The sequence below is a fragment of the Arachis ipaensis genome, chromosome B3, assembly GCF_059453495.1.
Source record: "Arachis ipaensis isolate K30076 ecotype BB chromosome B3, ASM5945349v1, whole genome shotgun sequence".
Lineage (NCBI taxonomy): Eukaryota > Viridiplantae > Streptophyta > Magnoliopsida > Fabales > Fabaceae > Arachis > Arachis ipaensis.
The window spans coordinates 139980406-140052494 of NC_142438.1; the positions used below are offsets into that span (position 1 = coordinate 139980406).

A 72089-nucleotide genomic window follows, 5' to 3' on the forward strand; every position below is an offset into this window, starting at 1 on the left:
CCTCATCTTTTGGCGCTTCTTCTTCTTTTTTTTTCATCATCATCAACCATGCTCTTCTTCTTTTTTTTTATTCATCTTTTTCTTTTTCTTTTACCTTCTCAAGTTTCTTCTTGTTTTACTCTTTTAACAAAAATCTTTCTCTTTCTCCTCCTCATCTTTTGGCGCTTCTTCTTCTTTTTTTTTCATCATCATCAACCACGCTCTTCTTCTTTTTTTTTATTCATCTTTTTTCTTTTTATTTTACCTTCTCAAGTTTCTTCTTGTTTTACTCTTTTAACAAGAATAAAAATAAAAAAAACAAACAAAGAAAAAGAAGAAACACATAATACTGCAAAATTACTTGGAAGATGATGAACTTACATTCATTCAACTAAAAGAAAGAAATAAATAAGGAAAAAAAGAAAAAAAAATGCAGTATTAGAGAAAATATTTTTCTGTATTTGCAGCAAATTTTGGTGTAACACGAAGATATTCGAGTATATTGTTTAAGAATTTTCGGTGTATGTGTGCTGATAAGTTCTGCATAATTCAAAACTCTTCCTTCTCCTCATCTTCTGCTGCTTCTTCTTCTTCATCTTCTTATTTCATATTCTTATAATTCTTCTTAGGAGGAAAAAATCAAACAAAGAAGAAAAAAATACATAATGTTACAAAATCAATAGAAAGAGGAGGAGGGAAAAAATGCAGCAACAACAACAGTAATAAAAAAAACGACGATGAAGATGAAACACGCGAAGAAAAAGTAGGAGAAACGCAAAGAAGAAGGAGAAGAAGAAGGAAGAGAAAGAGGAAGAGGAGGAGGAAGAACGCGGAATACAAAGAAAAATGTGATTTCATACACGTGTTATGTAAGTGACTTGTATGACTTGTATGCGAAAAAGATTTATATATATAGTAGTACTCATTATATTATTCTTTAAATTAAATCAATTTTTATTTTAAATTATTAATTTCAAACATAATAATTTATTTTTAATTTAATTTATTTTATTTCATTTTAAATCAAATCAACTCAAAAATTATTTTATTTCAAACATACTCTTAAGGATATATTTTGTTAAAATCTTGTCCAAAAAAATTCCATGGGATAAGAACCTAATCAAACAGAAAAAGAATACAATATCTATTACAATGAGAACTATTTTGTTAAAAAATATTATGAAAAAAATATAATGAGATAAAAACTCAAACAGTGAAAGAGAGTACAAACTTTCTCCTTTAAGTATCATCACATAAAATCTCAAAATCTATGCATTCTAATTTTATATTCAAGTTTTTAAAAGGAGGATGTATTAATATGAAGTGATTTTGTAAATAAGTCTGTCAGATTATTACTTGAAGAGATTTATTAAATATTGATGCAGGATTTTACAAACCACAAACTATCGACAAGTGTACGAAATCGTCTCAAGTAATACCACGGGAGTGAGTGATTATTCTCACGAGAATTAATGGATTAAGCAAATAATAGTCAATTGCTTATTCGAATGGAGTGAGTGATCATTCTCACCATTTTTTATCAACAACCCATGAGCCTTGAGGTGTACATGTGAACAAGCTTCGTTCGCAAAAACTCGTTGTTTTCGAAGCCGTTAATTCAGATATGGACGTGGACTTCTCTACCGTGTTGTAGCGACTTGGTGCGAATGCAGGTGGCGATGAGAGCAGAGAAAGTGGTAGCGATGACAGGAATTCCCTGTTGGTCAATGTAATCGAGAATGGTAAGTGTTTCTTTGAGTTTGTCTTGGCGCGCGAATCGTTTGATGTCTTTGTAGATGGAGCGTGAATTTTTTGTGTGGATAGGTAAGAAGGATGGAAATGCATCTTCTCTTTGAAATGTTTCAGCTTCTTGTAGCGATGGTGATGGTGATAGCAGTGGTTCTTGGTGGTGGGGAATTGGGACGGCTCTGTTGTGTGGTGGGGTTTCTTTGGGAGTGGTGGTTTGAAGTTGAAGAGTTGGAAGGTGATTTTGGTGTTGGAGGATGGCGAAGGTGAGGTGGGATTTGGAGGGAACGAGTGAAGTTGGAGGGAGAGAGAGGCTGCCATGGTTGAAAAGGGATTATGGAATATTATAATTTGGACAGGGATATTTTTGATATTGCACAGTTTAAGTGAGATTTAGGTAAAAATTGATTTTGAAATCAGACCAAAGTAGGTCTGATTTGTAAATGGGGTAAAATGAGAATTGGAATTTTCACCGGAATTCAACTTCATGTTTTTTTTTTCTATTCCAAAGTAAGGAATAAAATTCAATTCATTTATGATTTCAAATCAGATGTATTCCAAACAGGCTGTATATGTTTGTCTTGTAGTGAAGAATTTAAAGACAAATTTATTCTTAAAAGCAAAACTGAAATGACTCATTTATCAGCTGTGGTCGGTAGCATTCAATGGTTCAGTTTCTAATTTCTTGGCTTGGCTAGCAATGGGAAGTGGGGGTGGCAACGGGGCGGGTAGGGGCGGGTTTTTGCTCTATCCGATCTCGCCCCGCTGTACAACAACCCACATAGAATTCGCTCAACTTTTATCCGCGGGTAGTAAAATGTTGAACCCTAACCCGGCCCGCTCCTACCCGCCCCTATAATTATTAAAATCCAATAAATAAAATTAAATTTCAAAATTTATATAACTATCATCACATACATAACATAAATTAAAGTAAAAATTTAAATATGATACAATATTATTAATCATTTACTAATTATTTTACATATATTATACATATTATATATTAAAATTATATATATTATATATATAGCGGGGCAGGTAGGGGCGGGTATTACCTAAATCCGACCCCGCCCCGCCCCTTCTAAAAATTCGCCCCGCTAAAAACCCATCCCGAGCGGGTAGAGACAGAGTGAGTACCATTGCCATCCCTAAATTGGAAAGTGAGCCACTATTTATTCTATTAAGAATTAAATCTTCATGCCATTCTTAAAACACACACTATTAATGACGAATATCCTAGTATATTTCCTAACAAATCATTCAATTTTTTAATAAAAAATTATAAACATATTCACTAACTTGGTAAAAAGTCACCAAAAAAACTGTCTGGTAAAAATAATACTATATATAAAATAAGCAAATAATATATATTAAAATGATTTTTTTTTAAATATTAACATTACAATTAAAATTATTAAGCTCTTCTCGAAAATTTTTCTTTGAAATCAATTTTTTAATTTTTAATTTATCTTTTAAAAAATTTAAAAATACAACTATCATATCATTCTCATTCACATCTTTTAAAATATAACTTGTTTGACATCTAATTTTTTATAAATAAAAAATTCGGACAAAAATATACATTTAATAGATTTAATGACAAAGAAATCATGTTTATTTTGTTAGTGGCTTCAGTGAATCTAATACATGGACTTTGAATTGAATTCAATCAACATATTTTTAATTTTAGTTTTTACAAAAAAATTCTTTAGTTTGTTGTTGTGATATTTATATGAAGATTTAAATTCAGTATCTAATAGTATTAATTTTTTTTATTTTGTTGTCCTATATGCCCAAGAAAAATACAGTTGATTATTTTAATATTAAAAAATTTCATAATTACCAAATTATCCTAAATTAAAATTCATTATATATATGTTTTATTTTATAATTTATATATAAATAATATTATTATTATTTATAAATCTTGTTATCCTACCATGATTTATTAAGAATATTATACTATATTTTAAGTCGTAAATTGTGGTAGAATAACTGTTTTACAAAAACACACAAATCACGCGGGCATCTTATTACCATTTATTTACAAATTCAATAGTATTCTTTAACACATAAATAATGATAGAATATATTAGTAAAATTTTAAAATTGTATATAAAACTCACCAATCTAACAATTTATGTACAAAAGAACAAATACTCAATAATCTATCATGATTTATGTATAAACAATCATAGATCTAACACATCAAATTTTATTAAGCAAAAATTAAACAACACATAAAAAATTATAACTTATGAATAATATTCCTGTAAAAAAAATATCCTAATGATAATACAAAGTTTTAACTAATAATATAAAAATGGTCCTAACGAAAAAAAAATTCATAATGCAATTCATACAAAAGAATTATATATATATATATATATATATATATATATATATATATATTCCATTTTTAAACAAAAATAAATAAAAAAATATTATAATTATTTGCAAAGAAGAATTTAAAAAAATACTATTCTTTGACTAATTAATATCTCCAATATGTATGATCACATTTGTGAAATGAAAAAAAATTAAACTTACTGAATTTTCGATGTATCTACAAACACAAAATTTTAACGGTTTCTTTTTTTTTTTTTGCAAACCATAAATATTTTTCTAATCATAATATTTCTATGATCTTAATTTTTTAATAATCACATAAAATTCTTCTAATAATAAAATCTTGGTATTATAGTAGTATTTTTAATCTGAAAAAAAAAATATACTCAAATATAATCCAACAACTAGTTTATCATGAAAATAATTAGACAAAATACGATGTTTAAAAATGGTGGGTTATATGGTAAAGATGTAAGTTTACAGATTTTTCCTTTAATAGAATGAAAGAGAGATTAATAATAGTAGGACCCATATTTTGAATAATAATAAAATAATAAAAAATAACTATAAAAGGAATTATATTCTCTCTCTATACTACTCCAATCTGTACACTATAGTGCCCCTTAAAAATACTAGATTGCGAGTAATTGTAAACTTTATTTCTATTAAATTTATCCAGAAATACAATATTAGTATAATAATCTTCATATACAATATTAGTATAATAGTCTTCATCAAATTTTTTTTATTAGGATAATTTTTATGTTATTAAAATAAAATTTTTAATAAACTTTTTATTATTATTTAATATTTTATTATTATAAATTTATGAATGTTACTTTTTACAAGAATAATTTTATCCACAATTTATATTTTATGTTTTATTTGATTTTTACTCAAAAAATTTGACGTGTTAGATTTTTATTATTTATACATAAATTATAACAGGGATATTGAGTGCTTGTTTTTTTTTTTAACATAAATTATGATAGACTAATAAATTTTATGTATAATTTTAAAAATCTATTATTTTATTATTATTTAGTGATAGAGTACTACAATTGATATATTTTTGTAAAACACATCACACTGCCATGATTTATGTGTTAAAAGATACTATAATATTTTGAATAAATTATGCTGCTTAATATAATTTATGAACAAATAGCAATCTTTATTATCATGTAGCAATTATATAAATTATAAAAAATAACATATATGAAGTTAATATTTTAAGAACTAATTTGAGTATTAACTCAACATATATGTAATAAATTTTGATTTAGGATAATCTAATAAATATAATTTTTTAAATTTATTTTAGTAAAAAGCCTGGTATTTATTCTCATTTTTCTTTGTTGAAACAATTTTTTATCACCTACTTTAATTTTTCAGTATAACCTCTAAACCCACTGTTCGGCTCACACTTCAACTAGCTTTATCCTAAACTCACAACCCACACAATGCTAGTTATTAGCTTCCAAATGAATTGGACATAGAAGATTGGTTCAAATTTTGTTAGCTCACAAAAGGATGGAAAGATGTGACGCCCACCATATGCCTCTCAAATTGCAGTTCATAACAAGGATTTCTCTTCAATCTAGGCCATTTCTTTTTTCTAAAATTAAATCTGAATGGTTAAGAGGAATGGAACAAAATGTTTCACTAAAGTATAATGGAACAGGTGAACAGCTTGTAATAGTATATAATACTGCCATTTTTTTATTTAATTAATAAAAGACGCACGTGAGGTATAAGTTCCAAATCTTTCGGATTATTTTAAGCGAGAATGCAAGAGATGTAAGAATAGGTTCCTTTCACTATAAAGCCATGAATCATCACATACATACATATACATGGGGATGGCCTTCATTGAGTAGGCATTGCTGACCATGATGCTTATCTACTCATCATTCTCACTATACCCAGCTGCATGGTGATTCATTTTGAGAACAGCTCCAATTTGCATGCATCATATTACTATATATTGTTATGGAGATTCAAAACCATCAAGTCCAAGTTTCCTGTTCATCAGGAGAATCCCTTAGAGGAGGAACATCCTTCTTCAAAACATGTTTGAACGGACTCAATGCCTTGTCAGGTACTATATCTATCATATCAAACTATATATCTTTGTGCCAACTATATTAATTATTCTAATCTCTTCTCTTTCTTTTATTTCCTTATTAGGTGTTGGGATACTCTCAATGCCATATGCAGTGTCTCAAGGAGGGTGGACGAGTTTAATTTTGCTCCTCATTGTTGCTACTGTGTGTTGGTACACAGGATTGCTTCTTCAAAGGTGCATGGACGCACATCCATTAATCAAATCCTACCCTGACATAGGCAATGTTGCTTTCGGTTACAAAGGAAGAGTTGTGGTAGCCATTTTCATGTACTTAGAGCTCTATTTAATTGCGGTAGAATTTCTCATTCTAGAAGGTGACAACCTTGAGAAGTTGTTTCCAAATATGAATTTCAAGATTGCTGGCCTTAGAATCCGAGGCAAAGCCGGTTTTGTCTTGCTAACTGCGCTCGTGATACTGCCAACCACTTGGTTGAAAAGCTTGGGAGTTTTGGCCTACATTTCTGTTGGTGGGGTTGTGGCTTCTCTTATTTTGATTGTTTGTGTTGTTTGTGTTGGTGAAGTTGATGAAATTGGGTTTCATCAGAAAGGAGAGTTAGTTAATTGGAAAGGGTTGCCTTCTACTGTAAGTCTCTTTGCATTTTGTTACTGTGGACATGCAGTCTTTCCTACACTGCGCAATTCCATGAAAGATAGAACTCAATTCTACAAGGTATTAATTACCTTTTGACTTTTTCTTACCATTGCTATAAAATAGTTTAGATAATTACTAAAAAACAAAGTGTACAAAAGAAACAATATCACTCATGATTTTGCTAAATGCAGGTTTTGATGGTATGCTTCATCACAAGCACTATAACCTATGGGTCCATGGCTATTATAGGGTACAAGATGTTTGGAGAACATGTGAACTCTCAAGTAACCTTAAATCTTCCAACAAAAAAAATAAGCACTAAGATAGCAATTTACACCACATTAATTAACCCTTTTACCAAGTATGCTGTTATAATCACCCCAATAGCCAATGCGATTGAAGAAACATTACCACTTTTATATAAGGGTAGACCTATTGTCATCCTCATCAGAACAACCATTGTGCTAAGCACCTTGCTTGTGGCATTATTCATTCCTTTTTTTGCCTATGTTATGGCGTTTATCGGCGCATTCTTGAGTGTGGCAGGTTCATGGATTTTTCCATGTTTATGCCACTTGAAGATGAATAAAGCAGCTCAAAAGTTTGGAATGGAATTGGTTATTATCATAGGAATTCTGTTTACAGGGTCCATTATTGCTGTAGTTGGTACCTATATCTCCATAATTCAGATAATACGTGACATCAAGCTATGAAGATGGAGAGTTCAAAGTTTCCAAAATACTAATTAATTAAGCAAATCTGTTAGTCATGTGTATAGTATCAAATCCAATTATTACAATAATGGGCCATTCGGTTAGGATTGTATTTGAGCCCAGAAGTGTTTGAATAATGGATGATATGTATGTTTGTGTCCCAAAGCTAGCTCAATAATCTTTTAACATTTCGATCAAATGTTCTTTACGATTATATTTGGTACGAAGACTAAGAGTGAAAAATAAAAATTAGGAGACAGAAATTAAATTAAATTTTTATATTTGATATAAAATATACTGTTCAGTATTATTTAGTTTAAAATAAATATGAAGACTTAAAAGTAGATTTTAATTTTAAAAAGTTAAATAAAAATATTTTTAAAAAAAAATATTATTATAGTTTTAGTTTCTATTCTTCAAAATTTTGGTATATGTATGTGTTTTTATTTTCTGAAAATATTGAAAGAACTAAAATTTAAAATTTTATATTTTAAGACTAAAATTTTAATTTTAATTACTAATTACTAAATACAATATTCAATTTTAAAATTATAATCTCAATTTCAATATCAGCAGTCTTAGTCTCGGTCACTTATCAGTTTGATGTGAATCGAATTTGGCCCAAACTTCAGATATATCAAAACATTACTATTTTTTTAACGAGACACAAAAGTAAGGTTCAAAGATCCAAACAAAATTTTAACCTGATGATAATCAGTGGCTAAAAGAAAGGGAGTTGAATCTTAGCTTTTTTTTTGGCAAAGTATTACTTTTTACTTTTTCAATGGGAGATATTTTCACTTTTTGTCTCGTGACAAGTTAAGAGACATTTTTGTTTTGTCTCGTAACAAGTTGAGAGATATTTTTTATTTTGTCTCCTAAGAACTAGAAACAAAGAAGAAGCAGAGAAGAGAAAATCACACCAAGATGTATTCTGGTTCAACTGCTAAGTGCAATGCAGCCTACATTCAGTCTCCATCACAACAGTGATGAAATTTCACTATCTTTAACATATTACAATAACCAATTTCCTTTCCTAGGATCTACCCAATCCTATTTGGGACAAATCCAAATTTTAACCGCAATCTGACCTTGACTTGGACTGAAACCAAGCTTTCACCAGCAAAGTTCTAACCCAACTTGTAAGCGAATCCCCACAGGATCATGACACACAACAGAAAGATGTACAAAGAAACTTTGAGACATCTATGGCTTTTTTCCTAATTTTGATCACTGCCTTTTTTCTTTCACTGGCTTTTTCTTACAAACCTCACCATGTTTACCTTTTTTCACCATGAGACTGAGACAGACAAAACTAAGAAAAAGAAAACAAAATGAATACCATTGAAGAAGAAGAAGAACTCAGGAAGCTCGGGTAGCTACGAGAACTTTGTGCTTTTTTACTTTCTCTCCTTGATCTCAACCTTTAGCTGTTCACCCTTAATATAGAAGGGAAAGTTTCCAAAATTGAAACCTTAACCCATCAACTTCTTCTCCTACCAAAGAGTAGCAGCGGCTTCATCAGAAAAGGTTGAGAAAACCGAGGTTGATGCATGCAAGCTTACCTCATCACTCTCACTCTTTTTCTTCAAACTTCTTCCATCTTGGCCATTGATCTTGACTTTGACCCCAAGAATGAATTCTGATCGTTGATGGGCTTCTGACTCTTAACAGCTTCAAACTTTCCGTTTTTGCTTCTTTCCTACTTGAGACTCAGAGGGTATCTTCTTCTTTGATGTACAAAAATGAAAATGAACTTTTATCAAGCTAGATCTTCTTCCTGGCGGATTGCTTCTTTTCTTGGCAATAAAATCTTGAAGCCTTTCTTTAAATCTTTCCTTCTGTAGCAAAGATCTTCCTTAGCCTTTCTTCTTCACAACCTTTTTCTTTTGATATCTTCTTCTATCTTCTTCTCTTATGATTGATGTGATTGAGAGCAAGAGAGAAGAGAGAGAAAACTTTCAAAGGAAGCATTGAATGGAATTAAACCAAATTGAATTCCCACTTCCATTACCCAAGACATAAAGTAACGTGTAGACTTTTGGTTATCAAAGGATGTAATTAATTGAATTGGAATTTGAATTCCAGTAACCAAGAAAGAAAGTCACCTGTGGAGCTTTTGTTCACTTGAAGAGATTGTTTTGTGATCATCGAATAAATTCCTTCAAAGATTTGGGCCACTTGTTTCTTACTTTATTTTATCATGGGTTTTAAAAGGATTTGGGCCCTTTTTGGATTTCTTTCTTTTCTTTAACATTCAGCCACTTGATTAATTTTGCACAAATCTAAATTAATTAAATGATCATCTTAGGCTTGTTTAGCTTTTGGCCCAATATTAAAAACTAATTTGCTTCTTGTACACTTGAACAAATATCATCAAACAACCTATTGAAAATTATTAAATAAAATATTTAATAATAATTTTAATAATTTTTTAATTTATATTTTAAAGCTTGGTTTGGTAAAACTTTTTGAAAAGGTGCTTGTACTTTTTAAAAGCTCAAGTTCTTCATTTTGTGTTTGGTAAATAAAAAAGATTATGTACTTGTGCTTGCAGCTTTTACAAGATCAGGATACTTTTGAAAGCACCTAAGATAGAACTTTTCAAAGTTGGCTTGTACTTTTCAAAATTTAAAAGTCTAATATAAATACATAACTTCATATATTAACTAATTTTTAAATTTAATACTTACATTTATGTCTATTATAATATTTTTTAATTTTAAAAACGATTTTACCAAACGCAATTGATGTTGCTTACTTGCTTGTATTTATTAAAAATTATTTTTGATTTGATTTACTAATGCTATAACTTTTAAAAAATTATCTTTTAAAAATTGACTTTTATAAACTACTTTTAAAAAATAAAAACTTTACCAAACTAATCTCAATAATATTTGATCATCATATAAATTTTCCAAACTCAACACAACCTAATCAAAACGTGTTGTTGCAGTCTAATAAAATAACAATGTAGCTGTACATTTCATAACCAAAGCAATCTTAGCTCACCGTTTTGGATTATCCTTCTTATAAACTATTTAATTAGTTAACTACTTAATTACCTAGTGATTTACATATAAATATTAAATAATATCATATATTTAAATCTTTTTTTAACCAATTTTAATAAAAGTCTAACATAATAAAAATTAATTATAATTATAATATTATTTTAAATTTTATTATTTAATTTGATTGGACTTAACTTATAAAAAGACTTATGTATAGCACTATTTAATATATGTAAATCACGAGTCAATTAAGGGTCAAACATGGTGTGATCTCCCTTCCAAATATAGGTTTCAATTTTATATTGCACATGCTCCACGAAAATGGAAAATAATGAAATTGAGGTGTTGCACTTGCACCTTCCCCACACACACTGCTTCCCATTAAAAGGAAATAGTTAAGACTAAAGAGAGATGAAAATGGCAAACAGCTCCATTATTCCCATCAAGTTTTTGATACTTGTAGCTCTTGCAAACATTTGTGTTTCACAGGATTTTGATTTTTTCTACTTTGTACAACAGGTAGCTGATTAGCCTAAGCCATTTAATTTTCTTCTACCTCTTCGTTTTTGGGCAAAGTAATTAATTAAGATTAATGATCCTTATCACTGTTGCAGTGGCCAGGTTCATCCTGTGACACAAAGCAAGGTTGCTGCTTTCCTCAGACAGGAAAACCAGCCTCCAATTTCACCGTTCATGGCCTTTGGCCTAATTTCAACAATGGATCATTTCCATCCAATTGCAAATCTGTAGAAAACTCCTTCGACGAATCCAAGGTACATACATGCTTATTACTACTACTTCAGTTAGGTTATTATCCGCATTGCTCTTCTAATTTTGTTTTATCACCTGTGATGGCTGCTTTATTATATAGCTGGTTCACAAACACAGGATATTATACAATAGGATACCAATATGAAGATCAATATAGTAATGATAGAACTATAGTTTAACCTATAGAATTAAGAGAAACATAACATAAATCAGTATTAACATTAACATAGACTAAAACTTACATAAATAATGTGTTATTTGTGATGTACCGTACCATATCATCAGATGAGTGACATAGTTCCAAGAGCAGAAACAAGTTGGGCAGCATTCTCTTGTCCAAGCAAGAAGAAGACAAACAGCACAAACAGCGACAACATGAAGCTCTGGAAACATGAATGGGACAAACATGGCACTTGCTCCCACTCTGTTCTTGACCAACATGCATACTTTGACTTCACTTTGAACCTCAAGGACCACATTGACCTCCTTCAAATCCTTCTAAATAATGGTAATTAACCACTTTTATGGACCAATTATATATAAAAATACATCTTCCAATTAAATACTTTCACATTATATTGATGCATGCAGGAATCAAACCAGATGGAAAGAACTACAGCGTTGAAAAGATAAGACAAGTTATAAAAGAAGCAACAGGGTTTGAAGCTGGCATAAGCTGCAACACAGATGCTTCTGGTAATGTCCAGCTTAATGAGATAGTTCTTTGTGTTGATAAATCAGCAGCCTCCAGAAGCTTCATTGAATGTCCAATACTACCAGATGCAAATTGTCCAGACAATGTTGAGTTCCCCATTTTCTAGTTTAAGGATTCACTTCAGGAATTCTGTTCTATTCTTCTTGTTTGTTATTGTCAATTGTTAATACGAATAAATTTTTTTATTTATTTAGAAATCATGAAAATAAGTGAAGTCTTTTAATTATTTTTCTTAAAATGATGTGCTCTATTATTCTCATTTTTTTCATCTCCTCTAGGTTTTGTTTTTCTGTTTTCAGAAATGCTACATTAACAATTGTATTGGACAACTATGTCAATAATTATTTAAAAAAAAAATTGAAGATACACACCAAATACCAGTATCATGTAGCATACTTGCACAATCAAATTAAAATATTAAACTTTGCACTCTTTTTTTTTTACTCACCCTAGAAAGCTTATTATTTTTTGACAAGAAAAGTCTAGGGGTCTGCATATAGACAGGATCGGATCAAGTTTAGTTACCTGAACAGAATACCGAACTCCCAATAGTTTTTTTTGTCAGTAGTTAGTTATAGAGCTTGATGAATAAAAATTTAGACTGTCTTTGGGTTTCAGCTTTTAGCCCACACTAGTGCTCTGCATGCTGTTTCCGCTCTATTGGGCAGACCCTAAAAAGGTTACAAGTTTATACATTATTGTATGAATTTAATTTTAATATATCGTGTAAAATATTTTTTCACATGTATCTAATTACGTTATATTAGTAAAAAATAATTATTTTTTATATTAAATATATAAATAGTCATTTAAAATATTAGATATAATTATATAATTGTATAATATTTTATACTAACAATCTATTAAAATTAAACTTTCATTGGATTGCATTGTTCCTGCTCACCGTAACCAACAAGTCAACAATCATTATTCTCATGCATCCAGGGACGGACCCAGTAGCAAAGAAGAGGGGGCACTTGTCTCCACAGTGTTTTAATTTTTTTTTAAAAAATATAGTTATATATAATATGCTCCCACTTTAAATTTTAAATGACCCTACTATAAATAAATTAAACTCAATTAGCTAAAGTTCCAAATTTACTTTTTTATTTTCTCTATCATTTTAATTATTATTTAACCTAATCAAATTTAATTTTTGTGTCGTCACTCCTTTATTCCCTTAAACCCTCTTTTTATTTTTATATTTTCAACTTTTTTTTCTATTCCTTATCTAGTAGTCATCTTCTCTTCATCAAAAAATAAATTTTAAATTTTTTATATTTTTTATATAGTTCTCCATGACCCTATGTATCTTTCAATTTAATTGTTTCTCCTTTTGATATTTTCAATTGCAAATTTTAATTCAAACAATTGTAGTTTAGGTATTAATCTAATATTTTATTTTCTTTGTGACTTTATATATTTTATTTTATTTTCGATTTATTCATTTTTATTACTTATTTTTTATCTTTTGTTCTATTATATGTACCTATGTTGCGTATAAAATTTTAAAATAAATTGATTAATTTACTAATTTAGAATATATTTTTTATTTTTAGAAATAGTAATAGAAAAATATTTTAATTACAATACATAATTAAACAGATGTATAAAATCTTTCATCTAACATTATATCAAAATTAAATTAAAAAATATATAACAAATTTAATTATTTTAAAAAGAAAGAAAGAAAAAATTGTGAATTATATTTCTGTTATTTTATATAAACATACTTTTTGTATACAAATTTAATTTTTTTAGTATTTATATATAATTCTAGTTTCAAATTATAAATATTAATGTATCATTAGGCGCTAATATACCAATTAATTCAGTCTTTTATTATTAAATGTGTATAAAAAATTAGTTAGGATAATAAGGTATTTATAATTTAATTAAAATATTTTAAGTTCAAGTTTTAGAAATAAAAAATATTTTTTTATAAATTATATATAATGAATAGTATTTTAAGAATGAAAGTGTTCACTAACTCTTTAATTTTTATATCTCTATATAATTAATAATATTTAACAAAAGTTATTTTAGTATATATATATATTTTTGCCCCTACTCTTAAAATTTTCTGGGTCCGTCACTGATTGCATGCATAAAGCAAAATTTAAACACCTAACACTTGTTTAAATAGATTAGTGAATTAATCACTAAACCAATCTAAATTGATCAATGAAATATTTTTGGACAGATTTTTTGATTGGGCTGTCCAGCCCAATCCCTGGGCCCAACAATCAGAAAGAGAAGCTAGCCTAATGGGGGAGCCATAGAAACAACTTGAATTGTTCACCGAATAAAGAAACTAGTTGAATTCAACTTTGGCGTGAATCCCTCTCATTTCTCGACTCTCGGGGACTCAGAATCGGGCAAGGAACGGCTGCATCCTTCGCCTTCAGTTACGGTGATCGTGAATCTGCCCCCTGCGCTCGCCAACTCTAGCTCCATGTGTTCTGATTGATTGAAATCTCTTGTGCACGCTTCCTTTTTTGCAATCGCCGCTACCTCCCGCGGCGGGGTCGTGCTCCAGTTTCTTGGCAGTTCCCCTTAGCCTCATCGAAGTTATGGTGTGAGCAAGCGGCCAAGCCCAGTGCGGCGAAGCTGGCCATGGCTGAATCAACGGCGAGCACGCAGAGCAGCAGCAGCAGCAGCAACAACAACCACCGGACCGAAGAACAGGACGATGACTACATGGGTGACCTCTCACGCTTCCTTCCGTCTGAGACTCTTCCAAAACCTTCATCCAAGAAGGTATTACTTCTCGCCGTTTTACTCTCCTCCATTGTCGTTTCGTTCTGTCGCTCCCTTTTACTCAATTAGGTATAGTGATCTGATTTCACATGATCTTGCAATTGTGTCTCTAAATTTTAGTTCTTATGTTTTCTTGTGTTTGTAAACTTTAGTCCTTGGTGTTAAGAATTAATAAATGATGAAAGAAAAACGGTGCTTGATGTAATTTATGACCAGTTTAAGTAGATAAGTGAGCTAATTACTTGACGAACCAAGTAGATGATAACTGGAATAGATTATGATGCTCATTCTAATATCACGTAGAAAATGAGTCTTCTTTTTGAAAATAAAAGTTTGCAGAAATTAATTCTGCATATATCTAAGATTTCAATTATCTGTTTTGCTTACCAGGTCTTTGGTTTCTTCATATATCTAATGTACCAATTATCTGTTTTGCTTGCCAATTTTTTAGTTTCTTTAGTTTTGTTCATCATATAAGGTGGGACTAAGGATAGCAATTCATCTTTCTAAAGAATAAAGCATTGCTGCTAGATTATTATCCCCAAAAGTTTCAGTTTGGAAATAGTTTTGAAAATGGGAGTGTTGTCTCATGCATTTTCGAAGATATATGAGCTTTTGCTTTTATATGTCTATTTGAAAGGAAAAACAAATGGGAACTTATGTAATGTTTAAATTATGGATTAAATTATGTTAACCTCTTTTATTTTACGGATTATATGTACTATAGTTGCATTTTGGTGAAGAGGATCCCTTTCTTATGTGCAGATCTCTGGCAAGAAAGACCCTCCGATCAGCTCTTCCAAGAATAAGTTAAAAACACTCAGCTGGCAAGAACGGCGAAAACTTGAAAGAGAAAGAAAACAGAAAGAAGAGGATGAGCAAACATTGGCAAAAGTGGAAGCTCCAATACCACAATCCAACATTGGGTTTAAGCTGCTCAAACAAATGGGTTATACGCCCGGTGCTGCCCTTGGCAAAGAGGGTTTGGGTAGGGCTGAGCCAGTGGGGATTGAGATTCGACGATCGCGAGCTGGTATTGGCCTAGATGATCCTCACAAGGAGAAGAGGAAAAAGGAGGAAATCATCGCTGAGAGAAAAAGGAGGAAAGAGGAGGATCTAATGCAAGACTTTGGGTTGAGACAGAAGTCGCGATGGCAGAGTAAGAGAGTTGTAGCCAATTTCCATAAGGCAAAGGTTGCCCTTGATCAATTAGAGAATAGAGAAATCATTGAACCGGAAAAGAATGAGGATGATGAAGAAAAGGAAGATGAGGAAGAGGAAGAAATAACAGAAGAGGTACGTAACTAAAAGGTTATATTTTTGGTTGAACGCTCCTTTTAACCATGTTTTGGTATTGATTTATGTTGCATCCCTGAATAACACATGGAAACAGCACAAATGTTTTCTTTTTCTCTTGATCTTAACTGCTCAGGCACACACATTAAGTCAATACACTTCCATTGCTGATTAATTTTCTCCTCGTTATACTCTAAATACCAAGCGATTTAAACAAATATTATTCATTGCACTTTGTCATCATTTGATCCATTTAAGCCGATCCTACCTAGCCATTGGACAAAGCTTACTTGTCGTTGTTGTATTTCTTATACTTTGAAATTCATTCTTGTTGAACTTTGTTAATCTATTCCTGCATTCGTATTTGGTTGCAACTGTGATAGTGATACATGTAATCGATTCAGGATTTGCAAGAAGTTTTGATGAAACTGAGGGATGACCACAATTATTGCCTCTTTTGTGGATGCAAGGTGAGTAACAACACACAGAGTTACTTTTTATATATTTGTTTTGTAGTAATACTAAAAACCAAACTGACACTCTTGAAACTCATAATTATCTATAAATTAAATTTTGATTTTTATATGTTTCTTCAGTATGAATCAAAGGATGCTCTCTTGACCAACTGCCCTGGAACCAATGAAGATGATCACTGACTTGATGGTATCTGAGATGAACCTGACTGTGCGTTGTCGTCTCTTCTTTTTCGCCAAGCAAGCGCTGTTGCCTGTAAATGCATATTGCAATGATGTGAACATGGATATGCATTATATTTTGCCTGCCGGAGCCTATTATCGTTGAGCTCAAGCTTGCCTCATCACTAACCCCAATGCCTAATGGCATACCTTATTATAGGGTATGAATTAGTTGATTTGATGTAGGGTTTATGTTATACTTCAGTTTAGTTCAAATGAGTTTTTCATTGTAATTTTCTCTTCATTTTTATTATTTAGACTCAACATCTGTATAGATTATTGACCACCATTCCAATATATGCTGCTTTGGTCAATTTATCCGTAGACCCTAAAATAATCTTAATATATCATTAATCATTATCATGGTCATTTAAATTTCTCTTGTTGGAAACACAATTCTAAGAAAAGAAAAAAAAATTAAAAACACAATAAGCAATCAACCACATTTTTTGCTGATTTCATTTAAACAATCAATTCTCCAAACATCAAAAGTCATTCTTTAAGTATTTTTTTTTTGGAATAGCCCAAGATTAAACCCCATTAATTAACACGCATGTACTACACCTTCCAAATAAATGTTAAATTGCAGAAAAAGCACCCTCAGTTTATCTAGAACAAAGTTAAACAAATTAACTACATTAATAAGTAGTTCTTAATTCACTAAAAAATTAATACATAAATCTATCCGACCAAAACAAAAGTCTGTACAAAATTGAACCGGATATATATAAAAAACTAAAAATAAATAAAAAAGAAAAACAAAAATTAGATATACTTGATCATAAAACCTTTTTAAACCGCTTTAACATGTCATTGTGAAATTTATTTGGAATAATGGGGACATCATCCTTTGGGATGAACCAGTCTTTGTTAAGTTCTAACAATTGCATTGCAAAATACTCTGGCCATGTCATATCATTGTCATCTTCATCATCATCATCTCCCTTTTCCTCACAGTTTGCCTCAATTCCAATAGTAGTATCAAAAGCCTCAACCTGTATTTCATCCTCATTATTCTCTAATTGATTTGTTAGTTCTCTCTGAATCTCATCAATCTTCTCATCTCCATTATTCTCTGATTGGTTTGCTTTGTCTGATTGGTTTGGTGATTCATTTTGAATCTCCATCCTTTCATCTCCATTCTCTGATTGGTTAACAAATTCTACTTTCCCAGCATAATCATTGGCATTCTAATATGAAGAACACAATAATAATATCAAGAACTTGACCTAATGATGATGATGATGATGATGATGATGATGATGATGAAAGGCATAAAACAAAAATTGCACGTTCACCATTTGTGTTATTCAGATCATGTAAGTAGTATATGATTATAGAAAATAAGGTAGGAAACCAAGTCAAATTAAATATCCAAACTAGCATCATAAATTCAGATTTACTTTAATCTAAACAAAATTTAATAATTTTCATACACAATTTCAATTGGAAGAAGAAAAAAAAAATACAGAATAATGCTTACAATACGAATACTATGATGAATGTGACATTTGTTGTAAAACGGGAATTTTTTTTTTGTTAAAGAATAATTATTATTTGACTTTCGCCCAATATATATGCAAATCAAGTTGGTTTCTAAATTGAAGTAAATAAGTAAGGTCTACCAGAAAATAAGCTGTAATTATTAAATCAATTACTAAATCTTTAATTATTTTATTTAATTACTTGAACTACTTTATTCGCCTATATTCTTTCAAAATCAAAATCTTTTATTTATTTAGTCTTGCAAACAAGAGCAGCTGTAATTATAAATTAAAACATCTTTGCTCCATTTAAATAAAAGAGCCATTAATTATAAATATGTAGCTAGTAAGATACGCAAATATGGATTTAAATAATCAAAAAGTGATTTCTTTCATACCCAATTAATTTGAAGGTATTATATACTCTTCTTACATGTTCCAATTAATTGATGACATGTGTATTCATTAATTTCAATCAGTAAATGAATTTTTAATTTTTAAAAATAAAAATTAAATTTAATACATATATATATATACTGTACATACATTTAAACCATCATATGTGGTAAACTTTAAATAAATTATATAAAAAAAAAAGAAAAAAAATTAGAATTGGGTTGTTGTATATGATGCTGGAGAAAGAGAGAAGAATATAGAATCATAATCCTTTTCATCTAATTTTGTCTTTTTCTCTTCTCTATATTCACATAAAAAATTCATTTTAAACTTTGAATAGAAGAATAGTAAAAAGAACAATCGATTGTTCTGAGTTCCAACAACAAAGTTGGCGACTTTGAATTGAAGAACAGTAAAAAGAACGATGGATTGCTCTGGGTTACAGCAACAAGATCGAGGACTTTAGAAGATTAAAAGGAGGAAAAAGAAGATATATCCTGAGAGTGAGGAGAGGGAAGAAGAAGAAACGAATTTTTTTTTTGTGAATATAGAAAAGAGAAGAAGACGAAATTAGATGAAAAAGATTAGGGTTCTATGTTCTTCCCTCTTTCTCCAGCACCATTACAACGGCTCAATTTTTTTTTTTAAAATAATTTATTTAAGGTTTATCATATATGATGGTTTGATTTAACCAGACTTAAATGTATGTATAGTGTATTAAGATATGTATATATAAAATATTTTATACATGTATTAAATTTATTAATTTTTATTTTTAAAAATAAAAAATTTATTTGCTGATTGGAATTAATGAATACACATGTCACCAATTAATTGGAACATGTAAGAAGGGTATATAATACCCTCAAATTAATTGGGTATGGAAGAAATCACCATAATCAAAACCAAAGTATTAAAAAAAATTACTTTATATATAATAAAATTCAAACAGATTTTTTAATAGAAGCAGTATTTCAAATTATAAAAAGAGTTAGAATCAAATCATATACACTTTGTAATCCTCAAACTAATTAGAAATATTGTGTTCAAATAAATAAAAATATAATTCCTAAATTTGTTATTTCAACAACACTCAGTATATTCAAAGGCACCACTATTATTATTGAAAAGAAAGAGTGTGTATGAGACGTTAAATTGAAACTTGAAGACACATAAACACAACTCAATAAGCTATAAACTACTATTAATTTAATAAGCTTAAAATCAAAATTGAACTTTTTCCTTATAGTTAGAAAACATTAAACACATCAATCAAATCAATACTTACCGGTATTACAGTAGCCACAGTTTTAGGAGCCACAATTTTCCTTTTCTTTTGACGAGGTTTACTGTTATTCTTTCTAAATCTGCATAAAACATAATTATTCATCTGCAAGGAAAATATATAAATACATTAACCTTTGTTTAATTGGAATTGGAGCAAGACAGAAATAATGTAGCGGTCATTATATATATCAACCGAAAAGAAATTATCCAAGGTTGTGTAATTGAGAAACTAAGCATAATGTAGTGGTCATCTTGGTTGTGTTTTGATTTTGTTTCTTAAATAGAAACAGAAATAATGAGAAAAATAAAATAAAATAAGACGAATATTTTTTGTTTTTAGACAGAACACTTTTACAACTCTATGTCCATCAGCAATTGAACCTTTAATCTATCATCGAAACGTTACCGAACACAGTCCAACAAGAATTTAGTTTGTACTGATTCTTTTGATTCAAATTCGAAACCTCTGGTTAAAGAATATGCGCAAAATTATGATACTTACATTGGATGGATTTGGTAACAAAGAAGAATCAATGCTATATTGATGCAAGATCCATCCACCATCATGGCTAGTACCACTCTTCTCAAAGCGATATCGTTTCCTCATTCCAATGCGCTGGTTAGTTTTATTGGCCATAATCTCTTTTCCGATGTCTTCACCTTCCCAAGAACCCAACCCAATGGTGCGAACCATCCGCAAGCTGTTAGTTGAGAACTTCCTTTTCAGAGTAGTGAAAAAATAGAGGTCCTTCCCGTCATAAGAATTTTCAACGTTTTCTTCCCAAATTTCCCATGGATTCTTCTCCGTACCAAACAATTCACCTTCAAGAATGGTTCCATTGTTTGGTAGAGGCCTCCCATTGATTTTGTTAAGAAGAAAATCTTGAATGAGTTCTTCATCTGTAGGCTTGAACTTCTTGCTTGCACCTGAAGGCAACTTTGTTGAAGCCATATTCAAGATTAAAAAAGAAAGAAAGAAACAAGGAATTAAGAAGATTATTGAAGTAAGTGGTTTAATAATGCGGTAGTAGAGTTTATATATTGGATGAAAGTATCTACTGATTGAAAAAATAAAAAGATTGAAATATGACAATTTATGTTCATTTTGATTTTGCCTGGGATGTTTCGGTTCAAAATAATTATGTTATCTTTTTATTTTAATTTTTCAAAAAAAAAATCTAAGATAAAAATTACTCTTTTTAGTTGACATCGACTAAAGTTAAATGTGTCAATTTTCAATATCATATCATCAAAAAATAATTAATTATATTTTAAATTTAATATTATATCTTCTAATTGAATTTAAAAAGATATCATATGTTATCTTATATTAATAAAATATCTTGTTAGGAATTTATTTTAATTTTTTAATTTATTTGTGGGTAATATATACATGTATTGACTGAAATAATATTAATTTTAACAATATGAATAAATAATCTTAAGATAATATATGAATAATAAAATATTGATAGAAAATATGAAAAATAAATAATAGTAATTAATACGAAATAATATATCTTATATTAGTAATAGATATAATAAAATTAAAATTAGCAAAATTATATGTAAGAAAATAATCACTATTGTTATAAGATATTATTTCGGCAATTAGTAACTGAAATAATATTAAGAGAATATAAGAAAATAATATATCTATTATAAGATATATTATTTTCTTATATAGTGATTATAAAAAGATACTATTGTTATAAGATATTATTAAAATATATCTATTATTATTAGTAACTGAAATAATATATCTTTTTATTAATATATCTTATTGTATAAGATACTATTGTATAAGATTATTTTCTCTTAATAATCACTATTGTTATAAGATATTAATAATAAATCACTATATTATTTTCTCTTATTAATATTATTTTCTTAATACTGAATATAATATCTTAAGATACATTTAAGATATATTATTTTCTCTTATTAATATTATTTTCTCATATTAATATTATTTTATCAATAGTTACTTTAATATAATTTTAATGTATATTATTTTTTTTATTTTCTCTTATTTTAATATTATTCTCTTATTTTCTCTTATTTATATCCTTTTCTATTAATTTATTCATATACTATTAAATAATATTAATTTTAACAATAATTATCTATTATTTTGTTTTTAAAATAATACTATTAATATTATTCATATTTTAATTTATTAGAAAAGATAATATTTATTCTTTTCTTCTCTTCAAATAATGATCTCAAATTGACTGGTTATGTTCGATTCGGATTGGGCAACTTGTTCCGATACTTGTCGATCAATAACTGGGTATTATTTTTTTCTAGGTTCTTCATTAGTGCCTTGGAAGAGTAAGAAGCAAACAACTGTAGCATGTTCTTCCTCAAAAGCTGAATATCGTGACATGGCACAAGCAACTCGGAAAGGTCAATGGCTTCTTTATCTTCTTAATGACTGCCATGTATCTCATCCTCAGCCAATCAATCTCTATTGTGACAATCAATCTGCGCTGTATGTTGCGGCTAATCTGGTCTTTCACGAAAGAATCAAGCACATTGAAGTAGATTGTCACATTGTTCGTGAAAAGTCTCAAACAGGGGTGCTGAAATTGCTACCTATTAAATCAGTTCATCAAACAGCTGATTTACTTACTAAAGCGTTATCACCGGGTGTCTTTGAACATTTACTTTTCAAGTTGGGCATGCTTGACTTACACGCCCCACTTGAGGGAGGATATTCTGTGGATGATAAGAGATTAAAGGTTTCAACAAGTCTTAATTCAAGGGAGGATGATAATAATGTTGCTGAACTTGCAACTAATTCAATCAGTTTCAACTTGAGAGAGAATGTTGGAGATGATATTAAGCTGGTATCTAATGGCCCACAAAAGCAAGCTGTAATTGATTATGGTTGAATAATTCTTTAGTTATAATGATAGAAAAGTTTGTTTTGATTAGAGGTTAAAGCTAGCAATAGTAATTACCTCATAACCATAGTTAATTTATTTACCATGAGTTAGGTTTTAGTAAGGTTAATTTTCTAATAGTTATCATCTCTTTCAATTTTAGGTTTTGTATTTATTCATATGACAAATTCACTTTTTCTGAGTCTTCTTCCTCCACTTCAATCTTATTTTCTTCAATAAAATCAGATCTAGATCACGATTTTATCAAATTGAATTGCCGCTTTTTACTCTGAACCCTGAGGGTGACAATCATGAACTGTTTTCAATTGTTGTTGTTCAGGATGCTGCTGATAGTCACCATTTTGAATAATGTTCCTGCATGACGCTGAGCGTGCGGTTAACCACGGTGTTCCACTGCACCGGAGGTGAATGCATTCGTACTCTTGTTTTTTCGTTTCTTTGGAATGTGGATAGGAAGAGGGAAGAGAAGTGTATTTTTTTAGTACACTGTTTTTTTAGTTCCTTTGGTGCTGTCTTGAGTTCATTAGTACTTTTGTGATAAAATTTAAGTGTGTTTTTGTGATCCAATGTGTCTCTAGTTCTTGTGTATAGAATTGCCCGAACTGAAACAACATTTGAGTTGCCTAAGGAATATACCTAATATGTGTGCTACTGTGCTGTAATTAGTCATAAATTAATATAGGTTGCATATATAAAGAAAGATGTTTTAAGTGTCAATTAAATAATTTGGAATGCACATACTTGTTAAATTAACAAGTCAAGTAAATAATAAATATAAATAAATAAAATACATATTTTTCTTAAGATCAAGTCTAAGTTTTTTAGGTAAGTACATTGCAGGAGGAACATCCTTTTTTTCAAAAACATGTTTTAATGGATTAAATACTCTAATTTCTTTTTTTTTTTATACTACTTATTCATGGTTACCATTGTGTGTTTGAAAAGTGCTATGACCCTCATAAAACATTTACTTGGTTATTAGTAGGTGACTCTTCTCAAAGATTTGGAATAAAATTGATTATCATTATAGAAATTTTATTCACAGTTAGTGCTTTGTTTGATATCTATATCTCTGTAATTTAAATAATAATATTATATCTTTGTTGGGTGTTTCTTCGTCAACACCCACAACCACATTAATTCCCTGGTTCCGTAACTTTTCTCCATGGTTTTTTCCTTTGCTGTTACCAAACCCAATTAGAGAAGTTCGCAGCGATGCAAGGCCAAATGCTCGGTTAGGTTCTGTTGGCATTTTTTCTACATGCCTTGCGTGAGCGCAATCTTTGACATGATACGAATTAAGGCAATCTTTGACAAAGTCCTCTCATCCTCCAACATAGAGAAGCTACCGAAGATCACCGATAAAAAAAAATATGAAAGAAAGGAATGGCCAAAAAGTTAATAGAAACAGTTATAAATATAGCGGCAAAAAGGTTGAAGCTGAAGACCAAAGATATTCATCATCTGAGTGAAGGAAAAATATCTATACATGACAATATTCATCACAGTTTACATTGGTAGGTGAGGAAGAGACAGATTGATTTTGCTATAAGATCTATTAAGATAAATTAGAATGAATATAAATGAAAAAAATGCAATTTTTCTTTAATCTCCTTCATTCTCCTTCTTCCTCTTTCTTTCCAATGATCACAGCCTTAACTCAACAGCCTTAACTTGCTATCGACACAAATAAAATAAATAAAAAGATCTAAAATAAAATTGATCTATATCTCTGTGATTCAAATAATAATATCATATGAAGTAACAAAGATGTATTCTGATTCAAAATTTCTAAGATACTAATTAATTAATTTATAGATGTGAGCAATTTCTATTGTGATTAATAATTAAAAAAAATATTTGAAATAATGTTTACTAGTATTTGAAGATGTATATATGTTTACTCTTTCTTTTTTCTTTCCTCTATTTTTTTATTTGTTCCTATCTTGAGAAATGCTACATTAACGAATAACAATTGTATTGAACAACTATATCAACAGTTATCAAAAAGAGAATAAGAAAGACACCAAGTACTACACCATGTATGAACTATGATACAACATACAACCAATTAAATTAAATTAAAGTATTAAACTTTGCACTCATTTTTTTCCTTTTTTTTTGTTCAGTTTGAGTAAGAGTTTTTATTTTTTATTATATAACTGGTTTTTTTTCCAATTTAAAATGATTTTGGCTAAATTTTATTCATTTAAAAATTTAATTCATTAAATGAAGTTGTTCGCATCTATTTATTCAAACTTTTATATCTCAAGGGTGCTAAATTAATTTAAGAATAAAATCTATTAATTGGGTAATATCATTGTAAAAGAAACAACAAATAATAATATGATTATAAAAGAACAAATAAGAATTCGTCTGCTATTGATAATTAATTATTTTATAACCTTTCCTAAAACAAATCCTTTTTTTTGTTTTAGTTTTCTACAGTGTCCTTATCCTAACAGACCAATAACTAATAATCTAAACTCTATTTAAGGATCTATCCCTGTTTAATGAATCACTACGTATATCTGATAATAAAATATATCATAATTATTTTATCATATCTTTTATATTAAAGAACGTGGATCTTGCGTTAATATTATGCTTTACGATAATTATGGAAAAATAAATATATAATGGTACAAAAAGAATTTTTCCTCCTAAAAACAAAATCATATTTGTATTTTTTAGAGGTTAAAATTTTGTCTGTGAAATTTAAATAAATAAGAAAAATGAATTTAATTGTCATATTCTATATAAAATGTAGGGATGACAAAATTTTCCGAGACGCGAGGATTCCTACAAAAATTATTCCGAATGGGGATTCGACTGTGGGGATGGAAACCGGGGGGGGGGATTCTTCCGAGGCAGGTGTGGGGATCCTAGCAGGGATCCCCTTCCCATATCCGCTAATCCCCAAAATTCATAAATTTACTGAATTATCCATAATAGTTTATTTCTCATATATGTGTGTTTTAGTCATTTCACATATATAGAAACTCAAAACTCCTAATCCTCATTTGCATAACCCTTCTTCAATTCAAAAATCCCTAACGCTGTCCATACTCACCTCTCTGCAGTCATTCCCTCACCACTCTCCCTTCTCACCGCATCGTCACACCTCACGGTGCCATGCATCACCCTCACTACTGCATCGTGCTCTCTATTTGTGGCGTCCCTTTCCGTAATTATGTCGTCGTGTCCATTTTTCTCTATGTTGCCGCGTTTCCTATCTCGTCCACTGCTCTGTTCTTTGACTCGCCATTGGGTCCTCCCACTGCGCATTTTAAAAGAAGTCATCATCTTGTCGTTTAGACTTTTTGTATAAAATCTTGCTAGCTATTTTTGTATAGGCCAGGATGGATACTTACAACTCTATACATATGGAAATTAATAATTAGTTAGAACTATTAGATAAATGAAAAATGGGTCTCCACAGAAAATGTAATCCTGTAAAAAATGGGGATAGAAAGCAATATTCTCCCATAACAAAGAACGGGGACAGAAACGAAAAACAAATCTGAGAGTGGAGTCCGAAGATGGGAAGCTCTGCCGGTTGACATACATCCCTAATAAAATGTATGAATTATGATATTCATATACAAATAAGAAATTTAAAGTAGTTGAACGATGGGAATAAGAATTATGCGAGTGATGAAATATAATAATTTCTTATTATTGTTATTAACAAAAGTGAATTTAAATTTATTTTATAAAAAAATATCTATCTATGTTATTTAATTGGATAATAATTATTATTGAGTTAAAACCTTTCAAACACGCTCAATAAAACATACAAGCTTAAAAGTATTTATAATTTTTTTTCTTTCTAATTGCACTCTAACATGAGTTAACAAGTTATTAAAAATATATTTTATTAGATATTTCAGAAATAAATCTAATTTATTTTTTCATTCCTATATTTAAAATTAATATATTAAAAAAAATAAATGATAAATGATTTGAAATATATTTTCTTTTTATGTAGTTATAAGTGTTGCTAAATTGGACTAATATATTTTCCTAAAACGATTTAGGTGACAATATTGAAATTGATTTCAGGTAAAACGAATTACAATAATTAAAAAAAGAACATGCATATATGCAAATTTCAAAAAGGACAATCATGTAGAACGATAACCCCACAAAAGTGTGCACCATCAAATTTCTGATCCTGTTCTAATTAGAGCAACGGTTGTCTATGTGAACACATTTGAGTTGAAACGCATACATTATTGGTAGCAGACTAGCAGTATTTATTATTGGTCCTAAATATGAATGTGAAGAAAAACAAAGTAGATATGACTTATGAGTAATAAACAAAGGAGAACTACGCAATCCCAAATCCCAATTCCCGTCTCTATTATTTGGCTTTTGAAAATTAAATAAATTAAAATAAAAAAAATAGTTCATCTCAATTTTATCTCTAAAGTGGTGTTTGTTGTCGAATTTAATCTCTTGCTATAATCTTTTAAGTGAGATTAAAGAAAATATAAAAAATAAAAATATTAAAAAATTAATACTATAGCCACTAATTTTACCTAACATCATAATAAGTTGCTAAAATAAATTCAATATAAATTATAAAAAAATTATGGAATTTTAATTTTAATTTTTTAATTAAATTTTGGATAATTTTATTTTTAATAATTTCAATTTTTTTATATTAAATATTTAATTTGTTGTAATGTTGGTAGTAGTAGTGTGAAACGAAAATAATATGGACCGACATGGCAGTGTTATTATTGTGCAGTGACAGTTACACACGTAAACAGTTATCATTGGATGATTAAGATACGTGAGAAGCATATACTATTATACTGTCATTGATCCCAAACCTTTTCAAATATTAACCTTTGAATTCCTACTCTATAAATAATTCAACAGAATCCACCACTACTCTCCACATCTCATAATCATAACTACTCTGCACTCCACTCCCTAGAAGTAACCTCAACTTCTAATCAAAGTTGCAGTAACATTATTGTTATCCTTAGAGATAGTAACAAATTAAAGAATGGAATCTAAGGGGTCGATATTGATGTTGTTGAAGCTTGTGGTGCTTCAGTACTTGGCAGTTGTGTGTGTCTCACAGGATTTTGATTTCTTCTACTTTGTTCAGCAGGTTAATAATTAATATTATTGGACTCATTATTTATTACTGAATGATTTGGTGATTAGGTTTCTGATGAATGATTGAATAATATATATTGCAGTGGCCAGGATCTTACTGTGACACAAAGAGCAGTTGCTGCTACCCAACAAGCGGGAAACCCGCTGCAGATTTCGGCATTCATGGCCTCTGGCCTAACAACAATGATGGGTCTTACCCTTCTAACTGTGACTCTAACAATGCTTTTCAACCATCTCTGGTATCAGATCTGAGAAGCAGCTTACAAAGAAACTGGGCCACGCTGGCATGTCCAAGTGGGAATGGGATAGAATTCTGGAGCCATGAATGGGAGAAGCATGGAACTTGCTCAGAGTCAATATTGGAGCAACATGACTACTTCCAAACAGCTCTGAATCTGAAACAGAGAGCCAATATCCTGAGAGTTCTTACAAATGCAGGAATAGCGCCAAATGGGAATGCATACAGCTTGAGCAGCATAAAGGGAGCCATCAAGCAAGGAGTAGGGTACACTCCATACATAGAGTGCAACGTGGACTCCTCAGGGAACAGCCAGCTGTACCAAGTGTACCTGTGTGTCGATGCATCTGCTTCACGCTTCATTGAATGCCCTGTCTTCCCCAACGCCAAATGTGCTTCCCAGATTCAGTTCCCTCCATTCTAGATCACTAGCATAGCATTGTTATTCCCTTTTCATAATCAATGATGCCGTGTATTCTATGTTTTATTTAATGTGTCAAATTAAAGTAAACTAAGAGCATGCATATACCTTCATTTTGATTTAATTCATGGGAAATGGGACAAAATTTAATAAAGATTACATACATGCATGCATGTATGAACACGGAAGCACGAGGCTTACACGTCAATCTCCATCAACTTGCCGACACGTGTATGTGTTGAGTTTTGATTAACGTACAACAATCACCGTCCAAGCGATGTTTTCCTTCAATCGTTTGCTATATGCCACATACACATGAATACAAGTTTCAAAGGTCCTTCTCAAATTGACTTGCTAGAACGGAAGTCCACCAAACCTTTCCATTAAAAAACCTAATTAAGTTGTGTTATTTTTATTAAAATTAGACCGGCAGTTTAACCAAAAAATTAATAAATTAAATTTTGAATTGGTATAAATTAATATTTTTTATAAAAAAATAATTATAATATTTTTATTATAAAAAATTATTAAAATATTTCTATTATATATATATATATATTAAAAATTTTAAATCTTAATCTTATGACGACAGAAAAAAAAAATGGCTAGAATTTAGAATTTTTAAAATTAATATATATAATAAAAATATTTTAGTCATTTTCTATAATAAGGGTATTGTAGTCATTTTTTATAAAAAATAATATTAATTTAGGCCAATTCAAAATTTGATTCACTATTTTTCAGTCAAATTAATTTGTCTGACCTAATTTTAACAAAAATAATACAATTTAATCGATTATATATATTAAATATTAATTATAAAAAAACATCTTTAAAAAAAGACGTTTTAGACGTCTTTATCGAAGTAGTTTACTAAATAAAACACACAAAATATACGTATTTAATTGAATTCACTGTTAATTTTATTTCATCTTTGGTAAATTGAATACTACCAATTGAAAGTTAGGTAAAAATTAGATGGAGAATAATATCTGGGATTGAAGCAGATGTTGGAGTGGATTTTATTTACAGCCTAGAGAGTATTAAAGAGGCTATAAAGGAGGCTACTGGGTTTACTCCTGGAAGGATTCCTCCCATAACAGCCACCTGATTTGGACTTAATCCATCATTGGAAATTGAGTCCAAAATCAAGAATATAAAAACCTCCCAAACTGCAGCCCATATTTTATAATTAACAAGTCTCCCGGACCATTTTTTAATCTTTTGATACTCTCTTTGCCTCTTCGGCTCTGGTTTCATTGGGTTATTTGATATTGTGGGTGTATGTTTGTTGGGGGTTTTATGGGGTTTGTTTTATGGGCTTAGGCCTTGTCCATGTAATGGGCAATGACGAAACAATTGCTTCGATTCTGACCAAGAAAACAAATGCTTCGACGAATCCATATACTGTAATATAATCTTTTTTCAGAAGGGCCTGTGGTATTCTTGCTATCTTCTTTTCTTTTATTATTTTTGAAAACCTGCTACTTCTTTTCAATATCAGGAATTACTGAAAAAAAAAAGAAGAAGAAATCAGGAGTATTGCGTAACGGTCGTCGGCAGCGTATTGTTTCATCCAATTGCTAAGGCCGTTTGAGCTTGGTATCACAGCAACCGTTGAAGGTGACGCGGTGGCAAATGATACCCGGGTCAGGGGAGGAGGAGGAAGGGTGATTCGATGAATAGGTCTCGGGTCGGGTGGGTCACAGGTTGCTTTCCGTGCTGCTATGGTCTGTCAGCCTTGACCCGTGACCTAACCAAAAAAAAAAAAAGTCTATCCTAAGATTACAGTGACGGAACTTAATTGACCCAATGGAAGAGTAAAGACAAAAAAATACCATTATAAATTATTTTATATTTTTTATCTATAAAATTATTTATTTATTATTTTATTAGTAATAAATTTAAAAAATAATTATATTTATAAATTTTATTTTGATATAAATACTATTATTAAATTTCTATGTTAAATATGATTTCTAAAATTTTGTTTAAAGTTTTACTACTATATAGAAACAAAGTCAACATGAATTTAATACCAAAAATAATATCAACATGAATTTAATATCAGTTTTATTAATTTGTGGGTACTTAACGTAAAAATTTGCGAAATAATGAAAGTAAATAGTCAAAATAATTTCTCAGATTTTATGAAACACCATGACCATTTACTCGACATAGTGCATCAACTTTTAGGAAATGAACTTTTGTTCCCTTCATACAAATTTATATGGACACAGAATACCATTAAGCTAGTATTATATTCACGATGAAATTATTAACTATATTTCTCTGCAGTCTGCGAGGAAAAAAATAGAAAGGAAAAAAAAATTGAGTGGATTTTATTTTTTTTAGATGTATTTGGATGAAAGAAAAATAAGAAGGAAAGAAATAGTATAAAAAGATAATTTTATTTTTATATTATAAAATATATTAAAAAATAAAGGGGTAATATTAAAAGTAGAAAGAGAATTAGTTTTCTCTCCATTTTTTCTCTATTATTGGAGAGAAAAAAATTGGTGGACTCCACTAATATTTTTTTAGAAAATGCTACTTGTACAACAAATTTCAGCTTTTATTCAGTCTTTAAATCTAATATTTTATTATTTTAACCATTTAATTAATCATATTTCCTATTTTCCTATTTTTAAGGAATCACTTTTATTTTGAATACTTATCACCGTGAAATTTGTAACCAATTGCAATACATTAATTTTTTGCAAACCAAACCATAAGACTCGTAACAATTTTTTGTGTACTAATTTAAAAAAAAAAATCAGTGAAGTTTTTAAAATCAATTAAACTCACTTCAATTATTTTTTTTATTCAAAACATTCAAAACTCATGTCAAAAACACATCTAAAATTAAATGAACATCATAAACACATTTAAAATTATATATTAACACATCTAAATTATTGTCATTGTAGTTCTAAATTACATATTGAACACAGAAAAAATTAAACTCAAATACACTCCCAAAATTATAAGAATGCATTTTAAATATTTTATCAACATATCCAAAACTCATGTAAAAAAACTTATATATGTACATAAGAATATAATGAACAACATAAACACATCCAAAATTAAGTATTGACACATCCAAATTAGGTTAACATTACAACTCCCAAATCAAACATATGAGTGCAAAAAAAAATTATAATCACAAATACATTAAAAAAAAAAGAAAAAAAAAACATAGACACTTCCAATATTATACATAAATTTAAAAAAATAGACATTTTTATTAAGCGAAAAAAAGGGATAACATATCTTCATGAATGAACTCAACCAAATTTTTTTAGAATTTTGTAAGCAGAACTACCAGAGACAGAAGGAGTGCGACGTAGGAGAGGAGACAGGGGGAGGCGTGGGAGAAGGGAGCGGTTGCGCGTGGCGCAAGGAAGGAGACCAGGGACGGGGAGGAGCCCATCGATAGAGGAGGCGCGTGGGTGTGCGCACGGAAAGTGCGCGTCGCAGGAAGGAGCGTGTCGAAATTTTAAATTCTAACTAATTTGATTTTTGGATGTATATTTAAATTATAATATATTAATAATTAAATATATTAAATCTAACAGAAATTTAAAATTGAAATTGAAATTTTAAATTTCAGTTTTATTTAGTTTGTATTTTGAATGTGTATTTAATTTTAAAAAGATACTAAAGCTATTTATAATTTTTAGATGTATTTATTTTAATTTTTTTAAATTAATGTAATAAAAGACTGAATATTGTACAACTTTTAAAAAATACCTAATTGAATTATATTTTTCCATCCATTTTCCTTCCTCTTCCATTTCTCTCCTCAACCAAACAAAGAAAAATAACTATTTTTCTTCCAATTTCTTTTTCTTCCGCCCATTTTCACCTCAAACAAACACACCATTAATGATAAAGCAGTAATTAACATATGTTTTCTAATGCATATATAGGTGATGAAAGCAGGCCAACTAATCAAGATTTGCGCTTCCTAACTACCGAAACAGAAAATTGCAAAACCAATATGAAAAGATGAAAAAGCTACTGAGAAAGGCTTTTGGTTATTGGAGGTTGATACCTTGATATATACTTCATGTGACCACCATAAAACTTTCTCTCTCTCCTTTAATTTCCACCAACAAAATCATTAAACCACTATGCTTTTAATTTGCTTCGTAGGAAAGCCAATAGAATGTATGAATAATAATGGACGGCATGACCAAGTCACTGATTCTGAAAAATTAAAACTCTCTTTTAATTTTAGCGGAGCAAATTAAAGACTTTTCCCTCAAATTATTATTATTACTACATAATCATTTTTATAAGAGTTTACAATTCATGGTCTAATTATTATGCTTTACTTAGTTATAAACCCTGATCGATTCTTATAACAATTATTTAAAAAATAAAGTTACTTGTAAATATATTGAATTATACATATAAATAATCCCTCTCCCTCCCTCCACCCCCTTTTTCTTTTATCGAAGTGTTAATTTTAGAGAAGATTCTTTAAAAATTTAAAATTTTTAATATGATAATATTATATATAGAATAATATTACGACCTACACGACCAATAAAAATTCTTATTTTTCATCAATTTTAAATATTAAAAATTAAATATTGACAATTATTGATACAAAATATTGACCTTCTCGTATTTCTGTAATATAAAATCGTTTTCTTAACAAAACTTGATATCATTTAAAGTGAAACTTTGTAAAATAAAACAATTTTTACATATAAAGTTGTAAAGTGTAGTAGTCTCATAGAAAAACAATTACTAATAATCCAAAATGAAGAAGAAACTCCACTACTACGTTGCTTCATAAAAATTTTCATCTATGTAGAATCTTAATGCTCTGATGAGAGGAGTTATATTACTTGACAAAGAACTAGTATGATAAGTTGATTATCTTAAGGAATGCATAGAAAAGGCAACAAGGTCAACAAGAAAAAGTTAGGCCGGAATTCCGTTCTTTGTTCGTTGTTTGTGGCAGTCCATTCAGGTGCCGCCACATGTCAACTCAACAATATTTTCTCCTCACTTTCTATGTTTAAACAGTTTCCCTAAAATAATTTTTTTATTAATTTTTAAATTTAAATTAAAAAATAATAGTAAAATTACAATACTATTAGTTGACTTAGACTATAAGGCTTCACATATGAGTTTTTGTTTCACGCTGTAGCACCATTCAAACTTCAAATTTCAAAGCAATTAAGCTATCCTCTCACACAGTCACGCTGACACATGTTATGTTCTCAACGAACCAAAAAGCTCAATGTCCGACTTTCTTCTTCTTCTTCTTTGTTTTTTTAAAAAAAAATAGTTTATGAATAGATTATATTAAAGTTACGTTGTTTACTTTTCTTTTTGCTGCTGTTTTTTCTTTATTCCGCGTGGGACTGCTTTGAATTGAAACTTGAAAGCCTCGAAGCCTATGAAAACCAACACTGATGATCAGCACTTGTTTCCTCCTTACATACATTTTCTCGAGAAAATCCCATCACCAGGTAATTAAGCACTTCTTCATGATTATTATATTAATTACTTCTTACTCTTCCACTTTGCGCGCTCTCTCTCCCCCTCCCTGCTTTTATATGCTGCTCTTGCCTCCTCCTGCTGCTGCTTTTTTTTGTTCTCCTTCCGTGTTCTTTTATAAATGATAAGATACGTGACAATTATTATTCTACGTTTTTATGATCTTTGCAACTTTTCAGTAGTTCCTTATATATATGGTTTTTATAATTAATCCTGAAATTATGTTTATGATTCATCCTACTGCATCGTCATTTAAGTGTAAGAAACATAGGAATGCTTAGAGTTCAATATAAGTATCGGTGATTATTATTAATATTGAATAAACCATAAATTAAAAAAATATTACCGGTAATAAGAATTTATTGTTTTTTGCCGTTACTTATTCATCAACTCAATTTTTTTAATCTAGTAATCTAACAATATGTTTTATCTCATACTTTTAAATATTAATAGCTAACTGATATAAAAAAATAATAAATTCTGATACATCTAACATTCCTTCATAAATTATTATATATGATATCTATTTAGCTATGTTGACCAAATGGCGTTTTACAGGGGACACCTTTGACTGCTAGCTAATATAGCTAACCACTTTTGTTAATCTTATTATTTGTTGTTCGCTTGAATATCTTGTTACTAAGAAACCATTTACTGCTAGAGAATGATTTTACTTACCCCTAATAATCATCTTATATCATTTTGTTTATTTGTTTGTTTCCGTTGCCGTTTGTAACTGAGTTATTTTATGCATATATATGAATGCCGGCTTTTTAATGACCTATTTTCTGTTATTCTCTATATACAGGTCAGCTCCAGCATGGAAATATTATATTATATTCTTTCCTAGTAACTACTATGGTGGATATCTCAAAGTTCACTGATATTTGGTGGAGAGATTTTTTACTATTTTGTATTTTTCACCAATTAATTTCATTCTTTATTGGTTTCTAGTTATAGCATACTGTTAAAGCATAGGATATTTCACTTCAGCAACTTCATTGTTCATAGGATCATTTAAAAAAAATGAAGAAGTGGTATGGCAGGATTGTGATGGCATCATTGTTCATGTTGTTCATGGTTCTGCTCCTTAGATACAGTTTCATGAAATACCCTAACGGGGCAACATATCTCACTCTAGTTCCTGTTTCTTTGAACAACAAAACTGATCCTATAAAGTGGATTGATCCTATGGTTTCACCTGTTCAGAGTCCAAACAATGATTCTCAAGTTGTTCCTTCAGACATTGTAGTATCTAGCCTGTTTTCCATGAACAATTTCACCAAACAAGAGCAACAAACTATGCAGACATGGAACAAGTTAAAACACTTGCTTGATCATACTAAGGGATTGCCTAATGCTGTGGAAGCTGTTAAAGAAGCTAAAGGCGCATGGAATAGTCTTGTTTGCTTAATAGAAGAACAAAGGGAAGGTTATAGGAATGAGAGTTTAAGATTGAAGGAGAAACAATGTCCCTATTTTCTTAACAATATGAATTCCACAGAACTTGGTAGTGGTAGTTACAAGCTGAGGTTTCCATGTGGCCTCACACAAGGTTCTTCCATATCTGTTATTGGTGTTCCCAAAGGGCTACTAGGCGATTTTCGGATTGACTTGACTGGAGAACCCCTTGCCGGAGAACCTGATCCTCCAATTGTTTTGCATTACAATGTTAGGCTCCATGGCGATAAGATCACCCAAGATCCTGTGATTGTTCAGAATACTTGGACAAAAGATCAAGATTGGGGTGCAGAGGAACGTTGCCCTTCTCTTGCTCCTGAAAATGCTAAGAAAGGTGAGGAAAAAATGCTATATTCTTGTTATCTGTTTCAACATCACTATGAATTCATCAAAATTGAAATTAAACACTTCCTCCCCAATGAATGACTACTACTGGTTTGGTTATTATCTCAGAAAAACACGTCTGATTGAAGAGCACAAACAAATTTTGTTATTGTGTTGATGTCTTTGTTTTTTATGTCCTAAAACACTTACCAAACACAGCCTTGTCGAAATAATGAAGACTTGTTTCATTAATCATTGTTACTCTTTGTTTTGTCAGTTGATGAGTTGGAGCAGTGCAATAAGATTGTGGGAAAGAACATGGAGGGAAATGGCATGCAGTCCCACACTTCTAGGAAACTTTCAGCACCAAAAGAGGAACAATTGAAAAACAGAAAATATTTTCCTTTTAAGCAAGGCGATCCATTTGTTGCAACTATTAGAGTTGGATCAGAGGGAATCCAAATGACTGTTGATGGAAAACACATAACTTCATTCGCTTTTCGCCAAGTACTTCCTTTGACTCTTAACTTATTCTCAAATTAAGCATTGAAGCCTTGTATGATTGACTAACATAGTTTCAGACTTTGGAGGCATGGCTTGTGAGTGAGATGAGAATTTCAGGAGATGTTGAGTTAATTTCTGTCCTTGCCAGTGGTCTTCCTACATCAGAGGATTCAGAGCATATTGCTGATATAGAATCACTGAAATCTACTCCTATATCTGCCAATACCCCATTGGATCTCTTCATTGGTGTTTTCTCTACAGCTAACAATTTCGAGCGTAGGATGGCTGTTAGAAGAACATGGATGCAGTACAATGCAATTCGATCCAATCAAACTGCGGCCGTGCGCTTCTTCGTTGGTTTGGTAGGCACTACTAGTAATATACTTCTCCTTCTGTTTCAAAAAATTAATGTATCTAATATACATATAATATGCCTTTTATACAGCATAAGAACCAAATTGTAAATGAAGAATTGTGGAAAGAATCACAAACCTATGGTGACATTCAGCTAATGCCATTTGTTGACTACTATAGCATCATCTCATGGAAAACTTTAGCAATCTGCATTTTTGGGGTAATGTTTTGTTCTTTCCTTCAACTTGGATATTCCTTCATTCCTGTCTGTGCCTTACAATTAGGCTCTTGTCTTTGACAGACAGAGATTGTTTCAGCAAGGTTTGTGATGAAGACAGACGATGATTCATTCGTTCGTGTGGATCAAGTTCTGGACACTTTGTATCGGATCAATGTGGATCATGGCTTGCTGTACGGACTCATCAATTCAGATTCTCGACCTCATCGAAGTGCTGATAGTAAATGGTACATCAGCCGGGAGGTAGAGACATACAAAACTGCTCTTCATTAAGAATGTTGTGACTTGTGACGGTGTTTTACACTAACAAGTTTCTTTTTAAGGAATGGAGTGATGAAACATATCCTCCATGGGCACACGGTCCAGGGTATGTGGTCTCACATGACATAGCAAGCATGGTGTACAAGAAATACACGCAAGGCCAATTGAAGGTAATCCATAATAATAATAATTATAACATAAAGTGTGTTATGAATATAAACATTTATATTGTTATATGTGGGAAACAGATGTTCAAACTAGAAGACGTGGCAATGGGAATATGGATATCAGAGATGAAGAAGGGAGGGCTACAAGTTCGGTACGAGAAAGAAAGCAGAGTCTATAATGTGGGTTGCAAGGATGGCTACGTGGTTGCACATTACCAAGATCCTAGGCAGATGCTTTGTTTGTGGCAGAAACTTGAGCTTCGTCAAGGTCCAAAATGCTGTGCTAATCGTAGAAGAAGATGACTAATGGGATTTATGAGAGGGAGATTTTTTTTTTATTATTATTATTTCTCATGTTATTTCCAACTCGGTAGGTCATCACTAATCCATCGTAGAATAGATTGTTATATGTACAATAAAATATTTTAATTTTTAGATACTTATTTAAACTGACAAATAAAACAAAAAAAATTTGTAGAGTTTTAATGAAAAATATGTGAAAATTTATATTTTTTGAAAATAATATAGTAAAAAATAAGTAAAAAATAAATTTAAGAAATTCTACAACTGAACACTCACCATTATTGTTAGAACATGGATATGTCTCACTAGATTTATACTGAGGCCCTATCAAGAGCGGGAATGTGTACTAATTGAGGTAGAGATACTTCGACCATGTTATAAATTTTGGCAAATGTTGAACAAATTAAAGCATCTCCCTGAAAGCATGAAAATTAACATGACCACTGCGGCCAATGTAGTCATAGATTTCATAGATATCACAATGGCGTCGATGGCAAGGGCAATCCCTTGCAAGATTAACACGTGGGAGTAAATTTTAAGAATATTATGACTGTAAAAAATTACAAACTCTCACTTATAAGAAAAAAAATTATAACACTTGTTTATAAAAACTGCTCTGCATGGAAGGGATTTCACTAATCAAGTCCAATAAAGTGATTTAGAGTCACGCATCACTTATAATAGACTTTTAATGTAAACTTTCCCTTGTTTGTTCCTTTTCAACGAAAATCTTTTTTTTATTTTTTTTATTTTTTTGTGTTTTCGTCTGATTATTATCTCTTTCTTTTCAAATTTTCATTTTCTTCTTTGATTTTCTTGTGTTCTCCTCAGATTTTATTCTCTTTTTCTTCAAATTTTCGATCTGCATTTGTGTTTTTTGAAATCGAACAGTGTAATTAAAATCGTTTAGATTTTGCGTATTCTAAAACAATGAATGACTCAAGTTCAAATAAGTTGAATAAGGGCGATTTTGATTATTCTTCTGAATCGAATCAAGTGAATGATATTTGGATCGTTCTTAATTTTATCTAGTTTCATTCTTCAACAATTTTGAAATGAACGGAATGAAATGGAATCTAATACAATTGAATAAAGTGATAATGAATAATTTCATTCTTCTTTGTTAAAATCAGTGTTGTTTATGAATTTGAATTTGAATAGAATGCAGGAGTTTCTGAATTTATAGAATGTACAATTTTTGGTTAATTTGTTATTACACAATGGTATTGTTATAACTTATAATAATATTTCGGTTCAGTCGTAATTCAGGTGTATTGTTGATGAACAATATGTCCCAAAGATTGAGATAATTTTCAAGACAAATTGAATGGAATAAAATGGAATCCAATACAATTGAATAAAATAATAATAAATAATTTCATTATTCTTTGCTAAAATCAGTGTTGTTTATGAATTTAATTTTGGATAGAATGCAGGAATTTCTGAATTTATAGAATGCACAATTTTCGGTTCATTTGTTATTACACAATGGTGTTGTTATAATAATATTTCTCATCGCCCGTCTCCAAGAATCCTTTATAGAGTTCGAAGGAAAGTATCAATTCTCTCGAGAGTTTGTGCGAGACATTTAATGATGGGATATGTCTCATGTAAAACTCGCAAAATTAATAAATAATTAGCCAATGAATTAATTATTATTTAAAAAAAATTAAAAAATTAAATTTTATAGTTTAAAGAAGTAGAAATAATCAAAATATAAATTTTAACTCTAATTTCAAAGATTTTGGTTCAAAATTAAATCGTCAAACCAAACCGATTAAACCAGACCCGTACTATATCCAAGGTCCAACCCAACTCACGAACACTTATGAGCTTCAGCTCATCTTCCCCACCACATTGGCGAATCACGCTAAAAATTGGAGGAAAGGCAAGAATCAAGAACTCAAACGCTAACTTCACTTTTAATTCCACTTATCTTTCAATCCGGAGCTCTGATTGACGAGCCGTGAGCGACCACACGTTTGTTTCGAAATTCTCTATAAAATCTACTGAAAAATTTGATAAGCACTTCGCAATTTCTCACCAGCCTTCCTCCCTTCAAATTCAAAAATGTTAGGTTCTTAGGTTTTAAGGTTTTGTGATTTAATGATGTTAGGTATGCTCTAGTAGTGAGGAATTGTTATTTTACTTCAATTATCCATGGAAACGGTAAGAAAACTCTAATCCTTGTAAATTCTTTTATTTTTATGAGGATTAGGAATTTAAATTTTGGCTATAGATGAAATTGTGTGGTATTAGATTGAATCCATGTGAAATTGAAGTCAAAGTAGTGAATTAGAACTAAGTGGTGGTGGATGTAAGTTGGTTGAGTTGATTCGAAGACCTTAAGGCTTGCGGGAAAGAGAATTTGTAGCGTTTGTGGCTTAGGGAGAAATTGACCAAGGTATAATTTTGATTTTTCGTAGATAATATATAATATAACGTGAAAATGTAGGCTAGTTGACCGTAAGATAAGTTGGATTATGTGAACTTGTTAAAGTTTAGTGATTCTTGGTGTAAATGTTGACCTTATTATGAGAGTGTGATGAATTATTAATTGATGATGAGGATTGATAATGATTATGAGTGATGATAATGATATTTTGATGATTTATGAATAATGTTGTTTTGGTTATGGATTGTTTGGACTGGAATTGTTGAAATTGGATATTGGTGTGTTGTGGAAGGGATGGAAAGGATATGAATATAGTTTGAACACAATTGATGTTGTTTTGGGGTGTGAAACTTTGGTTGAAATTGAGAATTTGGGAAATAGAGGTTTTCAACTCTTTTGGTAAAATAAGATTTTTAATCAACTTCGGCCGTCCATAACTTGAGCCTCGCATTTTGGATTTGAGTGGGTTTTCTTTCAAAATTAAAGATAATTTTAAGAGCTTTAAAACGGTTTAAAGATTAAGGAAATCAGAGTTTTGTAGAGGAAGATATGGACGTCGAAAGTTGGATATAGAAAACTGAATTTGGCTAAGATGCAGAAAACCTGAAATTCTGGTGTGCGTGCATACGGACGCTATCGTGCGCACGCACGGACCAAAGCGTGTGGTTAAGCTCGTGCATACGCACGAGGGGGTGTGCGTACGCACACCCTGAGAATTTTGCAAGTTGTGCATACGTCCACCATGATGCGTATGCACACCATGATGCATACGCACAGGCTGGGAAAGATGTCTGGTGCGCGCGTACGCACAGCAATGATGCGTACGCACAACACCCTATTTTACACTAAAACTTTATTTTCATTGTTTGACCTTTCCGCCAAGCCTGTAAACCTCAAAAACCACTGTTTCGATAAAAATTCACCTTGTTTGAACTATCAACCATTCCTATGATTTTTCAAACCTCTTTAATACCCGTTTAGGGTCCGATAGCGAGTTTTTAAACATCGGAATGAGAGTGAATATGTCGAATAAGTTGAGAAGATAGAGGAGGAATGGCAGAGTGAATAATTAAGTAGTGAGATAATAGTAACGCTGAAGGAGAGAGGGATTGATAAAGATGGTGAGAATGATAATGAATTGTGATTGTATGATGTATGAAAAACTATGATGATTGATTCTGATGAAAATGATGAGGTATGATTTGTGATTGTGAATTTAAAGTTTATTGATTGTCTGGCAAGGACAGTGACATAGTCCCGCTTGCTCAGTGCGTTGTGAATTCGTGGGAATGATGGTTTTATCCCACTTGCAGTGAGGTCGGAGATTTCATCCCACTCATGAGGTTGGCAAGTTGAGGATGAAGGATTCCATCTCTTATCGTGATGTGGATGTGGGGAAGGTGGAAAGACACTCTCATTCGTATTGTTTTTTCACATTTTTCTGTGGTTGCAAAATAGAAAGGCACACTCCTTCGATGTAGAAAGGTACACTCCTTCGTGATACCTCCAGGAGAAGGTGAAAAGGCACTCCTTCGTTTATGATTCTCTTTGGGATGCGCAACCTAGAGACCATATCTGGGATAACTACCGGGTGTGTCGCGTTCTGGCAGTTTAACCAACATGTGAGCTCATACCTAGTAGGACAGGCATGTATCATGTGTATTTATGTGATTTGTTTGGGAATGCATTTATCTTGGTTTACCTAATTGCTTATCTGTAATTAACTGCTACTTGTCTTATATGTTGTACTTGCTATCCATAATTGTGCTTTTCTTGTATGCTTTGTATGTGTGTGCAACTGAGAGATCCCTCCTGTGGTGGAGGCGTGACGATGGTTGTTCCACCGGTGTTTCGGAGGGTTGGAGGAGATGAAAAGTAAAGTGTAGAGTTAAAGTTAGGCTTAGAACTTGAATACCTTAGACAACCTTCCTAATTTTTGGTTTAGTGTGCTTCTTTAAGCTTAAAATTTGAGTGTCGAAGTTCTAAGAATGTCTTTGGCTTTCTCGAGACCTTATATATTATATATGCAGTTACCTTATATATATATATTGTTGTTTTCAGATGCAGAACGCGAGGCACCGCATTGAGCATTTTAGAGACTCTGTGGAAGCGAAGAACTCTTGGGACTTAGTGTTGTATTTTGTTTATATTTACATATGTATATAGATTCTCCACCTTATATATATTATGTTTGTCCCTCCTAGAAGTTGACTTGGAGAAACAGGTTGTCGATTTTTTCTATTTTGGGATACTTTGGGCTATATATGTATATATGTATATATACTCTGGCCGGCCTTGGCTTTGTAGGTCGAGTCTGAAGCTTGATATTTTGTTTGGTTTTGGTATTCTACTCTTATGTATATAAGCTTTACCATTTCTTTTTATCCAATTATCCGTTTACGTGTGCGATGCGCTTTTAGTTCGGTGGTTTTTGCTTAAACTCTTCTTCAAGGCTCTGTGTGTGGTAGAGTATTACATCTCAGTGCACCAAATCCCATTTCATTGATGATAGCTTTTTTTCGATCACTCATGTTGGCGAATACGTCAACTATCATTCTCGTTGAACATCTTAAATTGTAAGTTTTCTGCAAGAATTTGAAAAAATTATGTTATATGATACATCTATAATACAAAAATAGAGTTGATTTAATGTGTATATGCTTACATCGTAGTGGCTTCTCCTTTTTTAAGATGGTCTTTTTTGTCATTTTGCTGTAAAGAATAAAAAATTTGGTCAATACTTAACAGCAGTATCAAGTGAAGCTCAATTAATTCACAAATGAACCGAAATTAGTTTAAATTTGAACAAGCAGTAAAAAAGACTCAATCATCAATAAAAACACATCGAATTCATTTTTGGATCCAAATAAACCTCAAATAAACTAAGAAATGACCGAAATTATTTAATGATGACACCAGAAAAAATCAAAACCAATAAAGATGTTAGCAAATGAAAAAAAGCTTTATATCCTCACATTCATTAAGAAGAGAACAAAAATAGTTACCAAATATGTACTAAACATATCCCTTGACAAAACACTATTAGAGTAATGACTAATGAGTGATAAGAAAATCACAATCAACACATTTACCGTAAGGAAAATTGCAGCTTATTATAAATTGTTCAAGTGTACATACAGCTGACAAATATCAGAGTTATAATTAACTAAACAAGCACACATGAACAAGTTCAGCAAATTCAACCGAAACGAAACCAAATGATTCTCAATTAAACTAAGAAATGAAATGAAATTATTTAATGAAACCTTTTGCAGTTAAATCTTTTAGATGGTTGATCAATGATTCAATCAAGCTCTAGCCTTTGTCATGCACAAGATATGAATTATCTTGGAGAGGATATGATGCACTATGATAGAAGTTTCGGTATTTAGTAAAATAAATTTTGATTCATTTATGTTTTACTCGTATGATATTTTCTCCTTTGATAAAAATGTGGGTTAATTTATGATTTGTGTTATGTTTTATTGAATAGTCACTTTATAGTTTTTTAAATTAGTTTCTGCAATTGTGTTATGGTAAACAATTTAGGTATATATTAGAATAAATTTCAGTTTATGTGTGCCTAAATTTCAGTTCATTTATGTTTTTGCTACTGCTGAGATTCAATTAAAATACAGCACGTCTACTATAGTTTGGTATTCGATGTCTTAGTTACAGAGAAAAATAAGCAAAAATTGAATAAGAGAAATTCAATCTACTAAATGAACGAATTCGAACCACTAAACCCTAAACCAGACGAGTAGAAATGCGAGAAATGCGAAAGAAAAAACTGAACATAATGAACAAGTAGTTTTGTCAGTACTTTAAAAAATTTGTATTGTTTTTTTTTATATTTTTTGTTGATGATTTAAAATGCAACACCAGATTTTCCTATAGTTTCCACATAAAATTTAAAAGATTTTTGAGAAATTTTGAGAGAAATTTTAAATTCTTTTGTTGCAGTTTTAAATAGAAGATATTTTTATATTAGAATGCAAAACAAGATGTAACATTTATTTGAGGTTTTGGACGCGTATTACACGCTCTTTTAATGAGAATGATTTTTATTAATATTGGACCAATTTGGCTGGACTTAAATGACAATAATGCTAGAAAGACAAAAAACAGCCAGAATTTATTTTATTTAACATTTATTATTTATCATAACAATTAATAAATATTAAATAAGACAAATTATAATTATTTTTAACTAATTTTCTTTGATTATTAAATATTTTCGTTTTTTTTATATGGGTATAAAATAACACACACTTACTAAAAATGTATTACAGTATTACACACACTGACTCTGACAAATGCGCACACTTCGTTATCATATACACACACTTTTATAATTGTTGCTCAACCATACTTTGCACTACTTGATTCTTAATTCCTGTGCACTGCGTGTGCACTATACATAATAGATAATACACAAACTCTATATGAAGAGTAAGACGGTGATGATTACAAATATCATATCTATATTTTTATTACAACCACTACTTTTTAAATGGTGAGGTCTCTAGTGGCCTAACAATAGGTGGTTAAGCATGGCCAAAAGGTTGATTAGTCTTTCAATAGATGACACATGGTAAAGAGTTTATTCATCATACATTTAAAGAGAATGTTGAGTGTAGTAAATGCCATAAATTATTGATGGTAAAAAGGAAAATGCAATGCAAAAAACTGTTTTTATCTTTTGAGCCTTATAATAATTAAACTAAAAAAACTCTTACTACTTTTAATTTAAAAAAGAAATGATGATAATAAAAGAGAGATAGTTCACAAAAAAAAAAAAAAACATATAAGATGATGAATTACTTTTTTTTAAATATATTATATTTGTGAAATATACTAATTTAATTACACATTTTCATTCATTTAAAAATAGTTTTATCTATCCATAATAAATTTAAATGTTATTAAGATTTTTTTTATATTATTATATTATAATTATTTAAAAATAAAAATATTAGAATATATTAAAAAAGTATACCTTCTTAGCTTTTTGTTACCAATTATTTTAATTTTTTTCTTTTTGTTTTGTTTTATAATTTCGTCCGCTTTCAATTTTTTTTCCAATGTAGTTATTGCTCTTGAAAAATTATTTTTAAAAAAAATATTAATATTTTAAATGTGTAATATATATTCGATTTGTTTCTTTTATCAAGTCAGTTTAATATTTTTTTTAAAGTATTACCTAAAACTAAAAAAATAAATACTTACATGTAGTAATTTTTCTATAAAATTAATAGTTGAAAGCCATTATATAATAATTTATTCAAAATTTTAAATATATCAAATTATCTAAAATAACTATGAATTACATGTAAGTATTAATTTTTCCAAATTTGATATATTTAAAATTTTGAATAAATTATTATGTAATGGCTTTTAACTATTAATTTTATAGGAAAATAACTACATGTAAGTATTTACTTTTTTAGTTTTAGGTAATACTTTAAAAAAATATTAAACTGACTAGATAAAGTAACAAATCGAATATATATTACACATTTAAGATATTAATGTTTTTGTTTTTAAAATAATTTTTCAAGAGCAATAACTACATTGAAAAAAAAAATTGAAAGTGGACGAAATTATAAAACAAAACAAAAATTAAAAAATTAAAATAATTAATAACAAAAAGCTAAAGGTATAATTTTTTAATATATTTTAATCTTTTTATTTTCAAATAATTATAATATAATAATATAAAAAATAAATCTTAGTAACATTTAAATTTATTATGAATAGATAAAACTATTTTTAAATAATGAAAATGCGTAATTAAATTAGTATATTTCACAAATATAATATATTTAAAAAAAAGTAATTCATCATCTTATATGTTTTTTTTTTTTTGAACTATCTCTCTTTTTTATTATCATCATTTCTTTTTTAAATTAAAAGTAGCAAGAGTTTTTTTGGTTTAATTATTATAAGGCCTAAGAGACAAAAACAATTTTTTTACATTGCATTTCCCTTTTTGCCATCAGTAATTTATGGCACTTACTACACTCAACATTTCCTTTAAATGTATGATGAGTAAACTCTTTGTCATGTGTCATCTATTGAAAGGTTAGTCAATCTTTTGGCCATACTTAGCCACCTATTATTAGGCCACCAGAGACCTCACCTTTTTAAATATCTAAACTATGCATGCATCATCATTATTTTTTTTTTTAATTAATTTCTTAAAATATTCATTGCCAACTCTTTAATTTGATGATAACTCAATACTTCCTTGTCATGGTATAATTATTATGCTTTAAATAATCTTTTATTTTTTTTTATTAAAATAATAATTTTGTTCTTCACATACTGCATATCCAAAATAACAAAATGCAAAGAGGCTCCTAAAGACAAGCCTTTCTAATTAGCTATCTCTCCTTTCAGACGAAACCCAACTTCATCAACTTCACCAACACAGAACACAAATATGAAAATAATAATGATAGTAATGTATGTGATCCTCTGCTTATCTTCTGATGCACCTGAGTATAGTGAGAATGATGAATATATAGATAACCGTCATGGGATGCTGAGAAGTGAAGAGTTTGATTTTCAATGGGAAAGGGAACACAATAATAGTTCCATTATTCATTCATATATGTGTGTAGTTACAATCCGAGGACTTCAAAACGTTATAACAAGTTAAACTTCAAGCTATGTAATGTATTTGCCAAAGATGTTGTAAAACAAAAGTCCTTAAAATTAAGTGCATTTAAATATAAACTGACTTAAATAAAACTGCTCATATAGTTTAATTTAAATTGAAAACCGATCGGATCGGATTTTAAAATCTACTTCTCAAAATTCATCCAACACAATCTAAATAGTCAACCTATAATTTTGTTCAATGATGAAATTTAATATCTTTCTTAAAGTACATTGGGAGGTTTGATGATTGCAGTTAAGGAAAAATCACTACTCATTTTTATTTAAACTATCTTTTTGGTGGGAACAATGTTGTTACTTGTGGGTGTGATTTTTCTTTTTTTTTTCTCTTTTCCTTTTTCTCTACAGAATGAAAAAATCCTTACACTGTTAAGCAATCTTTTTCAATTTAAAGAAATAAAAATTTCATAGGTTTGACACCTAAAAGTTATTATAACTACTAAGTGTGTCCTACCCATCAATCTCCTCCTGGTACATTTTTCATGCTGGTAAAACTAGGGTCACAACAGAATCATGCTCTATAGTTTGATGTCACCAACTGATAGATATTCCGGTAGGGTCTTGAGAAACCTCAAAAGCATAATAATATAATATAATTTATTTTAAAGAAGCAAGGTACCATGTTGTCACAGTAGAAATTTGTTACACTATGGCCCAATATCAGCAACACAAGAGAAGGAATAGTGAAAGAGATGTGTCACACAATATATGACCATATATGTATATTATAACTTTTTCATCACCAGATAGATATACAGTCAATTTTTTTTTTTTTTTTTTTTTTTTTGCTTTCTTACTTTTCATTATATAAAATATACATAAGTTTATAAACAAATATTTTCTTCTTCTTTTATATGTGATGCTCATTGTTCCCAGAAGCTTGAACTGCAATTTAAATCTATTTGTTCTGAATTCAAGTCAATGATATCTGACACTAATTCAGATCTGCTCATCTTTGATGGCTGATCAACACAGCAGCTTGAACTCCTCTTTCTACCAATAATAGATTCATCTTCCTGTTCCTTAGATTCTTTGAAGAGTGGCAACAATTCAAGTGAAGCAGTATTAGTAGTGTTAGTACTATTAGGCCTTTGATCCATTGAGCTTTCAGAAGATGTCAAAGAACTTTCAATTTCAAGTGAACACATGGTTCCTCTGTTCTGTTTCCTCTGCCCACAGCTCCAACTGATCCCTCCTCTTGTTTCTGTCAGTTCCGAAATCGGAGGAGATCCCGGGCTGCCATTGTTGATCATTCCTGCAAGTGTTTCTTGTGCCTTGTGTAGTACTGATTGCAAGTACTTCCCTTGTGCTTCAATCTTAAGCTGCAAATGTCTCTGCACCTGAAAAATCATTATCCAAATTGATCTTTAACATATCCTTGTTATGCTTCAATTTTAATTTAGCTACCTACCTCAATTTGCTCATAAAGTTTCTTCTGCACTTCCATTTGCATTTGGAGAGCCTCAGCAATTTGCATGCTTCTGTTGAACACAACATTTGATCAATGAAATTTTTAATACCAATTACAAAAGCATTCAACTAGTTTGATCAATTTTCTAACTATTATAATTATTACTCAGTCATCTCATTCTGTGTCCCAATACTTTCTTCCCTGCTGCTACAAGGACCTTCACTGTTCTTCATTTCTCTGCAATCTGCTCCAAATGGGAAAAATGATCATTCATGGGAACAAGTTATAATAAGTGAGAAACCATAACCAAGTTACCTTCATGTTTGTTGTTGCCAGAACAGATTTCAAGTTGGGGTTGGCTTTTCCCAAGTCTATATTTCTGCAATGAGCAGAAAAACAGAGAAAATATGTTGGTAAAAGAAAAGAAGTCCATGATATTTGGAATGAGTGAAAGCAAGAAGAAGAAAGGGAAATGCCTGTAAATGGCTCTTGAGATGGTACAAAGTGAGTCCAGGAATCCCCATCACCCTCATAAGACTCTTTGGTGTTGCTTCTGCCACATGCACAGAAAATTATAATCTCAAAAATACTAAAATAGAAAGGTATTGTTTTATAGTTTGTACTATATAGTATACACTCACTTTCTGAACCTCCAAGCTGATTAATTGCCTCAATGAATCTTTGGTGAAGTTCAGGAGTCCATTTGAGCCTTGGCTTTGCATCAGTTGAGAGAACCAAGTGCATGCTACTTTGCACATTTTCCATTGTTTGTTGCTTCTTTTAGGAAAGAAAGAGTTACACTGTAGCATGTAATGTAAGCAAACACAAGAGAGACTTTTCAGTTTTCAATGAATGAATGAATCCTTTTTTAGCTATGTATGAATCCTATATGATCTTATATATAAATTGGAGTAGCTGTTATGTCCCATGATCTCATTCTCATATCAGGAAGCATGAGTGGGGTTATGTTGGCGGAATATATGCCATCACCTCTTTCTCTTCCCTCACTCATTCCATTTTCATACACACTTTTCTCTTCTTCTTTTTTCATTTTATTTTTTATTTTTTTCCTCTTATTTTTTGAATTTTAACTATTTTTTACGCATGCCAAATTGTCAAATAGTAGATAGGCCCGTTTATTGGCTATAAAAAAATATTAAATATATACAAAAAATTAGCTAATATGTATTTGATATAAATATATGTATTGTTCGGTAGCTCGGGTATCGGATGGTTCGGGGTGGTACTACGGTTGATGAGATGGGGTATCGCCTGATTCCGGATTGCTGGGCTGGATGAGGAGTAGCCGACGTCCCGAGCTCTTCATGTAGAGAGGGGGGTGTCACCTACAAAGACACTCCGACGCTCTAGTTAGTCAGGTGTGCAAGCGAAAAGTGGGAATAATGGTATGTGACGTACCTGGGGAAGGGGTAGGACCCTCCCCATATATATCGTGTCAGGGGTGGGTCCTGCAAGGGCAGACCCACCTTCCTCGAAGTTTCCTCGTACAACTGTAGTAGAGAGTTGTCAAGGACGCGTGTCCAGGTTGGTGGTTAAGAGCCTCGTACCCGACCGTTCAGGTCGGATGGCTTATAGGTCGGGTCGACCCGCGTGATGTTTGGATCAGGCCGTAACATGTATTATTTAACTTATTTTCAATATGTATTTTGTGTTTTAATATGTATTATACATGAATAACTAATTTGGTATTTAATTTTTTATATATATGTAGTATAAATGATTTGTTTTTTAATAGTTTCGAATTTGGATTTAGAAAAATCCTATTAGAAGAGATAATCACATATTTTCAAACTGAATCATTCAAATTTTTTATAATGTAAACAAAATAATTTTAAATAAAAAAATACAGTAAGAATCTCTGATACAGGAAAAACAAAGAAAGGAAAACAGCTCAATATTTGAGTCTTAAAAGGAGAGAAAAGAGGAAAAGTGTAAGGTTTGTTTTTATCTTGCTGTTTTCCCACTTCCCCTCTCTTTCTCTATGGGAGATTCCCCCATAGAATTGGCTAGACCCCACCATGATGAATAATGGGTGCAACTTTCAGGTAAAAAATGAGAATTAAATAAATATGTAATTTTGAAAAAATAAATTGAAAAAACGATGACAATAATTGGTGGGGGTGAAATTATTATCATGAAAAAAATAATTACATTTCTCTTGTGTTGGTGTGATTAAAGTGTAAACCTTAACTAATCAATCTTTCTTTTCCTTCAAATTTGATTTCCCCTTTTTAACAACCTTTTTTTTTTCTTTTTAATGAAGAAGGGGTGTGTCTTTAATGCAATTGGCAGATTCTTTTTGTTCCTTGTAGGGATGGAGGAATCAAGGAATCTAGGATTAGATTTTTGGACCCATAATGAGCTTCCTCATATTTATTCTATATAAATGAAGTGTGCTATAGAAGAAACATAGCTAATCAAGCAATGTCAAAGAGATAAAGATGCACCCTCTTATCAAATCAACACCCACACCAATAAAAGCATGTGTCTGTTCAACACATTGAACAAGTCTTCATTTCTTAGACTATCCTAACAATTTGAATTTTCAAACCCATCCACCCCCACCAAACAAAAAAAAATTATTGTTCTATAAAGGGGTTATTATTGGGTTTAAGTCATAGCTAAGCACAAATTAGCCTTATCATCAGTTATCATCAATCAACATGTCATGTATAATAACTAATAAGACATATATGTAAAGCTTTATTCCTTCAAGTGGAGAATTTCACCAAAAACATGATGATTATTATGAGTGTTGTGGTAAAAAAAAAAAAAGGGAAAGGAAAGAAAAGAAAAGGATAAAAGCAATTTAATGTGAGATTAATAATATAATGTCACAAGGATATGCAAAGAACAATCACTAGAATATGTGGGCATGCACTTTTCTTTGCAATTTGAAAGCACAAAAGTCCCATAAAGAAAAATATTCCATAAGGAATAATGTTTACTTTAATATTATATATATATATAGAAGAAAAGAAATTTTCACCATAAAAATAAAAGGGAAAAAAAAGAAAGAAAGAAAGAAAGAAGACTATAATGGCCAACAACAAATCTTAAAAAGCCAAGTTGATCAAGTCACTCCTCAAGATTTTCCTTGGGTTGCGGTATAGAGCTTGATCACAAGAATCAAAATCCAATCATTATTGGTCTTCAAAGCTCTGCCATTTCAAGCACCATGGTTCCCAGCTAATTAGTGTTAGTTCCTCAACACATGAACAATTTCCCATGTTTTTTCTTTAAAACTAGTATCCAATAGTTATCAATAATTGAATACGATTATCTCTTTGATTAGATGATTTATTTATTTTTTTAATTCGAGAGGTACTAGATTATAAACATGTGGTTTGGTGGGTCCAACGAAAGGTTGTGGTTCTTCATCTGCAAGCATATGCTCGGTGTTTGTGTGTGTCTTGAAATTCAATTGCTTAAGTGGCAGGCTTTGTTCACATTGAAAGAAAGGAATATTATTATTGATTATTGACATGCATGCATTTTCATTATTTTATGGTATAAGTGGCCCAAATGTTTGAAAAACAAGTAAAGAAACAAGGGATAGGGTCATAGGGCTTAGTGTAATTGTAGTACTATTTTCCCCTCTTTATTAACAGATAATGTACTTGATATTTGAAGGTACTTTATTACTATTATTATCGTTAGGGTTTCGTTCACATGTATTCTATAGGGCTGCGTTTGTTTACAGAGACAAGACATTGAGACAGGAATATAGAGACATAAAATTGTGTTTGGCAGAAGAGACGTGGATAAAGACAATATGTTCAGAGACACTGAATTAGTGTATTTTGTGTCCATTCTGACAGGAAAGACACAGAGACACTAATAAGAGACACAACTTATTTTTTATTTTTTTTATTATTTTTGTTAATTTTTCATAATTATATTTTTTATTATTATATTTTTTATCTCAAATTTTTTGAATAAAAAAATGAGAATAAATTGGATTTTCATAATTTGTTCAAATTTATCACCAAATAGAATACAAAAACACAAAATTTTGTGTCTCTGTCCATCAGTGTCTTCTCTTGTCCTGTTTTTAGTGTCTTATCCTATTCTATTCTCGGAAACAAACGCAACCTAGATATTTATTAAAATTTTAATTATATTTTTAAGGTATTTATTAAAATAAAAAATTTATTAATAGCAACTTCAATATATATTTTTAAAAACATATAATTAAATGTATTATTATTATTATTCCATAACAGGTAAAGGAGATTCCAGGATGATGCCAAAGCCAAAGTGGACCCGATCCCTCATCACAGATCACACACAGTATATTTATTTTTATCATCAACAAGATTATATATATAGTGAGTAGGAGAAGGTCCGTTGAATAAAAAAGTCATCACCTAATTAAGCAAAGTTGTTCTCTCATCAAAATTATTATTATTCTTGCTTGTAATATAATGGACCCATGCATCAGTAAGGGGGATATCTCTTTCTCATAAATCCAAATAAAAGCATGTAAAGGAAAGATGAGAAGAATAATATGGCCTCATCAGGAATCAGAAAAAGAGAAACAAAGGGAACTTGTCAACATCCCACCAAAGAATAATTATTGAATTGTTAATTGTTCAAAAGTAAATATATATATGTATATATTATTTCAAGTATGATTTAATTTACTTGCACAATATGACGCTAGCATTATGTCATCATTAAGTAATTCTAGGTTTTTTCTAGTTAGTTAGTTATATTATTGAGTCAAGGTAAAAATAAAATAAAATAAATTTTGATCTCCTGAAAATTACAATGCAAATCAATCACTATAAAATAATTTTTTTTAAAAGTTTAAGTTAATAGGAGGAGACACATGGACAAACCTTCTAAAATAAGAATATCTTTTAAGTTTGTTTGAATTTTTGCATAGGTCTTCTTTTTTTTTTCTTTGTCTTATACTACTTATTTATTTATTTATTTGAGAATAATAAAGATCAAACTCTAGAACTTTCGATTATAGAAATTCTCATACTATGTAATAAAACTATTTTTTTCAAATTAAAAACTAAGGAAATAAGAAGAGGGTAGAAACTCAAGTGTAGTTAATTTTACGTGAAATAGTTGATAACTAAGAGTTGTTAGATAAAAATTTAGTCAAAACATTTAAATCATTTAACGATTCTCAACTATCAACTTCACGTAAAGTTAACTGTACTTGAACACCTAAATTTTCATCTAAGAAAAAACATATAAATTTTTATATTTTTAATATTAATGATTAGTATTTAGTCTCGAAAATTATATTGTATTTATTTCATATATATCACTCGTCCATTTAATGTAAATGTTTCGCTTATACGTAACATCAAATGATATGTCAGTTGTAATATGTTAAAAATGATACTCTTTATGTGTTGCTAATTAATAATAAGCTAACAATATAATTAATTAATATTATATTAAAATAACTTATATATATATATATATATATATGATTCATAAGTTTATAGCATGCAGCATATGTATGTGTATGGGGATTGTTAAATGCATGATATGCTTGATCGATCATTTGTGGAAAGAGACATGAGACATATTCCGGAGAATAGACAAAAATGGGAATACCCCTATATATCCATCAAAGAGGTGTCATATACTTGTAACATAGGGTTACTAATAGGGTATCGAAAGGCATGCATGGTGTCTCAGTTTATTCTTTGGTGGGTATTGTCCTATTGATATTTGGCTAACCATAAAATCTGTTGCATATATGCACCTAATAATAAGTTATTAGTTTCCTCATATATGCACCTAAGTTACCTCTCTACGATTTTTTTTAGTGCTTACATCACTAATTCAAATTAAAGTTACACTTGATGAAAATTGTTTAGTTTGTTTGCTTTTTGGCTAAAGTTTCTCTAATCTTAATCATGTGTCTAATATAAAGGTCTATTTTCATTATAGATGTCATAAAAAAAAGATCAGATGTTAAATTCATTAAATTTAAGAGTGACATTTCTTAATTTAAACTGTTATGCTTTCTTTTCTTTTTGGCACGCTCTATTTTCCACAAGACACTGAAAAAAAAAAAAACGTTGTTGTCTAAATTGTCCGAGCCAAGCCTTTTTCTCTCTCTCTCTCTCTCTCTCTCTCTCTCTCTCTTTCTTAGACCTTGTCACGGTTAACAGAAAATCTCAATTAAATTAGTATTTTAGTGGTAGATAGAAGTATATAAAAAGACCTTAATTGAAAATTATGTGGACTCCGTATATGTTAATAATTTCACCAGACCCTCAACACAAGAAGAAACAATGCTCTGATCTTAAACCTGAAAAATCACCCTAGTCAAAGAGGTGTGGTTGGATGCGTGGTGAAATCAGCAGGAACATCTCTGTGAACCCACGTGGGGATTTTGTTTGAACAATGAAAATTATATTTTAGTATTTGTTTATTATGTCATTCTGTTGCCAAACGCAATTTTGATAACCAAAACGATGTATCAAACTTATTATTAGAACGTTCTCTATAAAGTATGTATCAATACATTTTCGTAATTGCAGATATAACCATATCATAAATTAGGAATTTGGATATACTAAGTATATATATATGTATATACTTGCAATGTTTGATTCTATATGTTCTGTTAACTTAGCCTGTATATTTTATACACGTGACATGTCGTTGTGTCCCTACTCCATTCAATCTCGTATTTACCAATGATGAATATATGCAATGCAATGGTATCTTAGAAATGAAGGAACAAAAAATGCAGTTAACATAACAACACGTGGTTCACTGCTATACCTTATGCTAGTTACCGTATTGGACACCTCACACCTTGAAGGTTGAATATCCAAGATTTTATCATCAATGATTTGATTCCTATATATGTAGTATACTGATACTATATATGCTGATATATGCACCATTTACTCTCGTGTTACACGAATTTAGAAATTTCATAATAAGTTCGTGTGAAAAGATGCCAATTCAGAAAAACGGAAAGATATTTATGCTTTTTTATATTTTTAAAAATATAAAAAATAACTTTTCCTTACTTTTCATCAATTATTTTTAATATTAAATAAAATTCATGAAAATATACATAAATATAATACATATAATCTTTTTTTCTACTAGGTGACATATTAAAGAAGTAGCAGGGTGTCCGTATTGGTATATATATATATATATAGCTAACAGAAGTACAGTAGTGCATGTATATATACATATAAATAAATAGGGCACGGTCCTCTGCCATAGATTCATATGAATACCTTACTACAACCATTAAACTATGCATGTTCTTTAATTTTAGAAGAGAACTGCACTCATTACTATTAAGTTCTTGCAATTGAGAATTTTGACATAATAAATAGAGGTCCCTGCATTTTGGGTAATTTACAATTTCACCTCCCGCATAGAATTTGTGAGTTTCTGATGAGAAAGCAATCCCTTGTAGCCTTTTGAGTTTTGACATTATTCATTTGTAGTCTTTGAACAATCGAATGCTATATTGTAACTTTGAGCACTGGATTGAAGCATGTATGTACTAACATAGAATCCTGTAACCAAATTTAATTTGTTGCCCTTTGCTAAGGTGGTCCCTGTAATTTCTATAAACATTGTATATATGTAATGCAACTTTAATTTAATTTAAAGCTGATATAAATCTTATATGTAGCAAACTTTGAAATAGCTAGGTTTCTTTCTTATGCGGTAAGAAAAATGAATCGCCATCGGCACTAATAAATTAATAAGAAAAGGGAACATAAAGTGATGGGATATCATATTAAAGCACTGAGCAACACCTAACACCCACTTTCTCCACCAATGCTGCATGCTCTTCTATATTTCTATTTCTATTTCTATTTCATATTTATGCTTGCTTTCAGTAATCTTTTGCTAGATACCTTCTTGTGTGTAGGAGTGATAATGAATAGGATATATAAGGAATGGTTTAGATCTAATTCTTTTTTTATGAGTTAATTTTTTTTTATTAAAATTCAATTCTACTCTATTCGTAAATTTATAATATGACAACTTTAATTTTATTCATCTTCATAGGTATCTAATTCTACTTGTGAATTATAAAAAAATATAATATTTAATAATTTGATAAAATTTTAAAGTTATAATTTAATTTTTATATATCACTAAATAAATTTATTTTTTATATAAATAAAAATATTAAATTTTTAATTAAAGATCTTAATTTAGTGATTAAAAGCTTTTTATATGAATGAAAGGATCTTAGTTCAATACTAAGTCCTAACACATTATATATAAACATACTAGTATTAAACCTATGCTTATATTTTAATTTGATATGTTAAATCGAAAATAATATTTTATAATAATAAATTTTTCAAGTTTAGTATCACTATCATCGTTATTATACAATAAACGTATTATTGAATATGCTGTTTTATCTTTATTCAAAGTAAAATGCAAATAAAACAGTTTGAAATTTATAATATTCTTGAACCATAAGCAAATAGACCTGAAAAAATAAGAACATATATAACAATAATAGCAGCACATCAGTTTTACATTAAACTTTATTACTTTATATCAAAAGGTTAATGAAAATTGATCAACAACCTAATATTTTACCAACCATTAGAAAAGCAATTGGCATATGATGTTGTGCTCTCTATTACATATTTTATTTCAAATCTAAAAGAAGAGTTATAAATAAATTAATTATATCTACAGTAAATATTTATACAACAGTGTAATCATAACATGTTATTAAAATGAAAATACTATTTTTCTTACCTAAATATTATTAAAAACTTATTTGAACATGACATTTGTTGTTGATGACTTTGAATTTAGGGTTGCACACGAATCGGATCGGATATAGCCTGTAATTCTATCTTATTCGCACTGCACTCATCCAATCAGATCGGATACGATATCCGCATTTTTTTCAGGTCAGATCAGATCCGATCCGATCTGCATACTTGCGGACCGGATCGAATCGGATATTGGGTATATCTGCATAATTCAAAAAAACTATTTTAAGGCCCTATTTTTACAAAAAAAATGTCTATAAAATCCTTTCTTTCACTTGTTTAAGCTTATTTACTCCTAGAATGTTATCAATAAAAGTTCTCTTGAATAATAAAAAAAAACACAAGATCTAAGTTTAATTATTTTAAGTTGAAGTACAACATAAAAAATTAAAAATAAAAAATCATAAAATTCATAAAACAACACACTAAAATTCATATCACATTAGAGTTTAATTTATTAAATTATGCTATTTATATGAGACGTGCGGATATGCGGATCGGATCCACAGATATCACTGTCAAATTCGCAATCCGATCCTACCATAATGCGGATCGGATGCAGATAATTACTACAGATATGTAGATATTATCCGATCCATATGTGCAACTCTATTTAAATTACCGTCTTTGTCCAGAATTAGAACCTTGAGGCTACTGCGCAACTCTTAACTCTTAAAAATTACAATCTATCATGGTTATATTACCATGTCTCTTTTAAAGTAGTATAGTCTTCCTTTTCATTCTTGCATTATTTTACAACCTAGATCGGTTTGTGTACTCTACTGTATCTACAATAATTATATAGCATATAAGAATGATTATTTTAGTAGAACAGTTGAAAACTAAATGATTGATGTTGAATTATAGAACATTAAAAAGAAATCTAAGCATATTAGCATGGCTTTGTAACTGGCGTATATTGTTTGATATTTGTTGAAGCTGTTGTTGACTTATATGATGATATGGGCTATTATATGCTCCACTTGTATTAGCCAAACTACTAACATCACTAATATTGATACATTGTTTTCTCTTTACACCTATAAAGAGTGGATTAATGGTTGTAGATCTTAGTCGATGTAGTGTTAAATTATTACCTAGTAAAATAATTTGACACATTGATTTTGAATATACTTTCTGTTAAAGTTTATAATTGTATAAATAATAAAAAAATCAAAATACAAAAAATGTATGTATATTCACAAAAGTAAGTTCCAAGAAATTCATCCATAAGTCAATTGGTATTAGTGCTTCTATTTACATATAATATCAGACAACACCGAATCTAAATGCACATCATTTAAACTATTACTCAAATTTTTTATAAATAAATATAGTAAGAGACACATTATGAAGGTAACATAAATTATTAATTTATTATTTATAAATGATTAAATAGTGTATAAAAAATATTGTGTTGGCTATTTTTTATACTCAATAACATAATATATAATACTGGTATAACTAAAAATATTAAATAAATAAATATATTATTCTTACTTGATAATGAAGAATATAAATAGTTAATTTATTTCTTTATGAAAGATACTTTGAATAGTGCTTTACTTTATTTTTTTTCATATTAATTTTCTCTTCAATCTTGTTTTTCTTTGGATTTCTTGCATGATATTAGTTGTATCCTTACTCATTAAATTTGAATTTTTTTTCTTTTCATAAAAGAAAAAAACAAAGAAAAATTTATAAGGGCAAAAAATATATTAATAAAAAATAAATGAGATAAAATATACTACATTAAAATTTGGTTAATCTAATTAAAATAATATTATATAAATATGAGCTTCCTAATCCATCATTTGTTATTTTTTATCAATAATATTCACTTATAGTAATTTTATTTCATACTATTTTATTAGCTACATAATTTTTTAATATTAAATATTTTAATTAAATTTATTTATTGATCAAATTAATTCATTTTTAAAATATTTTTTCAAACTATCAAATTAGTTCAAGTTTTTAGAAACAACAATATAAACAAAATTAATTTTCAATGAAAGTTAAATTCATACGTCTTTAAACAAAAAAACTGATGAAAATGAATAGTTTGTAATAAAAAAGAGAAAGAAAAATAATACTTTTATTATGCAGAGACAATTTAAGAGATAACAATGTAAATTGAATAAAAAAAAATTTATAAATATAATAAATAAAAAAATTTAAATTTAAAAATTAAAACTTTTAAGAAGTCGTTTAATTAAGAATTAATATTAGAATTATAAATTTTAAAATTTTAAATAGAGTATTTTAATTAGCAAATAGAAATTAGTAGAATTTAAAAATAAATTTTATTTTGCACACTTCTCACATAAAATAATAATAATAATAATAATAATAATAATAATAATAATAATAATAATAATAATAATAATAATAAATAATTATTATTATTATTATTATTATTATTATTATTATTATTATTATTATTATTATTATCATCTTTCTCTTTCTCTCACGTAGAATGATTTATTCTAATATGGATTAGTGTTTCCACCTTAACATATACGCTGATGTGTTATTTGTGCTGATTAATTAGATAAATATAAGATAGAGTATTTAAATATGCTTAAGGGCTATTAGCAGTAGCCAATGAGTTATATAGTTCAAATGACATAGTCTTTCCATACTCAATTAAGAAGTTGCGGGTTCGAGTTTCCTATATTTGCTAAAAGTAAAAAAGGGCTATTAGCGGTAAGACTCCGGAATTTAAAAAAAATTAATAATAAATTTATTTATGATTTATTATATTTAATTAAGATTATATTTTATGAAATTTTATATATAAAATTAAGCAATTTTTTATTTATGATTTAAAATTTTAATAATGGAACAATAATAAGAATTTTATATGCTTTAAATTGAATAATTAGATTTTTTAACTTTATTTTATAATTATAAAAGAAATTGATTTTTAATATCTCTAATTATGAATTGGAATATTTATTTGAAAATAAATTTTAAGTTGATAATCAAATAATATTTTTATAGATATTATTATTGGATTAAATTTGATTTTTAATTAATACTCTACTTAAACCCTAATTCCTAACTAAATCCCCAAAACATAACCCTAATCATAATATGTACTAACAGCCACCGTTTCACCACCCTCCCCTTCCCAAATACACACACACACACAACTTACAAACACCAACACACACACGGTAGAGAGATGAGAGAGCACGGAGAAGAGATTTGAGAGGGGGAGGGTACCGTGCCGCCACCAGCCATCGTCGCACCACATCCGTTGCGAATCATCGCCGGTCACTGTTGCTGAGCTGCCATCGGAAACGAAACTGCGGAGAGAGGGCCGTCAAGATGCGAAGAGAGAGAGTCCGCGGGGAGAGGGATGCCGTTCGCGTCCAGCTCGCCGTGGCTGTTTCATCACCGCCATCGCGTACCGCCGTCGAGCTCGACGTTGCCGACATCGCACGAAGTAAACAGAGTGAGAGACGTGATGGAGGGGTGAGGGAGGAGGTGTCATCGCTGCTGACCCGCCATGGAGCTCTATCGCCATCAGATCCATCTCCGTTTCTGCTGCCTTGGCCGCCGCCCTTCGAGATGTTCCCGTGGTAGTGACTGCGCCTCGTCAGAGATTGCCGTTAGAGCTGCAGCTACTCTGTTCTTGGTTTCTTTCTGTTATAGATTATTGAGTTTTATACGGCGTTAATGTCTTAGGGTTTAGCTATGGTTCTTGCGTGCTGTGCTTAGAAGCTGTGACTGCTGCGGGGATGGTCGGATTTGATGCCGCCACCGCAAAATCAGAGTTTTACGGGTTTTGTCGCGTAGTTAACTTGCGATCGAGGTTGGAGCACTTTTCTTAAACTTATTTTACTTTCAAGAGTTGTTACAAGTCAATACTAATGCGAAAAGTATATTTTTGTGATTTCGTAAGTTTTATGGATTGAATTGAGTTATTTTGGATGAATGAAATTATTTGATTGATTGATTGATCGATTGAGAAAGTTGAATGTCCTGAAATAGTTGGATGATGTTGTTGAATTGATTTCCCCTAAATTACTGGAAGAGGTTTAATGTTGGAATTTAGTTTAATTTTGGAAAGGGGTTGATTTTAGAAAAGATTCAAAATTGGAATTGGTTTAGTTTGAAAGTGATTTAATATTTAAAATTTGTTTGATATCGAAATTTGGTTTGATTTTGGAAAGGATTTGATATTTGGAAACGGTTTGATTAATGAAAAGTATTTGATATTTGGAGCTGGTTGAGAACGGGTAGAAAAATGTGGCTTTGATGGGACCCGTAAGGGTGGCATAGTCCGAATTTTAGATGAGATGTTATCCAAATTTTTATAAAAATTTGAGAGTTTGTTTAAAGTGGTTATTTAGAGAGACTGAGATTTAAGGATTATGTGACTTGTTTATGCGTTATTAAGAAAAAGATTATGTTTTGAGTTTGAATTATTAATGAACAGAACGGGAGGAATGATGATGATTGAATTTGAATAAAAGATGATAAGATTTGATTTTAAAAATATGATTTTTGAATTGAGTGATATTGAGAAATAATGGATTTGAAAATGAAATTGAATTTGATTAAGATTTGAGATCCAGGTAAGAGGCAATGGCATTGTCCATTTGCTCCGAAAAAGATATGAGGAAGAAGAATGAAGAAAAATGAGTTTGATTACGAAATTGAATAAATATGATAAATGAAACATGGTTGAAGATGACTGATGACAACTATGTCTGTGTTTTCTCTCTGGTTGTAAGGATGACAGGGTATCTATTCCCTCTAATGGTGACAGGCGCAGAATCCCTCTAATGGTGACATGGCATGTATTCCTCTAATGGTATTAATGCGCAACAGAGAGACACTGTCCGGATTAGCTACCGGATATGTCGGGTTTGACTATATAACCGACAAATGAGCTCATTAGCCATAGGGCAGACATGCATTATATGCATTTACATGCTTTGTTTGAGTTTGAATTTGTTTTGGTTTGTCTAATTGTTTAACTGCTATTAACTGTTATCTGAGCTACTTGATGTAACTATTATCTATACCTATATTTTTCGTGTCTGTATTACCTGTGTTTGCTCTGATGTGGTACTTTTGAGATTGAGTTTTGGTGCTGAATTGATGATAAGTGCTGATTGATTGTGTGAATGGGCATGAGGCCGTGATTGGTTCCTGATTGAGGTTTAGTTAAGTATGAAAAATCAAGCTGGTTCAGCATAGATTTAATGAACATATACTTGGAACAGGTTGGTCATTCATACAGTTTAGAAAACTTTTTAAGATTTTTCTTATACGAAAAGAAAGGTTTTGAATTTGCATAGTTAACTGATTTCTTTTAAAAAAATGTTTTGAATATTAGGATGGTTAAACCGTCGGTTTTCAAAAGATTCATAAGACAACGATAATCACTGAGCTTGAAAATAGTTTTCTCTTTGAACATCTTCTTATGATAATTCTGAAGCTCCGTGGTGAGACCGTGTGGTTAGGTTCTCACCCCCTACAGCTTTATCTTTTCAGAAAACGGATGAAGAAGTTTAAGAGTTTTATTATGTTTTGCTTATACGATGTTTTAGTTTAGATATTATTCTTCCCTCACCGTTAACATCATATTGTTGTAAGAGGGATAGTAATCCTGTTTTGTAATGAAATACATGTATGTATATTTGTAAGTACTTGTATAGGAAGTCCGGTGTATATATATATATATATATGAGGAATGTGATTGAGTTTTGGTTATATATATGCATGTTTGTTTTAAAAAAAATATTTTTTTGATTTTTTAAAGAAATCAGCGATATAGTTTCGAGTAAAAGGCTCATATTTTATTATTAAGTATAGGAAGTCGTCGTAATACTTCTTGCTATCAGAGTAGCGCAGCAAAAAACGTAACATTCTGATAGTAAGAAAGTTACATTGGCCACCAACAATGGCATCTACCGAATTTGTGTTGTACATAAAATGCTAGTTTGAAATGCTTCGATCTACAACAAATTATTAATATGTGATCTGATCATTTGAATATAAAAAAATAAATTTAAGTTTGATTTGAATATAAAAAATAATTTTTTTGATTCGGTGAGTTTTTAAATATAAAAATGCATAAATAAATAAAATAGACAAATAAAAATAATCTATGAACGAATAAAAATATAGATAACCTTACTAAGATATCTGAAGAGGAGTCTGTGGAGCTAGAGGTTTTACCATTAGCTGAAGAGATAAGAGAGGCAGTGTGGGACTGTGAATCGTTTAAAGCACCAGGTAGTGATGGGTACAACATGAACTTTATTAAAAGATGCTGGGATGAGATTGGGTCTGAGTTTACGGCAGCTGTGGTGGCTTTCTTTCAGACAGCCAAGTTACCTAAGGACGCTAATATCACTTGGGTGGCTTTGGCTCCTAAGTTTGTTGGGGCCAAGGAAATAAAGGATCTGCGCCTGATTAGCATGGTTGGTTGTGTGTATAAGGTGATCTCTAAGGTGTTGGTCAGGAGAATGAGAGCAGTGATGCCAGGGTTGGTTGGGGAAACTCAAAGTGCGTTTGTCAAAGGTCGCAAAATACATGACGGGGCACTCATTGCGTGTGAAACAGTGCATTGGCTTAAAATAAGGAAAAAGGAGGCAGCAATCATCAAGCTAGACTTTCAGAAGGCATACGATAGAGTTAAGTGGAGTTTTGTGGACATTGTCTTGCAGAAAATGGGTTTTGGAAGCCGATGGAGGGCTTGGGTTATGGAGTGTGTGGGCACAGCATCTTTGTCAGTGTTGATAAATGGTTCACCAACAAAGCCGTTTATGATGGAAAGAGGTCTGCGACAAGGCGACCCACTATCTCCTTTTCTTTTTGTACTTGTGGTTGACGTTCTGCATAGAATGATCGGGGAGGCAGTTAGAAACGGCCGGATTTCTCCTTTGTTGGTTGGGGGGACAACATAGAGTTATCGCATCTTCAGTTCGCAGATGACACTATCTTGTTCTGTCCGCCTGAGGAGGAGACTATCAAAAACTACAAGAGACTACTTCGCTGCTTTGAGCTTATGTCGGGGTTGAGCATTAATTATGACAAATACAGTCTAATTCCTATCAATTGTGACCAACAATGGGTGATTCGTATGTGCAACTTGTTGGAGTGCAAGGAAGCTACACTACCAGTAAGATACTTTGGAATCCCTCTAGGTGCTAATCCGAGGTTGGTGAAGACTTGGAAGCCAATAATAGATAAGGTGGAAGAGAAACTAAGTTTATGGAATTCCAAAGTGCTAAACAAAGTGGGAAAGTTGGTGCTTATCAAAGCTGTTTTAAATAGCTTACCAGTATATTACTTAAGTTTGTATAAGATGCCTAAGGCGGTTACTGAAAAATTGATCTCATTACAGAGAAAGTTTTTGTGGAGTAAGGAGGATGGTAGTAATGGCGTAGCTCTGGTTAGATGGGAAGTGGTTCAGGCTCCAAAAAAGTTAGGTGGTCTAGGTGTTGGAGATGCGATGATCAGGAATACAGCACTCTTGTTTAAATGGTGGTGGAGGTTTTCAAAAGAGGAATGTCTATTGTGGAAGAAAGTGGTGTGTTCTTGTTATAATCTGAATCCTAATGAGCTACTGTCCACTCAGACATTACCTATTAGAGGAGGACCATGGAAGAATATCTGTCACCTACAGATCAAGGAGCAACACGTAAGAGATAAGATGATCACTGGACTCACCATGGAGGTTGGTGATGGTAGAAGAACCCATTTCTGGGAGGACGTGTGGCTATGTTGTGGTGCTCTAAAGGATAGGTTCCCAAGACTCTTCTCGGTTTCACTCCAAAAAGGATCAGTCATTGGGGATTGTGAGTTCTGGGATGGGATAGAGTTGATTTGGAACTTCCATTGGAGGCGTGAGCTGTTCCAATGGGAGTTGGAAATTGTGAATCAGTTGCATGATGCTTTGAGGCCGGTAAAACTAGCGGCAAACAGAGAGGATAGGCTTGTGTGGAAGTTTGATAGACAGGGTATTTTTACTACTAACTCATTTGTGCTGGTATTGCAGGAGAAAACACTACCGGAGGACATAACAAGTTATAGCTTCACCAAGACTATATGGAAGGGCTTAGTTCCTCCAAGAGTGGAGCTGTTTGCTTGGTTTATCTTGATTGGCAGGGTGCATACAAAGGAGAGATTGTGTCGGCTTGGGATAATTACTTAGGAGGATACTATGTGTGTTCTATGTAAAAAGGATGTTGAGAATGTACATCACTTATTCCTTGGATGTGAATTTACTTGGCAGGTTTGGTGTGCATGGTTAGTTCATCTTGGCAGGAAGTGGTCCTTTCCTGGGACTGTGAAGGAGCATTTTCAATGTTGGACAGGCGCAACCAGTAGAAAGGAGGAGTCTAGAAAGTGGTTCATTTGTTTTTTGCGATTATCTGGAACGTTTGGCTGGAAAGAAACAGGAGGATATTTCAGAATAAAGAAAAAGGCGTAGACGACATTATTGACATGTCTTTTCGTAGCTACCAGGAGTGGAAGTATAAAGATCCCTTGTGTTGTTGATGGCTATGCCGAAGATGACATGGGGTTTGTTTTGCTCTGTAAGCTGTTAGTCAGTTTCTGTCTGTTTTAGTCTTTTTGATCCTGTTTCTTGCTCCACTTTGGTGTTGAGCTCCTTTGTTTAAAAAAAAAAAACCTTACTAAGATTATGTATAGAGAAAAGCACAACAATAAAACAAAATTTATATATTTTTAAATAAAGAGACTAAAAATGAATAGCTTGTAATTAAAAAGAAAGAAAAAGACAGAGACAATTTAAAAAATAACAATGTGAATTGAGTCAAGAAAAAACTTATAGATGTAACAATAAAAGTTTTAAGGGTTAACCACCAAAAATGCCTCTAAATTATTTAAATGCTGACAATAATGATCTCCACTTTTATTATTGACAAAAATAACCTTTAATAATTTAAAAACGTGTATAAAATACCTATCCGTCAAGAGAGACATATTCCGTTAATGAAAATGTCTGATGTGGCAAACAGAGACTCTCTCTCTCTCTTTTGTCACTGCCAGTACCACCACTTGACACCACTCCTTCAAATCCCTCAAGCCCACCACTCTTGAACCATTACCTTCATCCTCACCCTTGCCACTACCACATGGTCGTCATCTTCTCATACTTGCCGTAACACCATGAATCTCACCCCAATCTAAAACTCAAACTATAACTTTCACCCATCTTGCCACCATCGTATCCCGTCGTCATCCCTCTAAAAATTCGTCCCACTCTCATAGTCCATTAGCACTAACAACAATAACAATACCAATAATAACTCACTCTGATTTCAACAATAGATTTAACAATAGAAACAAAATCAGAAGTGGATGATGAAGAACTAAGTCAACGACAGTGAGCAAAATAATGGATAAAGAAGAGGTTGTTGTTGCGACGAATGATGGAGGAAGGAGAATTGGAACGAAGCCAACTCCCACCTGTGAAACTCGCCTTCCAAACCCGGCGGCGCTTGCCTTCCAGATCCGGCGGTGCTCGCCTTTCGGTTCTGGTTTTTTGCACTCGCCTTCCAGCTCTGACCGTCAAGCTTTCCTTCCATTCCGATCGTACTCGCGTTATAGTTCTGGGTATAATTTTTTATTGTTGTGTTGTAGTTTTTGGTGTTGCAAAGAGAAGTAGACAAAGTTAGAGCGGTGGCTATGGCATCGGGAGGAGAAGAAAAGCATAGAGATTTGGGAGATTTGGGGTTTTAGGGTTATTAATTTTGGGGATGGGACAGAGAGAGAGAGAGAGAGCCAAGCCACGCCACGCCACGCCACGCCACGCCACGCCACGTATGTTTTTCCGTTAATAGAATATGGCTTTCTTGACGGATGGGTATTTTGTGCGTGTTCTTAAATTATTAAAGGTTATTTTTGTCGATAAAAAAATAGATGTCATTATTGCTAGCGTTTAAATAATTCGAAGACATTTTTTGTGGTTAACCCAAAATTTAAATTTAAAAAATTAAAATTTTTAAGAAGTTGCTTAATTAAGAATTCGTATTAGAATTTCAAATTTTAAAATTTTAAATAGAGTCCAGATTACCAAATAGAAATTAGAATTAGAATTTGAAAATAACTATTATTTGTCGATAAAATATAAAACAAATATTTGTTTTAAAATATAAAACTCCTATATCAATCTTCTATTTGTTAAAACATTTCGAAATTTAGTTGTCTTTAAAATTTTATACATTCTAATTAACAAAAATTTTTAAATATAAAATATTTTTAAATTGTTATGTTGTTTAAAAAATTACTAAAACATAGACAAAAATAATATATTTATTATCATATTGTAGGTAAATTTGAATTAAGGGTTGTTATCATGTTTAAATTGTTATCACGCTCAATTATTTGTTTCCATGTTAAAACTCTAGCGACTAATTTTATTTGCTTCTCAATTTCAGCCATGCTATCTAGAAGGACATTGTGCATGAATAATAAAGGTTGTCAAATAGCAATCATGTAACGATAAACATTTATGTTAAAGAAATACTTGCATAGAGAATATAGACAATGTTATTGTAATTTATTATAACTAAAATTTAAAAATTTTGTAAAAAGTTAATATTACAATATTAAAATTATTTTTTTAAAAAAAATTTCAAACAAACTAATTTTTACGTATTTAACTTACATGTATTTTATTCGCACGTTATCTAGATTAATTCAAAATGGACTACTTATAAACGAATTATATTTTTATGAACTCGATTCGCAATTTTCTCAAAGGAATTGAATTGATTCGCCAAAAATTATATTTCTGGAAAATAAAAAGTTTAAATATATAGTTAAAAAATTCAAAAAAGAATTAATTACCCATCATTAACTTCCAATTTAATAATATTGTACTTGATAGACTTGTGATCATTTTCAAGAATTTTCTCACTTTTAATTTTAGCAAGATATTCAATAATATCTAAAATAGATTAATAAGATAAAAAGGATTTGTTGTTAATAACTATGCTAAGAAAAAAATTAATAAAATAAATAAATTTATCATTGAATTTATTTTTTTGTAAAACAATAAACTTACCAACCAAATAGATGTAATCGAATCTAGAAGCATTGAGAATGTTAAAACTCGACAAAACTAAATCCATATTGTGGGATACTTGATGATTCCGAAAGTCTATGTACATCGGTACGTTGATTTAAATTTACCATATACTCATGATGTGTAGCCATGAAATTACCTACATTGCGTCCAACACCAAAAGATGTGATTTGATATGTCATTCCTTCTCTTAGCAAATTTACGAATCTTGACACAATAGTCTTCTTAACTGAAGCATGTATTTTTTCTCTCTAGAATTAACAAACAAAAATCAAAGAATAATTAAAATGAAGTAAAGAAACACATTTGAAATATCAATAATATAAATTTAATATTATTTAAAAAAGGGATAGGAAACTCACGTCTTCATCGAGGCAAACCATCTCAATTGAATATGATAATGGAGAATTTTCATAACTTGGTAGTATCTATAACCTTATCGCTTGTATACGTACACACAAAATTTTAAAAGGAATAATTAATTGTACTATGCAAAGGAAGTATGATGTTATGTATCTCTAATTCGTATTTTTATAATTGACTCATAGTTAAGATTTTCTAAAACTTAATTGACCTTGATTTGAATTTAAAATAAAAATCCTAACAACTAACTAAAAGATGATATAATACAAACAAAATTATTATTATTACATGAAAATTAATTGAATAATTATTAATTATTATTGTTATTAACTTAAGAATAAATTTGAATTAATTCGAGTAGTTGACTCATACAATAATTACGTAAATTTATTAGCTTAGGAATAAATTTGAATTAAAATAAATTTAAATTAGTTTTTTCAAAAATTTTAAATAATGAGCAAATAACTTAAAATTAAAAGTAACAATTTAAGCAAATAATAATAAAACCTACCTCGATTTTCTTTGGTCCTACCTCGAGGTCGAGGATATGGATAACATCCTCGATTAAAACTTCGATGACCCCTTTGAAGTTTGCGCTTATACCGTACATCTCGACTACAAAACTATTGACAGTTTTTTATCCATTAGACTCCTAAGGCTTGTGAGCGACTCATCGAAGGAGAAAAATTCTCCTGAAAAATTCGAGAACTTTGGCCTTCTTGCCTTCAAGAAGAATTCTTTGACAAATCTGTTCTTTCTTATGAGCCAATTCTTTTTTCATCTTTTCTTTCTCAAAAATTGTTGTAACTTCCGCATCAAAGACATTATATCGAGGACACAAAAAAACATCTCGATCCTTCAATTCTTTATGCATAAAAAATTTTAGCAGTCCTTCACCTACACTAAGGTATACTAATCTCACATTAGTTTCAAAGTCTCCCAAAAAAGAATCAAATTCATAGGAACTAAAGCCAGCCATGTTAACTCCCATGAACTGAGACTCAGCAAAATTTGCTCCACACTACAACATTTTGGGTCTATGGCCACAGTTTTTTTGGTCACGATAAAAAACCGTGACCATAGACCCTCTATGGTCACGGTTTTTTAGGGTGACCAAAAAAAAAAAGCTATGGTCACGGTTTTTTTGGAAAGGGTGACCATAGAGTACCTATGGTCACGGTTTTTTAAAAAAGGGTGGCCTAAAAGGGTCTATGGTCACGGTTTTGAGGGGTGACCTAAAGGGGTCTATGGTCACGGTTTTTTAAGTGACCAAAAATGGTCTATGGTCACGGTTTTTTAAAAAAGGGTGACCTAAAAGGGTCTATGGTCACGGTTTTGAGGGGTGGCCTAAAGGGGTCTATGGTCACGGTTTTGGAGGGTAGCCTAAAAGGGTCTATGGTCACGGTTTTGGGGTGACCTAAAGGGGTCTATGGTCACGGTTTTTTACAGTGACCAAAAAGGGGCTATGGTCACGGTTTTTCAAAAAAGGGTGACCTAAAAGGGTCTATGGTCACGGTTTTAGGGGGTGACCTAAAGGGGTCTATGGTCACGGTTTTAGGGTGGCCTAAAAGGGTCTATGGTCACGGTTTTGGGGGGTGGCCTAAAGGGGTCTATGGTCACGGTTTTGGGGGTGGCCTAAAAGGGTCTATGGTCACGGTTTTAGGGGTGACCTAAAGGGGTCTATGGTCACGGTTTTTTACAGTGACTAAAAAGGGGCTATGGTCACGGTTTTTAAAAAAAGGGTGACCTAAAAGGGTCTATGGTCACGGTTTTTGGGGTGACCTAAAGGGGTCTATGGTCACGGTTTTGGGGGTGGCCTAAAAGGGTCTATGATCACGATTTTGAGGGTGACCTAAAGGGGTCTATGGTCACGGTTTTTTACAGTGACCAAAAAGTGTCTATGGTCACGGTTTTTCAAAAGAGTGACCTAAAAGAGTCTATGGTCACGGTTTTGGAGGATGACCTAAAGGGGTTTATGATCATAGTTTTAATCATTTGAGTTTAAATTAATGAAGATTTTTATGTATTTTTTATAATTTTAAATATTTTATATTTTAAAAATTTTAATAATTAAAAACTAATAATAATTTTATATGATTTATTTTAAATATTAAAATTTTAAATTTAATTTTATAAATAAAAAATTAAGTTGACTACTATTAATTTTAAATTAAAAAAAGATTTAAAACTGAATAACATAAAAAATGATTTAATAACTTAATAATAGAAGTGTTATATAATTAAATTTAAGAAATTTATATTATGAATAAATTATGATTTATTTATTAAATTGAGTTCTTAAAGTTAGAGATTAATTTATTAGGAATAATTAAACGGAGTTTTGTAAATACTTTAGATTTAACTCAATTAATATTTATGTACAACTTTTATTTTAATTAATTATTTTATATAAATTGAAATTAAAGTTATGATAGAAAAATAATGAAAGATCATATAATTTAATTTAGATAATTGATATTTTGAATTTAAATGTATTTTATAAAATGTAATTAGTATGTTTATTTTATAATTTAAATTAAAAATAATTATTTAAACTCAATAATATCTTGATAAATAAAATTTTATGTGTTTCAAAAATAATCTTCACAGTATTATATTTAAATTCTAAATTATTATTTTATCTCAAATATTTTATAAAATTGTTATATTATTTATATATATTTTATCTTAATCCTAAATATTTCTAATAAAAATCCTAATATCCCAAATTTCCCAATTTAATACCCTAAATCCCTAAACACACGCACACAACACTCAGTGAGTTCAGTGAGTGAGGGAGAAAGGGGAACAGAGAAGGGAGAAGGGGAGCTCGAGGGAGAAGAGGGGAAGAGAGGAGGGGACGACGCGGCTGGGTCCTTCCCGCCGTCACCGTTGTCTTTGAGGCGCCGGAGGAGAGAGAGATTTGCTTTGCAGAGGCGTTGAGGGAGAGAGGGAGCCGCGCTCTGCTGCCGATCCGCCACCGAACTGCCGCACGCGGGGAGCCATTGCCATCGCGGAGAGAGAAGCGTCGCCGTTGAGCCAGAGCCGCCGCTGGGGGTTCTTCGCTGTCACCGTCTTCGTCATCCTCGCGAGCTGTAGCGCCGCACAGTCCAGCCACCGTGACCTCCGTAGAGCCACGTCGTTGCGCTGTTCCGCCGTCACCGCTGTTGCCCTAGAGAATGTGTCAAGTGTACAACCTGTAGACTCTGGTATTTTACCTTAAACTTCTGATTTTTAGTGCTTCTATTTGCATTTACACTGTAGTTCACAATTAACAAAACTATTATTAGTATTTTTTTTCCAGCTTCTAATGAAAAATTTGAATCTCTGAGACTTAATAAGTATGTTCCATAGGATTTGGCAGATCCAGAGAATTTGGGTTTATTACTTACAATTCAGTTGAGGAGGCGTCAAGTGCCATTCAGGCCTTAGATGGGCAGGTATGCAGATTTGCTGCTTCTATGGTGTTAGTAATCATGTCAATTGATACATTTCTGGAGCTACATAGTTTCATGTTTAAATCTGTTGAAGTATGGATGCTATACTTGTCAAGCAAATTTTGTGTAATTATATGTAGGTAATTTTTTTAAACATTATTTTTTG

At 30.6% G+C, this 72089-nt stretch overlaps 7 protein-coding genes across 7 annotated transcripts; 5 read left to right on the top strand and 2 right to left on the bottom strand.

Moving 5' to 3' along the window:
- Positions 1 to 5949: 5949 nt before the first annotated feature.
- On the top strand, positions 5950 to 7669 carry LOC148572616 (amino acid transporter AVT1I-like). The gene is made up of 3 exons (XM_088509681.1): positions 5950 to 6178; positions 6268 to 6875; positions 6989 to 7669. The coding sequence occupies exons 1-3, from the start codon at positions 6070 to 6072 to the stop codon at positions 7508 to 7510; spliced, it is 1239 nt and encodes a 412-aa protein (XP_088365807.1). The 5' UTR covers positions 5950 to 6069; the 3' UTR covers positions 7511 to 7669.
- Positions 7670 to 10935: 3266 nt separating this feature from the next.
- Positions 10936 to 12116, top strand: LOC107624625 (ribonuclease 1-like). The gene is made up of 4 exons (XM_016327084.3): positions 10936 to 11043; positions 11139 to 11297; positions 11581 to 11803; positions 11887 to 12116. Exons 1-4 carry the CDS (start codon positions 10936 to 10938, stop codon positions 12114 to 12116), a joined length of 720 nt encoding a protein of 239 aa, XP_016182570.1.
- A 2172-nt stretch (positions 12117 to 14288) lies between these two features.
- LOC148572617 (uncharacterized) lies at positions 14289 to 17082 on the top strand. The gene is made up of 4 exons (XM_088510050.1): positions 14289 to 14770; positions 15536 to 16066; positions 16471 to 16536; positions 16663 to 17082. The coding sequence occupies exons 1-4, from the start codon at positions 14627 to 14629 to the stop codon at positions 16720 to 16722; spliced, it is 801 nt and encodes a 266-aa protein (XP_088366176.1). The 5' UTR covers positions 14289 to 14626; the 3' UTR covers positions 16723 to 17082.
- Positions 17083 to 17540: 458 nt separating this feature from the next.
- Positions 17541 to 20880, bottom strand: LOC110265155 (NAC domain-containing protein 45-like). The gene is made up of 3 exons (XM_088507654.1): positions 20431 to 20880; positions 19930 to 20031; positions 17541 to 17951 (listed from the first exon to the last, which is right to left on the bottom strand). The coding sequence occupies exons 1-3, from the start codon at positions 20878 to 20880 to the stop codon at positions 17541 to 17543; spliced, it is 963 nt and encodes a 320-aa protein (XP_088363780.1).
- A 6844-nt stretch (positions 20881 to 27724) lies between these two features.
- LOC107634778 (extracellular ribonuclease LE) lies at positions 27725 to 28786 on the top strand. Its single transcript, XM_088510246.1, has 2 exons — positions 27725 to 27965; positions 28057 to 28786. The coding sequence occupies exons 1-2, from the start codon at positions 27858 to 27860 to the stop codon at positions 28633 to 28635; spliced, it is 687 nt and encodes a 228-aa protein (XP_088366372.1). The 5' UTR covers positions 27725 to 27857; the 3' UTR covers positions 28636 to 28786.
- Positions 28787 to 33774: 4988 nt separating this feature from the next.
- LOC107631868 (beta-1,3-galactosyltransferase GALT1) lies at positions 33775 to 38002 on the top strand. Its single transcript, XM_016335440.3, has 8 exons — positions 33775 to 34127; positions 34964 to 35950; positions 36218 to 36447; positions 36522 to 36806; positions 36890 to 37018; positions 37100 to 37279; positions 37360 to 37467; positions 37546 to 38002. Exons 2-8 carry the CDS (start codon positions 35182 to 35184, stop codon positions 37765 to 37767), a joined length of 1923 nt encoding a protein of 640 aa, XP_016190926.1. The 5' UTR covers positions 33775 to 34127; positions 34964 to 35181; the 3' UTR covers positions 37768 to 38002.
- A 9522-nt stretch (positions 38003 to 47524) lies between these two features.
- On the bottom strand, positions 47525 to 49252 carry LOC107631867 (myb family transcription factor PHL8). Its single transcript, XM_016335438.3, has 6 exons — positions 48899 to 49252; positions 48734 to 48810; positions 48573 to 48636; positions 48423 to 48501; positions 48258 to 48327; positions 47525 to 48186 (listed from the first exon to the last, which is right to left on the bottom strand). The coding sequence occupies exons 1-6, from the start codon at positions 49020 to 49022 to the stop codon at positions 47710 to 47712; spliced, it is 891 nt and encodes a 296-aa protein (XP_016190924.1). The 5' UTR covers positions 49023 to 49252; the 3' UTR covers positions 47525 to 47709.
- Positions 49253 to 72089: the final 22837 nt, after the last annotated feature.

Coding starts and splice junctions, on each gene's coding strand:
- LOC107631867 (XM_016335438.3), bottom strand. CDS start 49,022: ATGGAAAATGTGCAAAGTAGCATGCACTTGGTTCTCTCAACTGATGCA. Junction 48,637..48,733: donor ATCTCAAGAGCCATTTACAG/GCATTTCCCTTT, acceptor TGCTCATTGCAG/AAATATAGACTTGGGAAAAG. Junction 48,502..48,572: donor TGGCAACAACAAACATGAAG/GTAACTTGGTTA, acceptor CATTTGGAGCAG/ATTGCAGAGAAATGAAGAAC.
- LOC110265155 (XM_088507654.1), bottom strand. CDS start 20,880: ATGGCTTCAACAAAGTTGCCTTCAGGTGCAAGCAAGAAGTTCAAGCCT. Junction 20,032..20,430: donor TGTTACCAAATCCATCCAAT/GTAAGTATCATA, acceptor TTTTCCTTGCAG/ATGAATAATTATGTTTTATG. Junction 17,952..19,929: donor CTGTGGCTACTGTAATACCG/GTAAGTATTGAT, acceptor TCTTCATATTAG/AATGCCAATGATTATGCTGG.
- LOC107634778 (XM_088510246.1), top strand. CDS start 27,858: ATGGAATCTAAGGGGTCGATATTGATGTTGTTGAAGCTTGTGGTGCTT. Junction 27,966..28,056: donor TCTTCTACTTTGTTCAGCAG/GTTAATAATTAA, acceptor TATATATTGCAG/TGGCCAGGATCTTACTGTGA.
- LOC148572617 (XM_088510050.1), top strand. CDS start 14,627: ATGGCTGAATCAACGGCGAGCACGCAGAGCAGCAGCAGCAGCAGCAAC. Junction 16,067..16,470: donor AGGAAGAAATAACAGAAGAG/GTACGTAACTAA, acceptor TAATCGATTCAG/GATTTGCAAGAAGTTTTGAT. Junction 16,537..16,662: donor GCCTCTTTTGTGGATGCAAG/GTGAGTAACAAC, acceptor ATGTTTCTTCAG/TATGAATCAAAGGATGCTCT.
- LOC107624625 (XM_016327084.3), top strand. CDS start 10,936: ATGAAAATGGCAAACAGCTCCATTATTCCCATCAAGTTTTTGATACTT. Junction 11,298..11,580: donor ACTCCTTCGACGAATCCAAG/GTACATACATGC, acceptor CCATATCATCAG/ATGAGTGACATAGTTCCAAG. Junction 11,804..11,886: donor TCAAATCCTTCTAAATAATG/GTAATTAACCAC, acceptor TGATGCATGCAG/GAATCAAACCAGATGGAAAG.
- LOC148572616 (XM_088509681.1), top strand. CDS start 6,070: ATGGAGATTCAAAACCATCAAGTCCAAGTTTCCTGTTCATCAGGAGAA. Junction 6,179..6,267: donor CGGACTCAATGCCTTGTCAG/GTACTATATCTA, acceptor TTTCCTTATTAG/GTGTTGGGATACTCTCAATG. Junction 6,876..6,988: donor ATAGAACTCAATTCTACAAG/GTATTAATTACC, acceptor TGCTAAATGCAG/GTTTTGATGGTATGCTTCAT.
- LOC107631868 (XM_016335440.3), top strand. CDS start 35,182: ATGAAGAAGTGGTATGGCAGGATTGTGATGGCATCATTGTTCATGTTG. Junction 37,280..37,359: donor AATGGTACATCAGCCGGGAG/GTAGAGACATAC, acceptor TTTCTTTTTAAG/GAATGGAGTGATGAAACATA. Junction 37,468..37,545: donor ACACGCAAGGCCAATTGAAG/GTAATCCATAAT, acceptor TGTGGGAAACAG/ATGTTCAAACTAGAAGACGT.